At 41.6% G+C, this 66,377-nt stretch overlaps 3 protein-coding genes and 1 long non-coding RNA gene across 6 annotated transcripts in view; 3 read left to right on the forward strand and 1 right to left on the reverse strand.

Moving 5' to 3' along the window:
* Nucleotides 1-4,485: 4,485 nt before the first annotated feature.
* LOC120052338 (protein mono-ADP-ribosyltransferase PARP16-like) lies at nucleotides 4,486-9,608 on the reverse strand. Of its 2 annotated transcripts, none has more exons than XM_038999190.1 (7): nucleotides 9,212-9,608; nucleotides 8,344-8,543; nucleotides 7,971-8,108; nucleotides 7,521-7,727; nucleotides 7,109-7,280; nucleotides 6,668-6,812; nucleotides 4,486-5,930 (listed from the first exon to the last, which is right to left on the reverse strand). In XM_038999190.1, the coding sequence occupies exons 2-7, from the start codon at nucleotides 8,533-8,535 to the stop codon at nucleotides 5,795-5,797; spliced, it is 990 nt and encodes a 329-aa protein (XP_038855118.1). In that variant the 5' UTR covers nucleotides 8,536-8,543; nucleotides 9,212-9,608; the 3' UTR covers nucleotides 4,486-5,794. The 2 variants fall into 2 exon arrangements, with proteins under 2 accessions (XP_038855118.1, XP_038855117.1); XM_038999189.1 differs by having other exon boundaries at nucleotides 8,344-8,611.
* Nucleotides 9,609-15,188: 5,580 nt separating this feature from the next.
* Nucleotides 15,189-29,307, forward strand: LOC120052339 (secretory carrier-associated membrane protein 5-like). The gene is made up of 7 exons (XM_038999191.1): nucleotides 15,189-15,378; nucleotides 16,313-16,391; nucleotides 16,708-16,827; nucleotides 18,041-18,197; nucleotides 18,654-18,755; nucleotides 19,260-19,377; nucleotides 29,106-29,307. Exons 2-7 carry the CDS (start codon nucleotides 16,385-16,387, stop codon nucleotides 29,301-29,303), a joined length of 702 nt encoding a protein of 233 aa, XP_038855119.1. The 5' UTR covers nucleotides 15,189-15,378; nucleotides 16,313-16,384; the 3' UTR covers nucleotides 29,304-29,307.
* A 22,757-nt stretch (nucleotides 29,308-52,064) lies between these two features.
* On the forward strand, nucleotides 52,065-55,183 carry LOC120051739. The gene is made up of 2 exons (XR_005477317.1): nucleotides 52,065-52,102; nucleotides 54,681-55,183. It is a non-coding gene; the product is annotated as an uncharacterized LOC120051739 (long non-coding RNA).
* Nucleotides 55,184-59,738: 4,555 nt separating this feature from the next.
* Nucleotides 59,739-66,377, forward strand: part of LOC120052340 (ubiquitin-conjugating enzyme E2 Q2-like) — a 38,433-nt gene continuing 31,794 nt past the window's right edge. For both annotated transcript variants that reach the window (XM_038999192.1, XM_038999193.1), the window contains exons 1-2: nucleotides 59,739-59,914; nucleotides 62,162-62,266. In XM_038999192.1, coding sequence (XP_038855120.1) covers nucleotides 59,756-59,914; nucleotides 62,162-62,266 — 264 coding nt within the window. In that variant the 5' untranslated portion in view covers nucleotides 59,739-59,755. The remainder of the gene's footprint in view (nucleotides 59,915-62,161; nucleotides 62,267-66,377) is intronic.

Below are 66,377 nucleotides of genomic sequence, written 5' to 3' on the forward strand. Positions count from 1 at the left end.
AAAGGACGGTGATTTAAAAAATAATCAAGATGTCGGCTGCTTCTCTGGACAATTTTAATTCCAAACGGTATTAATTAATAAAACATTGTGAAATCTGATAAACCACAGTTAAGTAGGCCACAGTCTGAAAGCATTAAAAAATATATTATCCACCTAGTTTGGATGTTTAGGTAGAAATGTAAACTTTGCATCTGTTATTTTCCAGAGGGAATATAGGGCACGAAGGTACATCAAGGTTGATAAATATTTGTATTTTTTTTAACTGACAAGATTAGTGATTTGGCGTTGATGTTTTTTGCAGCTATTAACTTTCTTCTGGAACCAACTTTGTTCTAATGCAAATGTTTAATAAATCTGGTCCGAGGGAACATACTGTATTTATTGATTAAAATATCAGTTGAGAAATATTATTGATTAAAGTCATAAAATGCTAAGCTATAAATTGTTTTATGCAAACCGACCCTTTGCTACATGTTTTAAGTTTGTAAGTAAACTATTGATACAGGATTGCACAACATATTTCCATATTACTACGATTCAAAAGCATGTTCATTTATGTAAATCCATCCTTACTGACTAAACTAGTGTTTCCTCTTCTATCCAATAGCTCATATCCAAGAACATTGACAGGGACAGCCTTGTGTTATCTAGACAGGGACAGACCAGGCAGTGATTTATTAACATAATAGTTTGTGTATGGCAGACTCCTCGGTGAACAAAGCTAGCTAGCCGCCACTGTTATCAAGCCCGTGTATTGGTCCTGTTGTTTATCCACTGATAATAAACACAGATAAGAATGGACCTTCAGCGATCCAGGTGTCATAAAACATTCCCACGGACAGGCAGCATGACAAAGTTACAATATGGAGGAACACACAGACCAATAACACTCACAACTAGAAGTTAAACATCAAACAAGTGTTTCGAAGCTTTTATGGTTCTTCTCATCTCTCCACAGGATAACATCCCCATTCTACACTCTCTGTTTACACCTATAGACGTACACTATATACACAAAAGTATGTGAACAACCCATTCAAATGAGTGGATTCAGCAAATTTCAACCACACCCGTTGCTGACAGGTGTATAAAATCGAGCACGCAACCATGCAATCTCCATAGACAAACATTGGCAGAAGAATGGCCTTACTGAAGGACTCTGCTCCAGTCAACTGTAAGTGCTGTTATTGTGAAGTGGAAACATCTAGGAGCAACAACGGTTCAGCCGCAAAGTGGTAGGCCACACAAGCTTACAGAACGGGACCGGCGAGTGCTGAAGCACGTAAAATTAATCTGTCCTCGGTTGCAACTGTCACTACGGAGTTCCAAACTGCCTCTGGAAGCAACGTCAGCACAATAACTGTTCGTTGGGAGCTTCATGAAATGTGTTTCCATGGCCAAGCAGTCGCTCACAAGCCTAAGATCACCATGTGCAATGCCAAGCGTCGGCTGGAGTGGTGTAAAGCTCGTCGCCATTGGACTCTGGAGCAGTGGAAACGTGTTCTCTGGAGTGATGAATCACGCTTCACCCTCTGGCAGTCCGACGGACGAATCTGGGTTTGGCGGATGCCAGGAAAACACTGCCTGCCCGAATGCATAGTGCCAACTGTAAAGTTTGGTGGAGGAATAATGGTCTGGGGCTGTTTTTCATGGTTCAGGCTAGGCCCCTTAGTTCCAGTGAAAGGAAATCTTAATGCTACAGTATACAATGAAGATTCTGTGCTTCCAACTTTGTGGCAACAGTTTGGGGAAGGTCCTTTCCTGTTTCAGCATAACACCCCTGTACACAAAGCGAGGCCCATACAGAAATGGTTTGTTGACATCGGTGTGGAAGAACTTGACTGGCCTGCAGAGCCCTGACCTCAACCCTTTGGGATGAATTGGAACGCAGACTACGAGCCAAGCCTAATCGCCCAACATCAGTGCCTGACCTCACTAATGCTCTTGTGGCTGAATGGAAGCAAGTACCTGTAATAATGTTCCAACATCTAGTGGAAAGTCTTCCCAGTAGAGTGGAGGCTGTTATAGCAGCAAAGGGGGGGGGACCAACTCCATATTAATGCCCATGATTTTGGAATGAGATGTTCAACAAGCAGGTGTCCACATACTTTTGGCCAATTGGTGGATCATCCAACAAACCAGTAAGTTTTTATTTACAGGCCACAGTCACCAATACTATCTACACCAAGAGTATCTACAATTATTTTCACTTTTTTATACATAGAAATATCTGAATACTCCTCAAATCCCTTGAGTTTAAGAGAACAGTCTACTAGCTATTCTAGCTTTCTAATCTTGTAATTGTTTCAAAAAAAAGGGAGAAAAAATCCCAAATGTATTTTTTACGATTAAGATCAACTGTAAGAAATTAAAATGTCATAAGCGATACAAAAGCACATTTTATTTGATATGATTGTTTTGGGAATATCTTATAACAATAAAACAATTAAATTATGTATAAAGAATATATAAACAGCTCTTCAAGAATTAGGGTTCTCTTGACAAATTCAAGTAGTTTCTCATTATAAAAGTACAACAGCAAAGCATAAGCCAACTCAAACCGTTTAATAACAACCGTGGAAAGTCCTTCACTTGTCATGAGGTAAAATAAACAGAACAACGAAGACGTTGACCACAAAGATGTACAGATACAAGGACTACATTGACAGGACTCCTTGTCCAATAAGAAACACATTTGTTTCTGTTGCAAAACATTTGGCTACTGTGTTCCCTAATGAACACAACCCAGAAGTACACTATTGCAGACTGATATAGCAGTGATTACTGATGAAAGGAACAATCTTAGCAGTATTTTATATTCGCTAAGCGTAAGGCAGATGCAGGCAAAAGGTAAGTAGTTATGCAACTATAAAAAATAAAAAAACTGAGCACAATTTAACATACAGTGCCTTCGGGAAAGTATTCAGACCCCTTCACTTTTCCCACATTTTGTTACATTACAGCCTTATTCTAAAATGGATTTAAAAAAAATCATTAATCTACACAATACCCCATAAAGACAAAGTGAAAACGGGTTTTTAGACATTTTTGAAAATGTATTCATAAAAAAAAAAAAAATGAAATACTTTATTTACATAAGTAATTCAGACCCTTTGCTATGAGACTCAAAATTGAGCTCAGGTGCATCCTGTTTCCATTGATCATCCTTGAGATGTTTCTACAACTTGATTGGAGTCCACCTGTGGTAAATTCAATTGATTGGAGCCAAGGCTGTAAATCGCTTCCAAAGATGCTTCAACAAAGTACTGAGTAAAGGTTCTGAATACTTTAACATTTGTTATAAATTTGCAAACATTTCTATAAACCTGTATTTAATGCATTTTAGAATAAGGCTGTAACATAACAAAATGTGGAAAAGTCAAGGGGTCTGAATACTTTCCGAATGCACTGTATATTTGTTAGCAGGGTCAATTCCATTTTAATTCCAGTTATTTTAGGAAGTACACTGAAATTCCTATTATCTTCAATGCTTTTCAATGGTCCTCTGTAGTGCTTGCTACGCCAGAATAGTGGGTTTGATTCCCGGGACAACCCATACGTAAACCATATGCATGCATGACTAAGTCGCATTGGATAAAAGTGTCTGCTAAATGACATATTAATGAAGGAAATATGAAATTTCAATGTACTGAAATTGACCTCAAAACTTGTTTGTTAGTGATTAAAAAGGTAGACTCAGCGATATTACATAATAGTCCATGATAACGTTTACTTTTAACAACAGGAAATGAATCAAAGCATGGTTTCCTTCATGTGAAAACAGTCTTGTGCTGACCACACCGCTCCGCGTGCGTCCGCCATCGCGCGCATGTTGATTTTGCCCACCCAGGTCAAAATGCATTAAACATATGGCAATTTAGCTAGCTAGCTTGCTGTTGCTAGCTAGCTTGTCCTGGGATATAAACCTTGGGTTGTTATTTTACCTGAAATGCACAAGGTCCTCTACTCCGATAATTAATCCACAGATAAAAGGGGAAACCTAGTTAGTTTCTAGTAATCTCTCCTCCTTCAGGCTTCTTCTTCGGACTTTAGATTACTGCACCTGTACATAGCACATCTATAATTTAGCCCAAACAACTACCTCTTCCCCTACTGTATTTATTTATTTTGCTCCTTTGCACCCCATTATTTCTATTTCTACTTTGCACATTCTTCCACTGCAAATCTACCATTCCAGTGTTTTACTTGCTATATTGTATTTACTTCGCCACCATGGCCTTTTTTTGCCTTTACCTCCCTTATCTCACCTCATTTGCTCACATTGTATATATACTTATTTTTCTACTGTATTATTGACTGTATGTTTGTTTTACTCCATGTGTAACTCTGTGTTGTTGTATGTGTCGAACTGCTTTGCTTTATCTTGGCCAGGTCGCAATTGTAAATGAGAACTTGTTCTCAACTTGCCTACCTGGTTAAATAAAGGTGAAATAAATAAAAATAAACATGGCGGTTGGCAACCAACTTTAAGGTGCATTACCACCACCAACTGGACAGTGGACCTCAGTTCATCTTTCAATCACCCATGTGGGTATATACACTCCTAAAAACCAATGAGGAGAAGGGAGACGCAGGACTTGCAGCACATCAAGCGTCACAAAGCGCTGGCCGTCTACGCAGACGCTCGTTGACACGCGTGCACAGTGTGGACGCAATGGTTGAATAACATGTATGTGTACACTTATTTTGCAACGCTCGCTCACGAGACGCGGGCGGTGTTGTCAGCATGTGAGGGTGTTATAACCATAGCAGTGATAACCATGCATACTGTACATACAAAGGGATGCCAGGTGGAAAACTCATGAAAGGGAAACAGTGTTAAGGTGTTTGTCCTATTTGCCCACGTCTCCTGTGCTGTCCGTCCGGTCTGCCTCCTGTGCTGTCCGTCTGTATGTCTCCGGTCTGTCTCCTGTGCTGTCCGTCTCCTGTGCTGTCCGTCTCCTGTGCTGTCCGTCTCCTGTGCTGTCCGTCCGGTTTGTCTGTCTCCTGTTGTGTACGTCCGCCCAGAGTGTCTCCTGTGCAGTCCGTCCATCCGGTCTGTCTCCTGTGCTGTCTGTCCGGTCTGTCTCCTGTGCTGTCCGTCTCCTGTGCTGTCCGTCCGTCCAGTGTGTCTCCTGTGCTGTCCGTCCGGTCTGTCTGTCTCCTGTGCTGTACGTCCGCCCAGAGTGTCTCCTGTGCAGTCCGTCCGTCTGGTCTGTCTCCTGTGCTGTCCGTCCGTCCAGTCTGTCTCCTGTGCTGTCCGTCTGGTCTGTCCGTCTGGTCTGTCTCTGTGTTAGGGAAGGCACTATGAATGAGAAGAATGGTCCATGTCTAGATGAACTATTCCTTCTCATAAGAAACTGTTGAAATTTCACATGTTGTTGAACTTGACACACTGCTCTTCCCAAGTTCGAAGTGTCAAACTCATTCAATGGAGGGTCTAGTGTCTGCTGGTTTTTCTTTTCAATTAAGACCTAGACAACCAGGTGAGGGGAGTTATTTACTAATCAGTGACCTTAATTCATCAATCAAGTACAAGGGAGGCGCGAAAACCTGCAGACACTCGGCCCTCCGTGGAATGAGTTTCACACTCGTGCCTTAGGGTCAAGCCCAAGGGATGGAAAGGAAACTATTTCCCTAGTAAAAACACCAGGGTTTAAGCCCATAGAAAGCCTCAGGCTTAACCATCTTGGGCTGAAGTGGAAAAGCACCATGACCGTTCTGTGACGTCACCGGAAGAGTGTCGTCCTGTGTTTGTGACGTCACCGGAAGAGCCAGTGTTGTGATTGTGACATCACCGGAAGAGCCGGTTCCAGAAGGAGAGGAATGTGGTGGAGTTGAAGGTACCGATGAAGATGAGAAGGAGTAGGTAGAGACTCATCATAATGGCAAAGTGATGTCTGACCAGCCACGACCTGCCCTGGGAATGTCTAGAAACATCACAAAAATCACATCACACAAGTCAAAAGACTACATCTGCACTACAGAAGAAGTAAAACGCATATAGGAGTTGGAACGGCAATGAAAATCTGAAGCGGCTGTTGACGCCAAGCTGGAAAGTTCATCCTTTCCCATCCTTTTCCCAACACACCAAGACACCACTAGAGGGCAGCAAAGATAACACAGATGGTAAAATATATTGGCACACTTGCATGATTCACTATTTTTTATCAAATCACTTGAAGTTGAAAAAAATGTATTTGTTGGATTTACAAATGCCCAGGACCAAAAAAACATAATAATAATCTAAAGTGAAATTGAAGTAAATAAAGTAAAAATGGCCTGGACTAAATTATTCTAAATTCAAATACATTTCATTGGAGGCAATGATTCTTGTTTACTGTGTAATTTATCATCTCACATGTGGTAAATTGCAGGTAACATTGAACCAGTTTTGAAAAGAAAAAACAGAACATTCTGCTCGATTGTAAAGAGCAAGGGTGCCAATATATTTGACCGCATTTGTGCATCCAGTTAGCAGTTTGTCAAAGAGGTGTTAGACTTTAAGAGTAGTGCTCCATCTATACAGGTGACTTACCTGGACAGGTGTCTTCTCTGAGAGTACACTAGCAGGTACTAACCTGGACAGGTGTCTTCTCTGAGAGTACACTAGCAGGTACTAACCTGGACAGGTGTCTTCTCTGAGAGTACACTAGCAGGTACTAACCTGGACAGGTGTCTTCTCTGAGAGTACACGAGCAAGTATTTGACTCGGAGCAGCTGATTGTTGGTGACCACAAAGTACTTCTGAGGGACCTCTCCTCCTTCACTGTTCCTGGCTCTGGATCGCTGCCGGTCAATGGTCTCAGAGTCTGAAACAGGTTTAGGGAAATAATTATTGACAGGGTTTAGGAGGTAGCTGTTGTTTACATTTCTGTAGCATTGTCCATCAAATTAATCAAAAAGCCCTTTTTTTTTTTTTTTTAAACATAAGAAAAGTGCATTACAGTAACCCGGCCTCAACCCCTAAGAGCAAGCAGAGGAAAACCTCCCTAGAAGGAAGAAACCTTGAAAGGAACCAGACTCAGAGGAAAGTCATATCCACCCCTGCCTGTACTGGGTCTTCACTCATCTGTTATGAAGTATCCTAGCGGTTGTGCAAACGTACCTTTCCTCTTTACCTGGCACTTGACGTCTGGGTGGTCAATGACCTCACACATGGCGACACAGCTTAGCAACGGTCCCAGGAGGCTGTCGCCCCAACCGTTGCCATGGGGACTGTAGAGGACCGCCATGCTGAGGTCACTGGTGAGGTAGGTGCCCTCTCCGAACAATGACGTCTGTGGGGGAAAATCACCAAACACAACAGTCTGTCAATTTTTTTTTACATGGTCTGACAAATTATTAGATTTTACTCTGCAACTTCAAATGATGATATAGCTAATATTGGCTATTGACTCAACATAACAATTATCTGTGAACATATCAATCAACCATATATACTCAAGTAGGGCTACTGGGAACCAAAGATCATCTCCATCATGACAGGCCTGGTGGGACTGCCACATTTCTGCACTGACCTTGTTGAGGTGGCAGTGTAGTCCGTTGTGTATGATAGAATGGAAGTTCTCCAGTCGGCTGCCGTGGAATGCATAGAAGAGGTCACGTCCCGCCCGCGTCTTCTCAAACTTAACGTTCATCTGGTCGCAGTACTCTAGCTCAAACAGGAAGTCCGGGACCGGCGTAGAGATCCCCTCAGCCTCTGTCAGGTTACAGAGCTTGACATACTGGTGAAGGGGCAGCAGAGAGGAGAAAGGGAACAGGGATATTCAAGGGCCGCCCTGGCCAGGACTCAAACCAGGGACCAGCAACTGTCAGCAGAATACCTTAGCAGTTACGCCAAGAGATCCAAACCCCTTGACGTGAACGCTAGGTGTAGGTTATAAGATGGTAATGCTGAGCTGACAGGAACATCCAATAATCTGAGAATGTTGATAGTGAGGTGACCATGTTATTGACTTTGCCTTTACCTCGTCTTTCTGTAGTGTCTTCACAGCGAAGCTCTTGGAGAAGAGAACCCAGTGTGTGAGGGCCAGATGATGGTCAGCTTTGCCAGGTCTCAATCTCACCAGCTCCCTCACACCAGGCAAACTGCTCACATCTGACAGCTGGGAGGAACACAAGAGCAGTCTATAACCTAGGAGAGCCGACTACATCAACACAGTACAGTACTGATTACAGTACATTGCATCACCAACTGGACAGGTATGGTACACAGTGACACTGAATAATGTGTTTGAATTCTAGCAGAAAGGCTGCATCTTAAAGTTTTAAATTATAAGTCAAACATTCTCTTTTGATATGGGAAAATATCAGTGTTTTCTGTCCTGTTTAATTCCTCACCAGCTCATCAAACTCCTTGGTGTCAGTGTCTCTGATATATCTGGGGGGGTAGGGTCTGAGCAGTGAGTCCCTCTTGTAGCTCTGAGCAGCAGCAACAAACAGGCTGCATCTCAGGTCAGCAGCTACTGGGTCCCTGTGAAGACAGGAACACACCAGCTCTCTGACTTCATCTGGCGGGAGTGGCGGCTGCATTCCCAACACTGTAGACAATGGAGATAAGAGACGCGTCGCAGGTCCCAAGTGTACATGGACACGACATCATTGACACCTAATAACAGACACGTATAAACAGGATATTGATTGTGCGAGAACTGCTACCGTGTGAAACCATTCAAATGTGGAGGGACCACTATCAGATTTAAATAGAGATGTGGCTGGACCTTTCTAAATCAGAATTGATTCAGAAAAGCATTGACCTAGTTGGCTTGTTAACTAACTTAATCTTTACCACCAAAGGCTGAGTGAAAATATGATGTGTAGCCAGCCACAGGATATAGCTAGTTAGCTAATGATGTTTACATAGTTGTGCCATATGTCAACAAAACCTGTTGGTTCATTGTGACAATGTTAAATAATTAATACACTTCGTTTAAAGAGACACAATGCTACTTTACAAACGTAGCTTAGGCTATCTTTAAAAAAAAAACTTGGGTCATTCATAAAGATGAGAGACAAGTTAACTAACGTTAAATGAAGCTGGTAGCTAGCTGGATAGCTAACGTTACCTTAGCATACACTAATTAGCATATCCGACAGAGAGCAATACATCTGGCTAACAAACAATACTAAAACGTCTTTATATACTTGTCAGCTTGTAATAACTAGACTTTCGAAGAGATATTAAAAACGGATTGCTTTAAAAACCTACCTGAGTGAGCCCGTTACCTACCACTGGTTCGACTGGTAACAAAGATGATGTAATATATTGACAAGATAGCTGAGTGACCGCTCTAACAATGGAAATGTCCTCAGTGATCGAAGGCAGGCGAGAACAGCTGGGACAATTCTAGCCAATGAGAGGGCAGACACGCGTGTGAACAACAGGCAAAACCAAGTCGTTTTTCTCAAAGTTGTCAGAATTCCACATGCATCCAATTATATCAGCACATTTTAACAGACTAAACATTGCGAAACTTCTATTCGATCAATACGGCCTTACAGCATTCGAAACTCTTATAGACCTCCATAGAAAAACAGGCTTATCTCCACTAAGGTAAAACAAGAACAATTATCTCACGCTGACAGATTTTGTAAATCCTCTCGCTTTTGCCTCTTCCTCTCTGCTGGGGTCATCACCAGTTGCCACATCTACAAAGTCATAAACCCCGCCTATTTCTACAATTGATCTTCTTAAAATGTGATTTTAAACCTAACCCTAACCCTAACCACACTGCCAACCTTATGCCCAACCCTAACCTTAAATTAAGACCAAAAATGACATTTTTGTTTTCATGCATTTTTACAATATAGTAAATTTTGACTTTGTATTTGTGGTAACTAGTCTAAACCCTCTGCTGTATCCGGCCACGTAGTGAAGACACACGATTAAAACTAGTTTTGCAGAGAGTCTCTAGAGTTGTGTCTGTTGCTCACAGGGTTGGATGATGGAGGACGTTGGGTGGCGTGGGCTGGGGGCAATTGGAATAGTCCCACAGTGTATTTGACTGGAAATGTGCCTATATGTAGGGGCTGCTTCTTGATATTATATATACAGTTGAAGTCGGAAGTTTACATACACTTAGATTGGAGTCATTAAAACTCGTTTTTTAACCACTCCACAAATTTCTTGTTTTAACAAACTATAGTTTTGGCAAATCGGTTAGGACATCTACTTTGTGCATGACACAAGTAATTTTTCCGAAAATTGTTTAGAGATAGATTATTTTACTTATAATTCACTGTATCACAATTCCAGTGGGTCAGAAATGTACGTACATTAAATGGACTGTGCCTTCAAACAGCTTGGAAAATTCCAGAAAATTATGTAATGGCCTTCGAAGCTTCTGATAGGCTAATTGACATAATTTGAGTCAATAGTAGGTGTACCTGTGGATATATTTCAAGGCCTACCTTCAAACTCAGTGCCTCTTTGCTTGACATCATGGGAAAATCAAAAGAAATCAGCCAAGACCTCAGAAAACAAGTTGTAGACCTCCACAAGTCTGGTTCATCCTTGGGAGCAATTTCCAAACGCCTGAAGGTACCACGTTCATCTGTACAAACAATAGTACGCAAGAATAAACACCATGGGACCACGCATCCATCATACAGCTCAGGAAGGAGACGCGTTCTGTCTCCTAGAGATGAACGTACTTTGGTGTGAAAAGTGCAAATCAATCCCAGAACAACAGCAAAGGACCTTGTGAAGATGCTGGAGGAAACAGGTACAAAAGTATCTATATCCACAGTAAAACAAGTCCTATATTGACATAACCTGAGAGGCCGCTCAGCAAGGAAGAAGCCACTGCTCCAAAACCGCCATAAAAAAGCCAGACTACAGTTTGCAACTGCACATGGGGACAAAGATCGTACTTTTTGGAGAAATGTCCTCTGGTCGGATTAAACAAAAATAGAACTGTTTAGCCATAATGACCATCGTTATGTTTGGAGGAAAAAGGGGGAGGCTGGCAAGCCAAAGAACACCATCCCAACCGTGAAGCACGGGGGTGGCAGCATCACCCGTTTTTTTCCTATTGTGTTATTGACTGTACGTTTGTTTATTCCATGTGTACCTCTGTGTTGTTGTTTGTGTCACACTGCTTTGCTTTATCTTGGCCAGGTCGCAGTTGTAAATGAGAACTTGTTCTCAACTGGCCTACCTGGTTAAATAATGGTGAAATAAAAAATGTTGTGGGGGTGCTTTGCTGCAGGAGGGACTGGTGCACTTCACAAAATAGATGGCATCATGAGGCAGGGAAATTATGTGGATATATTGAAGCAACATCTCAAGACATCAGTCAGGAAGTTAAAGCTTGGTTGCAAATGGGTCTTCCAACTGAACAATGACCCCAAGCATACTTCCAAAGTTGTGTCAAAATGGCTTAAGGACAACGAAGTCAAGGTGTTGGAGTGGCCATCACAAAGCCCTGACCTCAATCATATAGAAAATATGTGGGTGTAACAGTATAACTTTAGTACGTCCCCTCGCCCCGACCCGGGCGCGAACCAGGGACCCTCTGCACACATCAACAACGGTCACCCACCGCTCCACAAAGGCCACGGCCCTTGCAGAGCAAGGGGCAACACTACTTAAGTCTCAGAGCAAGTGACGTAACTGATTGAAATGCTACTAGCGCGTACCCGCTAACTAGCTAGCCATTTCACATCCGTTACACTCACCCCCCTTTCAACCTCCTCCTTTTTCCACAGCAACCAGTGATCCGGGTCACGGCACCAATGTAACAGTATAACTTTAGTACGTCCCCTCGCCCCGACCCGGGCGCGAACCAGGGACCCTCTGCACACATCAACAACGGTCACCCACGAAGCATCGTTACCCATCGCTCCACAAAGGCCACGGCCCTTGCAGAGCAAGGGGCAACACTACTTAAGTCTCAGAGCAAGTGACGTAACTGATTGAAATGCTACTAGCGCGTACCCGCTAACTAGCTAGCCATTTCACATCCGTTACATGGGCAGAACTGAAAAAGCGTGTGCAAGCAAGGAGGCCTACAAACCTGACTCAGTTACACCAGCTCTGTCAGGAGGAATGGGCCAAAATTCACCCAACTTATTGTGGGAAGCTTGTGGAAGGCTACCCAAAACGTTTGACCCAAGTTAAACAATTTAAAGGCAATGCTACCAAATTCTCAACTTCTGACCCACTGGGAATGTGATGAAAGAAATGAAAGCTGAAATAAATCATTCTCTCTACTATTATTCTGACATTTCACATTCTTAAAATAAAGTGGTGATCCTAACTGACCTAAGACAGGGAATTTTTACTAGGATTAAATGGAATTGTGAAAAACTGAGTTTAAATGTATTTGGCCAAGGTGTAGGTAAACTTCCGACTTCAAATGTACCTAAACTTCAACTGTATATATATAATACCAGTAAAATACCAGTCATAAGATTGGACACACCTACTCATTCAAGGGTTTTTCATAATTTTTTACTATTTTCTACATTGTAGAATAATCTTGAAGACATCAAAATGATGAAATAACAGATATGGAATCATGTAGTAACCAAAAAAGTGTTAAACAGATTCTTCAAAGTAGCCATCCTTTTCCTTGATGACTGCTTTGCATACTCTTGGCATTCTCTCAACGAACTTCACTTGAAAGGCTTTTCCAACAGTCTTGAAGGAGCTCCTACATATGCTGAGCACTTGTTGGCTGCTTTTCCATCACTCTGCTGTCCAACTCATCCCAAACTACCTCAATTTGTTTGTCGGTGATTGTGGAGGCCAGGTCATCTGATGCAGCACTCCATCACTCTCCTTCTTGGTCAAATAGCCCTTACACAGCCTGGAGGTGTGTTGGGTCATTGTCTTGTTGAAAAACAAATGATAGTCCCACTAAGCACAAACCAGATGGGATGGCGTATCGCTGCAGAATGCTGTGGTAGCCATGCTGGTTAAGTGTGCCTTGAATTATAAATAAATCACTGACAGTGTCACCAGCAAAGCACCCCCACACCATCACACCTCCTCCTCCATGCTTCACGTTGGGAACCACACATGCGGAAATCATCCATTCATCCTACTCTGCGTCTCACAAAGACACAGAGGTCGGAACCAAAAATCTCACAATAGGACTCATCAGACCAAAGGAAAGATTTCCACCAGTCTAATGTCCATTGCTCATGTTTCTTGGCCCAAGCGAGTCTCTTCTTATTATTGGTGTCCTTTAGTAGTGGTTTCTTTGCGGCAAAATCGACCATGATTCACGCGGTCTCCTCTGAACAGTTGATGTTGAGATGTGTCTGTTACTTGAACTCTGTGAAGCATTTATTTGGGCTGCAATCTGAGGTGCAGTTAACTCTAATGAATGTATCCTCTGCAGAATAGGTAACTCTGGGTCTTCATTTCCTGTGGTGGTCCTCATGAGAGCCAGTTTCATCATAGCGCTTGATGGTTTTTGCGACTGCACTTGAAGAAACTTACAAAGTTTTTGAAATTTTCCAAATTGACTAACCTTCATGTCTTAAAGTAATGATGGAATGTAATTTCTCTTTGCTTATTTGAGCTATTCTTGCCATAATATGGACTTGGTCTTTTACCAAATAGGGCTATCTTCTGTATACCCCCCTTACCTTGTCACAACACAACTGATTGGCTCAAACGCATTAAGAAGATAAGAAATTCTACAAATTAACTTTTAACAAGGCACACCTGTTAATTGAAATGCATTCCAGGTGACTACCTCACGAAACTGGTTGAGAGAATGCCAAGAGTGTGCAAAGCTGTCATCAAGGCAAAGGATGTCTACTTTGAAGAATCTCAAATATAAAATATATTTTGATTTGTTTAAAAATAATGGTTACTACATGATTCCATATGTGTTATTTCATCGTTTTGATGTCTTCACTATTACTCTACAATGTAGAAAATAGTACAAATAAAGAACAACCCTGGAATGAGTAGGTGTGTCGAAACTTTTGACTGGTACTGTATATAAATGAGAGAGAGAAAGAGAGAGAGAATTGTAGCATATTATGCGCCTCAACAATGCGCCTCAACAGCTATCGTCTACATTTTAAACTATAATAGTGCAGGCTTAACGCTAATATGTGAGAACAATATTTTTGTTTTTTGCAATATCAACATGTAAAGTAGCTAGTTAGCTGTAAAATCGCCTAAACAAACTGCAGTATCATTTTTGGATTCTACAATCTCACCATGTTCAAACTGCAGATCATTCGCAACAGCAGATGCACTTCTGAGGAGATGGGAAACGTTTCCCATGCTACGTCAATGTGCCGCGCGGTGGATAATGTGTGATTTTTGGGACAAGGAGCGCTCTCCTTCAAGGAGTGAATGGGAGTCTATTGAGCGATAGCAAAAAAACAAACATTATCACAAATTTCGTCAACAAGAAGTTAACATTACAAATATTTTCCGAGATGTGAGATAATGAACTTACTATGTATAATATCATATAGTTTTGGAATCGTGACATGACGTACTTTCGAGGAAAATAGGCACGTTTCTCGACAAATACACTGATATTGAGAAGGCATTGCTTGACGAAAAGCTTAGCAACCGCGTTACGTTGCATGACAACGTGAACGCGATTGGTCGACAGTCTGCTGGGTGGGGCGTTAAAACTTTCTTCATTCATTCGATTCCTATCTTCTTTGGATAATATCTTTGGCAATGGCACAATGCAATGCACCCTTGACTGAAGAGGCAGACAAATAGGAAAAATGTGCTAGATTTCTCTAGGTAGGAATATCACAAAAAGAATATGATCAATGGCTCATTCGAGAGAAGACATCCTTCCGAATTATGACATCGGCCAGTATTGAAATCTGACATCAGGGACATTAATGAATGACGTTTTCGCGATCTAAAACTTATATTCCAAATAACTTCCAGTGTCGCGAGAGAGACTTTATCACAGTACTACGTCATAACGGACGAATTTCTACGTGCCCTGAACGCCAATAAATTAGATACAGATGAAAACATGAAATTACCCAGGGCATCAAAAGAACATCACTCGGAGATGCACAAAAACAATATAACGTTGAAAATGGGTCAACCGTTCCTTTAAGATAGTGAGAGTGAAATACCGCTAGTAAGCAGTTTTCTTGTTGGTCAGTTGTGTCCAGCAACGATTCCGTTTCCTCAAACCATTTCCCAGTAGGACGGGTATGTGCGTAAAGAGAGAGAAGAAACGTGACGTCACGGAATAGCTTTCTACCCCCAAACTCTCGTTGGGTTTTTCAGATTTGAATCGAATATAGAATTTATGTCTCTCGTTTTAATTTCACCAGCGTGTGTTGTGTTTCATAAAGAATATCGTCATATAATGCAATTGAAGAACGTTGCATAGTAACAGCATTCCTGGTTTTGCAAAAAAAGAGGTAAGCGATAGATCCTTTCTAAAGTAACGAATCCATACCGTTTCATTTACATTTCATTCACTCATTCTGTTTCAATTACACGATTGGGCAAATTATAGATTCACTAAATGCTCTGTGTATTAATAGAATGTAGAATAATCATGCGGCAGGAATGGTACAATCGTTTGACTTGTTTATTGAGTCCTGCTGAAAATACTCCATCGTGTCGTAGGCTAGGTCTCTACTACGGTTACTCATCTGAAGGGCGCCCCTTTCTCCATTGACAGTAGTGCTCATCACGATGCAATTGTAGCATACAAACAGCGGCATCTTGCATCCTGCCCATCCTTTAAAATGAATAACAACATCTGAAAAACGTATCATATTGCATTGATTCGTGTTCTCATAACATCGTTTGTTATCAGTCTGGTGGTATCGGCCTATTTGGTGCAAAATATATGCTGGGAAAATGCCCTTCATCCAAACACCCTCAACCTATGAGTGTTTGAACGATAGCTGCAAATATCATAAATATCCATCATCACACTGTCAAACTTTATTACAATAAATGACAGATTATTTTATGCAGTCTACAATGTACAACTGACAACAAGGGCCGTATTCAGGAGGCTATCAGAATGTAGAGTTTGTAGCCATTGAATATTATGCATAATCGACGTAACATGTTACATTGTAATCCCATATTGTAGGGGTGGGGGCGGTGGGCTATAAAGACTACGAGCGCAAAGCACACTGGGAGGGAGAGCCGGTTTGGGCGTAATTTCACTGTTTAACCTACCCATGCATTGGGCGCTAAAGGTTTTTCATATTTCATACGGATAGCCTACATACCGGTTTGTTGCTTGAATTAATATGAAGGCAATTATGGTGTTTATGATGATAAAATTCTACATTTCCTTGCTGAAATACTGATACAATGTAATATTCTTTTCAGGATCATATCTAAGGCGTTGAGTTTTAGTCTGAATAATATTTATTTCCAACTGGAGGAAAATATCAAATTGTAATGGCAGGTAAGAACAGTCTTTATACATACAAGGATGGTATAGTAGTGGGAATATTTTGTAGAGTGTGACTTCTGTATTGAATATTGAATCATGCTATTCTTTTGTAAAATATATAAGTCATTAGTAGTAAGTAGTTAATAAGCATTTTTACTATCATGCAATTATAGCACACAATGCTTAACCTGACTGCTTTAAGATAACATGTGTGTTGATCAGGTTGAATGCTTATACTTTAATATTTTATCTTGGATTTTTGTTTTTAATTCAAGATTTGACTAACTAAGTAAGTTAAATTCTGAGCCTCTTACTTTTATCCCCACAGAAAACAATTTCCCTCCCCTGCCTGGCTTCATCCCTCTGAAGCCGTGTTTCTATCAGGACTTCAACGAGATCCCAGATGTACACCGTTCCATCTGCAAGAAGCTCTACTATCTATGGATCTGTGAGTGTGTTGGTATTCCAAGTGCCCATAGGCCCATAGGGTTCTGGTCAAAAGTAGTGCACTAAATAGGGAATAGTGTGTCATTTGGAAGACATCCTGTGGTTAGAGACTGAGTCATCTGTGTCGGTTTCCCAGACAGATTAAGCAAGCCTTATACACCATTTTTCCACCGAGAATGCTTTTTTAGTTCTGAACTTGGTTAAACTGGGTCTAGTCATCAAGTATTAGAGCTAATATTCTACAAGAGTTGGGCGGTACTCAAGCAGTAGAAGATTAGAGGTTCTAGTGCTGTACCGGGCAGCACCGGCCCATTCTAACAAAGTCCTTTGCATATTTATTGTGTAGATTGCTTGAGTGACGTTATAACGGTAAACTGTTTAATGCTACTGTTTGGCCTTTCTTTTCAGATGACTTTTAACGTCACCCAAAGCATTATGGGAAATAAACGCAGGTTAGGCAGGAAGGCGGGTGTAGCTGGTTTGCAACTCTTTAATAAGACTTTCAGGCATCCAGCCAAGAATTGTTACTTTACATGGTATTTCATCTAAATCAACATCCGCTAGTTCATAGCCTCCCATCTATACCATTGGCTTGACAACAAGAGCTGAAAATGCAGCTAATAGTTCAATGGTAATCTTTATAGATGGATGATCGTATACCTTTCATAATCATTTGCATTATCACTCAGGTTGGGGATTGTATAAATCCTGTGACATATATGTTATAAATAATCCCAGTAGTTTATCATTAGTTTGTGCCCTTTAGCCTAGTAGTCACTGTATTGTGTGTTGAATAGATAGCTTTTTAATCTTGTATTTTTTTAATAGAAAACATACAAATTACAGCATATTCTCTTTATAGTGCAATATTTATATTTGGGACACAGACCATACCTTGGTCATAGAGATCTCTCCCCTATACCCAAGATACAAAATCATAAAGTTACCTTTACTGTCTCTGCAAACTCTCATACAAATCTGAAGCAACCAATTAAACTTTACTTTGCTAGATTAATCATCCAATAACAGACGGTGCTGTTGTACTATAATTACACCAGGCCGTCATTGTAAATATTAATTTGTTTTTAATTGACCTGAATGGTTAAATAAATGAAATTTAAAAACACGACCAAACCTACTGCATTGTAAATAATGCAAGGTCCACCGTTAATATCGTTATTTAACCTTTTTTTGACCACCTGTGATCATTACAGTCAACAGTGCCACCTTGGCGGTCAATCTGATTGGCTGCCTGGCGTGGATGTGCGGTGGGGGCGGAGCCACTAACTTTGGCATGGCCATTCTGTGGCTCATCCTGTTCACCCCCTGTTCCTACGTGTGCTGGTTCAGACCCATCTACAAGGCCTTCAAGTAAGTACATCCTTCTTTCTGACATCTGGGGTGCGTTCAGTATGGTTTAACGTTCGCCAACGTTTTGGTCGTTCAGTACTGTCTTTGTTGAATTAAACGTTGGAACACCGTTCTGACTTACTGAACGCAGCCCGTGTTACATTTAGATGAGACAGAGAGATGTGAGTCAAGTGACAGTAAACCCTTTTTTCAGGCCATTTCTCCCCAGATATACAGTGGTCACAGGAGGTTGGTGGCACCTTAATTGGGGTGAACGGGCTCGTGGTAATGACTGGAGTGGAATCTGTGGAATGGTATCAAATACATCAAACACATGGTTTCCAGGTGTTGGATGCCATTCCATTTGCTCTGTTCCGGCCATTATTACGAGCCGTTCTCTCCCCTCAGCAGCCTCCACTGTCTAGGTTAAATCCTGGATTTCTGATTGGATTTACTTCTCCCCCCCCCCCCCTGTAGGACTGACAGCTCGTTCAACTTCATGGCGTTCTTCTTCGTGTTCATGGCCCAGGTGGTGATCAGCATCATCCAGTGTATAGGCATTCCAGGCTGGGGCATCTGGTAAGGATGGAGCATGGGTGTCTTCTCGGGAATCTGGTTCCTCTCAAGGTTTCTTCCTTCTAGGTTCAGTCTGATGAAGGCCATTGATGGCCAAAATGTCATGGTTTTTGTTTGTTTTTTTACTTGGAAAAAGCCTGAACACCAATGTTTTTTTTGTTTGTGAGAGAGTCACGCCTATTGGCTTTGAAAGTATGGGCCTCCAGTCGCCTCTGAGTCTGGTTCCGCTCAAGGTTTCATCCATCTAGGGAAGGGTTCTTCCATAGTTGCCTTGCCACTTCTCCTTGCTCTTTGGGGTTCTAGGCCGGGTTACTGTAAAGCACTTTGTGACCACTGTTGATGTAAAAAGGGCTATACAGTTTGATTGATTGCTTGATTGAGTGACCTGATTTTCATCCGTAGGCCTAACAGTTGATAGTATTGTTATCATGAGGGAAAGCCTGCCTTAGAACAGGCGTGGACTTGCTGTGACCTTGTTGTGGTTTTCTTCTTCCTTCCTTCCTCCAGTGGCTGGCTGGCTACCATCACCTTCTTTAGCACCAATATAGGCTCCGCTGTAGTCATGCTGATCCCCACCATCATGTTCACTGCCATGGCTGTCCTCTCCTTCACCGGGCTCACCAAGGTACCATAGTACTATGTGTGTGTGTATGTGTGTGTGTGTTTGTGTGTGTGTGTGTGTGTTTGTTTGTGTGTGTGTGTATGTGTGTGTGTGCTACGTACATTTTCACTTTGTTGTGGAATATTTCTGTCCAAAGGAGAGAGACTTTTAGATTTCTTCAAAACGATCAAACTTTATTATTTTATTGTTGCAATTTTATTTTATTCACCTTTATTTAACCAGGTAGGCCAGTTGAGAACAAGTTCTAATTTACAACTGCGACCTGGCCAAGATAAAGCAAAACAGTGTGACACAAACAACAACACAGAGATACACATGGAATAAACAAGCGTACAAACATACAGCAATAAGGGAGCTGGTCAACAATCATCCGGAGGGGATCGCTGAGAACCCACCAGCAGATTTAGGTTACAACTCTTTATAGCAAAGTACATCCCCCTGAATGTTCATGACAATCAACAGATGTGTAGAATTATACAAAGGTACATTGTGTTATCAAGTAACAGACAGCGAGATTTACATGTCGCCAGGTTCCTGTCTCTAGGTCATTTCCTGCTTGTTTATACAGGGTCATCTTCTCAGTTTGGCACTCCTTAATAACACACAGATACTAATGCAACATGGGACACTGGATCCTCCTCACAAGTCCTGTTCATCTGCATGTGAGAGAGAAACTGGACGGATGGTTCACCTGGCCCTGGCAGACAGGCCAGCCTTTCACATACACTAATCATTCAATGGAAGAGGCCCAACTCAGTCCCACAGACACAGATGAGAGAGTACTAATCAAAGTATTTCATACATAAAACAATATTAAAACATAATCTTGTAATGTTCTACCATAACTTCCACACTTTACTCTAAAGCCCTGACTTGCACGTTTCTCACTCTGACTAGAGTATAATGGACTCTAGCAACACGTTTCTCATTCTGACTAGAGTATAATGGACTCTAGCAACACGTTTCTCACTCTGACTAGAGTATAATGGACTCTAGCAACACGTTTCTCACTGACTAGAGTATAATGGACTCTAGCAACACGTTTCTCACTCTGACTAGAGTATAATGGACTCTAGCAACACGTTTCTCACTCTGACTAGAGTATAATGGACTCTAGCAACACGTTTCTCACTCTGACTAGAGTATAATGGACTCTAGCAACACGTTTCTCACTCTGACTAGAGTATAATGGACTCTAGCAACACGTTTCTCACTCTGACTAGAGTATAATGGACTCTAGCAACACGTTTCTCACTCTGACTAGAGTATAATGGACTCTAGCAACATGTTTCTCACTCTGACTAGAGTATAATGGACTCTAGAAATATGTGCAGTGTGGTTTCTGTAGATACAGTTGAAGTCGGAAGTTTACATACACTTAGGTTGGAGTCATTAAAACTCATTTTTCAACCACTCCACAAATTTCTTGTGAACAAACTATAGTTTTGGCAAGTCGGATTGGACATCTACTTTGTGCATGACACAAGTAATTTTTCCAACAATTGTTTACAGACAGATTATTTCACTTATAATTTACTGTATCACAATTCCAGTGGGTCAGAAGTTTACATACACTAAGTTGACTGTGCCTTTAAACAGCTTGGGAAATTCCAGAAAATGATGTTATGGCTTTAGAAGCTTCTGATAGGCTAATAGCCATCATTTGAGTCAATTGTAGGTGTACCTGTGGATGTATTTCAAGGCCTACCTTCAAACTCAGTGCCTCTTTGCTTGACATCATGGGAAAATCTAAATAAAATCAGCCAAGACCTCAGAAAAACAATTGTAGACCTCCACATGTCTGGTTCATCCTTGGGGGCAATTTTCAAGGTACCACGTTCATCTGTACAAACAATAGTACGCAAGTATTTACACCATGGGACCACGCAGCCGTCATACTGCTCAGGAAGGAGACGCGTTCTGTCTCCTCGAGATGAACGTACTTTGGTGTGAAAAGTGCAAATCAACCCCAGAACAACAGCAAATGACCTTGTGAAGATGCTGGAGGAAACAGGTACAAAAGTATCTATATCCACAGTAAAACGCGTCCTATATCGACATAACCTGAAATGCCGCTCAGCAAGGAAGAAGCCAATGCTCCAAAACCTCCATAAAAAAGCCAGACTACAGTTTGCAACTGCACATAGGGACAAAGATCATACTTTTTGGAGAAATGTCCTCTGGTCTGATGAAACAAAAATAGAACTGTTTGGCCATAATGACTATCGCTATGTTTGGAGGAAAAAGGGGAAGGCTTGCAAGCCGAAGAACACCATCCCAACCGTGAAGCACGGGGGTGGCAGCATCATGTTGTAGGGGTGCTTTGCTGCAGGAGGGACTGGTGCACTTCACAAAATAGATGGCATCATTAGCAAGGAAAATTATGTGGATATATTGAAGCAACATCTCAAGACATCAGTCAGGAAGTTAAAGCTTGGACGCAAATGGGTCTTCCAAATGGGCAATGACCCAAGCATACTTCCAAAGTTGTGGCAAAATGGCTTAAGGACAACAAAGTGTAGGTATTGGAGTGGCCATCACAAAGCCCTGACCTCAATCCCATAGAAAATATGGTGGCAGAACTGAAAAAGCGTGTGCTAGGAAGGAGGCCTACAAACCTGACTCAGTTACACCAGCTCTGTCAGGAGGAATGGGCCAAAATTCACCCAACTTATTGTGGGAAGCTTGTGGAAGGCTACCTGAAACGTTTGACCCAAGTTAAGCAATTTAAAGGCAATGCTACCAAATACTCATTGAGTGTATGTAAACTTCTGACCCACTGGGAATGTGATGAAAGAAATAAAAGCTGAAATAAATTATTCTCTCTACTATTATTCTGACATTTCACATTCTTAAAATAAAGTGGTGATCCTAACTGACCTAAGACAGGGAATTTTTACTAGGATTAAATGTCAGGAATTGTGAAAAACTGAGTTTAGATGTATTTGGCTAAGGTGTATGTAAACTTCCAACTTCAACTGTATGATTCAGCTGGAAAAAAACAGTTTCTCCTAACTACTAACATACTTCTACTACTGCTCTTGTCTGTTGAGGCAATAGCAAACTGTCAAGTCAAACCCACAATTGTAACATCTTATCTTTCTGACCACATTTTCTTGGTGTACGTTCTCCAGGAAATATAACTTTCGTGTCTTTGACCTGAAGAGGACAACAACTTGATGGGCTGCTATAGTAACAGGAGATCAGATCTCTCTGCATCCTTTAGTGTCTTTGACCTGAAGAGGACAACAACTTGATGGGCTGCTATAGTAACAGTAGATCAGATCTCTCTGCATCCTTTAGTGTCTTTGACCCGAAGAGGACAACAACTTGATGGGCTGCTATATTGACAGGAGATCAGATCTCTCTGCATCCTTTAGTGTCTTTGACCCGAAGAGGACAACAACTTGATGGGCTGCTATAGTAACAGGAGATCAGATCTCTCTGCATCCTTTAGTGTCTTTGATCTGAAGAGGACAACAACTTAATGGGCTGCTATATTGACAGGAGATCAGGGCCCACATTCATAAAGTGTCTTAGAGTACAGGAGTGCTGATCTAGGATTAGTTTAGCCTTTTATATCAGAATGAATAAGACTACATGGACATGAGGGATCTGATCCTAGATCAGCACTCCTACTGTAGACACTGAATGAATACAGGCCCGGATCTAATTTACAGCAAAGACAGTATTTCTTTCTTACAACCTTTAGTTTGACTTTGGCTGTAAAATGACTCACATCTCAGGTACTACAGGCAGGTGAAAATGATCTCTTCTGCTAACTCAGGCACATTTACCCTTCATTGATGTGAACACTGAAATGTCAATTAATATCCCTTTTATTTAACTAGGCAAGTCAGTAAAGAACAAATTCTTATTTACAATGACGGCCTACCCCGGACGACGCTGGGCCAATTGTGCGCAGCCCTAAGGGACTCCCAATCGCAGCCGGATGTGATACAGCCTGGAATTGAACCAGGGATTGTAGTGACACCTCTAGCACTGAGATGCAGTGCCTTAGACCACTGCACCACTCAGGAGCCCAATAGATTCCATAAATATAAAAGAGTAAAAAATATTCCATAAATATCCCTGACTCGTCCACTACATAGTTGATGGACAAGTAATATGTATGGCCTGTACTGTGTTTTACTTAAGGTAATATAAATATATCTAAAACACCATCTCAATCTCTCCCTGACACTCTCCAGGAAGCACAAGGATCCCCATTAGTTCCTGCCAAGGCAGCAGCTACTCTTCCTGGGGTTTATTATGGCTCCTCATTAGTTCCTGCCAAGGCAGCAGCTACTCTTCCGGGGGTTTATTATGGATCCCCATTAATTTCACAACACACTGTGTGCCCTCAGGCCCCTACTCCATCACTACTACATATCTACAGTACAAAATCCATGTGTACGTGTGTGTATGTTATCGTGTGTGTGTGTGTGTGTGTGTGTATGTATGCATGTGTCTGTGCCTATGTTTGTGTTGCTTCATGTACTGTGGCACCGGACCAGTACTCTATAAATCTCTCTCTCACACTATCTCTCAATCTGTCTCTCACTTCAGGTGCATAACAACTTACCTGGTAAATAAGGTTATGGGGCGCAACTTTGGTTTTAGAAGTGAGGGGGGACATTATTCTTTTTTATCCATTCGGATAAACACTCCAAACAGCGTACCCGACCGCTCGGAGGCGTCTGCATGGTCCTAAAGCACACAGTTACCTTGTTTTGTATCACATTCCTATGATAAAACTACGGGGGACAAAAATGCAATTTCAGAACGTGAGGGGGACATGTCCCTCCCGTCCCCAGTGAAAGTTTCGCACCTGAATAAGGGTAAATAGGTATAGCACCAGGGACAATATGTACCGTAGCACCAGGGACATCATGTACCGTAACACCAGGGACAACATGTACCGTAACACCAGGGACAACATGTACCATAGCACCAGGCACAACATGTACCATAGCAGGGACAACATGTGTTGTAGCACCAGGCACAACATGTACCATAGCAGGGACAACATGTACTGTACCACCAGGGACAACATGTACCGTAACACCAGGGACAACATGTACCATAGCACCAGGCACAACATGTACCATAGCAGGGACAACATGTACCGTAGCACCAGGGACAACATGTACCATAGCACCAGGCACAACATGTACCATAGCAGGGACAACATGTACCATAGCACCAGGCACAACATGTACCGTAGCACCAGGCACAACATGCACCAGGGACAACATGTACCGTAGCACCAGGGACAACATGTACCGTAGCACCAGGGACAACATGTACCAGGGACAACATGTACCGTAGCACCAGGCACAACATGCACCAGGGACAACATGTACCGTAGCACCAGGCACAACATGTACCATAGCAGGGACAACATGTACCGTAACACCAGGGACAACATGTACCGTAGCACCAGGCACAACATGTACCGTAACACCAGGCACAACATGTACCATAGCAGGGACAACATGTACCATAGCAGGGACAACATGTACCATAGCACCAGGCACAACATGTACCGTAGCACCAGGCACAACATGTACCGTAGCACCAGGGACAACATGTACCGTAGCACCAGGGACAAAATGTACCGTAGCACCAGGCACAACATGTACCATAGCAGGGACAACATGTACCATAGCACCAGGCACAACATGTACCGTAGCACCAGGCACAACATGTACCGTAGCACCAGGGACAACATGTACCGTAGCACCAGGGACAACATGTACCGTAGCACCAGGCACAACATGTACCATAGCACCAGGCACAACATGTACCGTAGCACCAGGGACAACATGTACCATAGCACCAGGCACAACATGTTCCGTAGCACCAGGGACAACATGTACCGTAGCACCAGGGACAACATGTACCGTAGCACCAGGGACAACATGTACCATAGCAGGGACAACATGTGTTGTAGCACCAGGCACAACATGTACCATAGCACCAGGCACAACATGTACCATAGCAGGGACAACATGTACCGTAACACCAGGGACAACATGTACCATAGCACCAGGCACAACATGTACCATAGCAGGGACAACATGTACCGTAGCACCAGGGACAACATGTACCGTAGCACCAGGCACAACATGTACCGTAGCACCAGGCATAACATGTACCATAGCAGGGACAACATGTACCGTAGCACCAGGGACAACATGTAGCATAGCACCAGGCACAACATGTACCATAGCAGGGACAACATGTACCGTAACACCAGGGACAACATGTGTTGTAGCACCAGGCACAACATGTACCATAGCAGGGACAACATGTACCGTAACACCAGGGACAACATGTACCATAGCACCAGGCACAACATGTACCGTAGCACCAGGCACAACATGTACCGTAGCACCAGGGACAACATGTACCGTAACACCAGGGACAACATGTACCGTAACACCAGGGACAACATGTACCGTAACACCAGGCACAACATGTTCCGTAGCACCAGGGACAACATGTACCGTAGCACCAGGCATAACATGTACCATAGCAGGGACAACATGTACCGTAGCACCAGGCACAACATGTACCGTAGCAACAGGCACAACATGTACCATAGCACCAGGCACAACATGTACCATAGCAGGGACAACATGTACCATAGCACCAGGCACAACATGCACCAGGCACAACATGTACCGTAACACCAGGCACAACATGTACCATAGCAGGGACAACATGTACCATAGCACCAGGCACAACATGTACCGTAGCACCAGGGACAACATGTACCATAGCACCAGGGACAACATGTACCGTAACACCAGGCACAACATGTACCATAGCAGGGACAACATGTACCATAGCACCAGGCACAACATGTACCATAGCACCAGGGACAACATGTACCATAGCACCAGGGACAACATGTACCGTAGCACCAGGGACAACATGTACCGTAGCACCAGGGACAACATGTACCGTAGCACCAGGCACAACATGTACCGTAGCACCAGGGACAACATGTACCATAGCACCAGGGACAACATGTACCGTAGCACCAGGGACAACATGTACCGTAGCACCAGGGACAACATGTACCATAGCACCAGGCACAACATGTACCATAGCAGGGACAACATGTACTGTAACACCAGGGACAACATGTACCATAGCAGGGACAACATGTACCGTAGCACCAGGCACAACATGTACCGTAGCACCAGGCACAACATGTACCGTAGCAGGCATAACATGTACCATAGCACCAGGCACAACATGTACCATAGCACCAGGCACAACATGTACCATAGCACCAGGCACAACATGTACCATAGCACCAGGCACAACATGTACCATAGCAGGGACAACATGTACCGTAGCACCAGGCACAACATGTACCATAGCAGGGACAACATGTTCCGTAGCACCAGGCACAACATGTACCGTAGCACCAGGCACAACATGTACCGTAGCACCAGGCACAACATGTACCGTAGCACCAGGCACAACATGTACCGTAGCACCAGGCACAACATGTACCGTAGCACCATGCACAACATGTACTGTAGCACCAGGCACAACATGTACCGTAACACCAGGCATAACATGTACCGTAGCACCAGGCACAACATGTACCGTAGCAGGGACAACATGTACCGTAGCACCAGGCACAACATGTACCGTAGCACCAGGCACAACATGTACTGTAGCACCAGGCATAACATGTACTGTAGCACCAAGCATAACATGTACCGTAACACCAGGCACAACATGTACCGTAACACCAGGCATAACATGTACCGTAGCACCAGGCACAACATGTACCGTAACACCAGGCACAACATGTACCGTAGCACCAGGCACAACATGTACCGTAGCACCAGGCACAACATGTACCGTAACACCAGGCACAACATGTACCGTAGCACCAGGCACAACATGTACTGTAGCACCAGGCACAACATGTACCGTAGCACCAGGCACAACATGTACCGTAGCACCAGGCACAACATGTACCGTAGCACCAGGCATAACATGTACCGTAGCACCAGGCACAACATGTACCGTAGCACCAGGCACAACATGTACTGTAGCACCAGGCACAACATGTACCGTAACACCAGGGACAGCATGTACCGTAGCACCAGGCACAACATGTACTGTAGCACCAGGCACAACATGTACCGTAACACCAGGGACAGCATGTTCCGTAGCACCAGGCACAACATGTACCGTAACACCAGGCACAACATGTTCCGTAGCACCAGGGACAACATGTACCGTAGCACCAGGCATAACATGTACCATAGCAGGGACAACATGTACCGTAGCACCAGGCACAACATGTACCGTAGCAACAGGCACAACATGTACCGTAGCACCAGGCACAACATGTACTGTAGCACCAGGCACAACATGTACCGTAGCACCAGGCACAACATGTACCGTAGCACCAGGCACAACATGTACTGTAGCACCAGGCACAACATGTACTGTAGCACCAGGCACAACATGTACCGTAGCACCAGGCACAACATGTACCGTAGCACCAGGCACAACATGTACTGTAGCACCAGGCACAACATGTACCGTAGCACCAGGCACAACATGTACCGTAGCACCAGGCACAACATGTACCGTAGCACCAGGGACAACATGTACCGTAACACCAGGCATAACATGTACCGTAGCACCAGGGACAACATGTACCGTAACACCAGGGACAACATGTACCGTAGCACCAGGGACAACATGTACCGTAACACCAGGCATAACATGTACCGTAGCACCAGGCACAACATGTACCGTAGCACCAGGCACAACATGTACTGTAGCACCAGGCACAACATGTACCGTAACACCAGGCACAACATGTACCGTAACACCAGGCACAACATGTACCATAGCAGGGACAACATGTACCGTAGCACCAGGCATAACATGTACCGTAGCACCAGGCATAACATGTACCGTAGCACCAGGCATAACATGTACCGTAGCACCAGGCACAACATGTACCGTAGCACCAGGCACAACATGTACCGTAGCACCAGGGACAACATGTACCGTAGCACCAGGCATAACATGTACCGTAGCACCAGGCACAACATGTACCGTAGCACCAGGCACAACATGTACTGTAGCACCAGGCACAACATGTACTGTAGCACCAGGCACAACATGTACCGTAACACCAGGCATAACATGTACCGTAGCACCAGGCACAACATGTACCGTAGCAGGGACAACATGTACCATAGCACCAGGCACAACATGTACCGTAGCACCAGGCACAACATGTACCGTAGCACCAGGGACAACATGTACCATAACACCAGGTACAACATGTACCGTAGCACCAGGGACAACATGTACCGTAACACCAGGCATAAAATGTACCATAGCACCAGGCACAACATGTACCATAGCACCAGGCACAGCATGTACCGTAACACCAGGCATAAAATGTACCATAGCACCAGGCACAACATGTACCGTAGCACCAGGCACAACATGTACCGTAGCACCAGGCACAACATGTACCATAGCAGGGACAACATGTACCATAGCACCAGGCACAACATGTACCATAGCAGGGACAACATGTACCATAGCAGGGACAACATGTGTTGTAGCACCAGGCACAACATGAGCAAAGACAGTACTCTTTATTGTGTCCTCTGTTTGTGCTACAGTAATACAACTCACGCTAACACCATCTCCCTGACTCTCTCCAGGTGCACAACATGTACCGTGGCACTGGGGGCAGTATGAGTAAAGCCCAAGAGGAGTGGACCACCGGGGCCTGGAAGAACCCTCACGTCCAGCAGGCAGCGCAGCAGGCCGCTGTGGGGGTGGCGCAGGGAGCCATGCAGCAGCAACAGCCCCAGTACTCACAGGCACCCACCTACAATTACGACGACCCGGGCATGTAGGGCAGGGTGGAGGAGAGGGTGAGGGTGGGAGAGAAGGGGTGAGGGACAGACTGGGTGACAGTGTTTCTGATCTCTCGTCAGTTGTTATGAGAGCAGAAACCGAGCCTCCCAGGCTAGGTGAGGGCCAGACTGGGGTGATGAAAAGGGATGATCATCAAATGAGAACCACAATTCACGATTACAGTGCCATTCAGATAATTCTTAGATAACAAAAATATATATATTAAAATGTGTCATACTGTTTTGATTTTGCTTCAAAGGTTTTTCCTAAATGTAGGAATAATAATTTTACTAAACTTGGAACACCTATCTCCTAACATGGACCAGCACTCCAACCATGCACATAGTTATTACACATAGTAATAACATATTACACACACACAAGATTAATTGATCTACTTCCATGTGCCAGACAGACACTACAACCCTTGCACTGCCCTGTAATGCTCATTAGCTTTGAATAGAAGAACCCAACACAGTCTTACTAGAGCCATTGCCACGCTTCAAAAAATATATTTGTTTTAGTATATTTGACTTGACGCTCTTATCCAGAGTGCAACTTACAATAGTGAGCATACATTTTTGTACTTTATGTTTGTACTGGTCCCCCGTGGGATTTGAACTCTCAACCCTGGCATTTGCAAGTGCCCTGCTCTACCAACTGACCCGCACGGGGACTTAGTGCAGTAGGCTTGTGATGTTCTGTCATGTTTTTGAAAAACAGTTTATACTTGTTTTTGCAGTACTGTATTATTGTCAAGGATGCAGTTTTGCCACATGGACATGACAAAAATGCAGAAAAATCGTATTTAATCATATTTAAAAAGGATTATCACAATTTTGTCCATGTTGAATTTTGATTTTGTATCACTTAGATTCTCAGGAATAGACATCTACTTTGTTTTAGACATAAAATTACTTTATTGTATTTATCTGTTTTTAGATCTTAGCTAGTTGCTAGATAGCTAATAGCTACATGTTAGTCTGTCTACAGTAGAAATACCAGACGTTCTGTTGGCGTCATCAACGTTAGCCATATTAGAGGTGTTAAATTCCTCAACATTTTCAGATTTATTTCTGGTTTTGGGGAGTGTATTTCGAGTGAGCATGTTATTCTGTTGACTATAAGTGAAATAATGATTAGATGTTTAATAATAACAACCAATTTAAGCACACATGTACAGTGTTAAGGTTTTACGTAGGATGGAACATTTCAGATAAGTCTATGACTACTGTAACCCAGTTAAGAATTTAGACTAGGTGAACCAAAATCGTTCCGTCTGTAAAGGGGGCAGATAGTTCTGTCTATAGGGGGCAGATAGTTCTGTCTATATGGGGCAGATAGTTCTGTCTATAGGGGGCAGATAGTTCTGTCTATAGGGGGCAGATAGTTCTGTCTATAGGGGGCAGATAGTTATGTCTAGGGGGCAGAAGGGAATTATGGAAACAATGGAACATTTACTAAACTTAGTCTTAATTCCCCATTGAAGATATAGTATTTGCTATTTGTAGATGGACAGATGTTAGATGTTATGAATGTTTATTCCCATTGGTCAATCCTCTCACTAATCCTAAAGTGAACCCTGTGAAGCAAATGCTTTTTAAATTATTTTTTTATGACTACATTACCCAGGGGGCAAATATGGTTGTAATGATGTCATCGTGACATCATTTCAAACAGTTTTGCCTGCTGGGTAATGGTGGAGTTGAACCTTTACAAGTGAAAACATAAAATGTGGCTGTCAACGTTAGTACATGAGTATAGATGTGATATGGTATATATAGAAAACATTGAATATTGTTTATACAAACATCTCATTTTATGAACTGAAACGGGAAGAAAATAACTGTCTAGCCTTTATGAGTATCGATGTGTTTTCATTTAGAGATGGAACTACTGCATAGCTACATTTGACTGCAGTGGGAAATGTTTTTGTCTCAAAAAGTTAACTCTGAAAATGTAAAAGATGGATATTACAAAAATGTGTAATACCAATATTAGACTTGAAACAAATGTGAAGATGTGTACATGAATGCCAGAAAAAAACCTGTGAGTTGTCTTGTCTGATTGTGTGATGATGTTCAATATGATTTTCTTTTAAATATTTCTCAAAACTTTTGTTGTTGTTGTACTTTTTCTGTATATGTTCTAGAAGGTATGTGTATATGTTCTAGAAGGTATGTGTATATGTTCTAGAAGGTATGTGAGTCAGAGTGTGTATACAGCTCTGCTCTTTCTGTCTCTCCACGGTTGTTGGTATTATAGGTGTATAAAAGGCTTCTAATGGGTTTTATTCTCATCATTGAATAATACTTTTTTTGTTTGTTTGTTGCTCAAACCAGAATTTTCGACTCAGTGCTCGCTGTATTCATTTAAGTACACACTGGAGCGATATAAAACATGAATTTACAGATGAGCTTGTAACTATAAAATGATAAACCTCTGTTTATATACTGTACATTGGCTCACTAAAGCAGCATGTGCCATTGCCAGTAAGAGTAGAATAGGGTACGTTTGTAAAGTTATATATCAGCGGATGATAAAAATAGATTGTTAATATTGCACCAGCAAAATAACATTGTATTCAGTATCTAGTCCAGTAGACTATAATCCCTTTAGCCTGGCATCTGATCTCCTGATGTCAATACATTTCACCGTTGATAGCGAAAACAGTGGTGAGCGCATCATCCAATCTGGTTAAACCAGGCTACAATCCTTTACGTTTACCGTGTCCGTCTGTAGTAACATGCTCTGTTAGGTTGACAGAAGCCTTGGTTCTTCACTGTGTATTATAGTACATGCAACAGAACAAAACAACGTTTCTGATTGTAGCAAGTCAATAGGTGTGGTTTTGGTGAATTTGTGAGTCAGACCAGACCGTGTGCCAATGTCGTGAACATAAGAGACATAACAGTATGTTTTGGTTTATTGATGTTAAATAAAGCTGTGTCCAAGCTTACCAATACAATGCTCTGTTGTCTTGTCTGAAATGGCACCCTATTCCCTATGTAGTGAACTACTTCTGGTGCACTGTATAGGGAATAGGGTGCCATTTCAGACGCTAACCTGGTCTTAACTGAATAGAATAGGGTGCCATTTCAGACGCTAACCTGGTCTTAACTGAATAGAATAGGGTGCCATTTCAGACGCTAACCTGGTCTTAACTGAATAGAATAGGGTGCCATTTCAGACGCTAACCTGATCTTAACTGAATAGAATAGGGTGCTATTTCAGACGCTAACCTGGTCTTAACTGAATAGAATAGGGTGCCATTTCGGACGCACCCTAGGAGACCAGAACTGCGATTCCGTTTGACAGACAGCAATATTCCATATTCCATATTGTGTTATGGTCATGTATGTTGCTTCACAGCATTTGAAAGTAATTTCTCATTGACCCCCGATCTACCTCCTGTGTGTGTTTTAACATGTATCCTGTACAACAATATGGATATATAAATGACATGAGGTTAATGTTAATACCATTGCCATGGATAAATATAAAATATATATTTTTTTAATGTAACCTTTATTTAACTAGGTAAGTCAGTTAAGAACAAATTCTTATTTACAATAACGGCCTACCACATCCAAACTTGGGCCAATTGTGCGCCGCTGTATGGGACTCCCAATCACAGCCGGATGTGATTCAAACCAGGGACTGTAGTGATGCTTCTTGCACAGAGATGCAGTGCCTTAGACCGCTGCGTCACACAGGTCTATACAGGTTAGGTGTACATGCTATGATCATATGGATAGTAATTTTATATGATCATTCAGGAGACTGTTACATTTTTATATTATTTTGATATTTCCCTAATGGATAGTAAACAGTTATTTGTTGCATATCGTGTCACTGAGTGTTTTTGTCAGCGGTGGAAAAAGTACCCCATTGTCATACTTGAGTAAAAGTAAAGATACCTTAATAGAAAATGACTCAAGTAAAAGTGAAAGTCACCCAGTAAAATACTACTTGAGTACAAGTCTAAAAGTAGTTGGTTTTAATTGTACTTAAGTATCAAAAGTATAAATAATTTCAAATTCCTTATATTAAGCAAACCAGAAGGTACCATTTTTAAAAAATGGGGGGGGGGGGGGGGGGATAGCCAGAGGCACACTCCAACACTCGGACATAGTTTACAAACAAAGCATTTGTGTTTAGTGAGTCTGCCAGATCAGAGGCAGTAGAGATGTTCTCTTGATAAGTGTGTGAATCGGACCATTTTCCTGTCCTGCTACGCATTCAAAATGAAACGAGTACTTTTGGGTGTCAGGGAAGATTTATATAGTAAAAAGTACATTATTTACTTTAGAAATGTAGTGAAGTAAAAGTAAAAGTTACTTAGTCAAAAATATAAATAAAGTAAAGTACAGATACTCCCCCCCCCCAAAAAAAACGACTTAAGTAATACTTTTAAAGTATTTCCTTCTTCAAATATTCTGTTTAAAATGACGTTTTGAGTGTATCAGTCACAGCTGCTTTCCTTTGAGTGTTACAACATTTTCCTGCCGGTCAAGGCTGTATATTCAAATCAAATCAAATTTATTTATATAGCCCTTCGTACATCAGCTAATATCTCAAAGTGCTGTACAGAAACCCAGCCTAAAACCCCAAACAGCAAGCAATATTATGTATTATGTATTAATATTATGACTATTGCTGTAGTAGATCATTGATGAAGACACCATGAGACAACGTAGCATCATTTTTAGTCACACAGTGTCATCCAGAGAGTATCAAGGAGTGAGTGGGAGAGGCTGGAACAGTTACAGCCCTATATTTAAATGACATTATATAAATCTGGCTCATAGTTGGTCTCAAGGATGTCTGACCGACACAGTCCACTTTCCTTTATTGAGTGAATGAACTTTTTAGTTGAATTTATAGAGCTGACAGGAAACTCGTAAAAATGAAGAAAAGGGGGTAGTGTAGCGGAGAAATCTCATAAAATTCTTCACTATATGTTATTTAAAGAGTGTCCCGACTATTTATCTGTCAATACTGTCAAAGAGGAAGCGTTTAAACTAACTACCCTCATATGAACCTTATTAGGCTCCTGAGTGGCGCAGTGGTCTGAGGTGCTGCATCTCAGTGCTAGAGGTGTCACTACAGACACCCTGGTTCAGTGGTCTGAGGTGCTGCATCTCAGTGCTAGAGGCGTCACTACAGACACCCTGGTTCAGTGGTCTGAGGTGCTGCATCTCAGTGCTAGAGGCGTCACTACAGACACCCTGGTTCAGTGGTCTAAGGCACTGCATCTCAGTGCTAGAGGCGTCACTACAGACACCCTGGTTCAGTGGTCTAAGGCACTGCATCTCAGTACTAGAGGTGTCACTACAGACACCCTGGTTCAGCGGTCTAAGGCACTGCATCTCAGTACTAGAGGCGTCACTACAGACACCCTGGTTCAGCGGTCTAAGGCACTGCATCTCAGTGCTAGAGGCGTCACTACAGACACCCTGGTTCAGTGGTCTAAGGCACTGCATCTCAGTGCTAGAGGTGTCACTACAGACACCCTGGTTCAGTGGTCTAAGGCACTGCATCTCAGTACTAGAGGTGTCACTACAGACACCCTGGTTCAGCGGTCTAAGGCACTGCATCTCAGTACTAGAGGTGTCACTACAGACACCCTGGTTCAGCGGTCTAAGGCACTGCATCTCAGTACTAAAGGTGTCACTACAGACACCCTGGTTCCATTCCAGGCTGTATCACAACTGACCATGATTGGGAGGAACCATAGGGCTGTGCACAATTGGCCCAGCGTTGTCCGGGCTTGGCCGGTGTAGGCCGTCATTGTGAATTTGTTCTGACTTGCCTAATTAAATAAAGGTTCAATTTAAAAACAAAAAAATATTATAACATGTTGAAAGAGAGATTCCATTGGCTGTCTTGCCCCAAACCACTTTTCTTCTTGAGGGCTCCTAGGGCATTAATGTCAATGATGGGATAACAAGAGAGCGAGAGACGGCACACAATCTCCCATGACAACCAAACTATTATAGCACTCAAATATTGAATATATATACAGTACCAGTCAAAAGTATGGACACACCTACTCATTCAAGGGTTTTCTTTATTTTTTATTTTTACTATTTTCTACATTGTAGAATAATAGTGAAGACATCAAAACTATGAAATAACACACATGGCACTCTTGTCATTCTCTCAACCAGCTTCATGAGGAATACTTTTCCAACAGTCTTGGAGTTCCCACATATGCTGAGCACTTTTGTCTTGCAAATGCATGAAAGACACAATGTGTCATCAAACAGCAACCAATGGTAGGGTAGAGTGGGTAAGTTGAGCCATTTTTTATATTCAGCATCACTATGTTAAGGGAAATATAGTATTCTTCCTAACAAATATATTTACATATATTTCAGGATGTTGTGTATCCCTGGAAATGATCACAATTTTGTGTATGGTTTCCTAGAAACAAGGGGTGGCTCAACTAACCTTTTGGCTCAACTAACCCCACCCTCCCCTACCTTTTAGGTTCAGGAGCTAAAGGAAGGAGGAGCTAAAGGAAGGAGGAGCTAAAGGAAGGAGGCGCTAAAGGAAGGAGGAGCTAAAGGCTGAAATGGAACCAGGTCTCAGTCTGTGTTTGGCAGTACTGTTCCATCATGTTTGTCCACAAGAGGGAAACACTAGAAGGTAGTCTCTCTCTCTCTCTGTAACACATTATCTCTGTCTGTAAGACTCTCTCTCTCTCTGTAACACATTATCTCTGTCTGACTCTCTCTGTTACACATTATCTATGTCTGACTGTCTGACTCTCTCTCACTGTAACACATTATCTCTGTCTGTATGACTCTCTCTCTCTCTCTGTAACACATTATCTCTGTCTGTCTCTCTCTCTCTCTGTAACACATTATCTCTGTCTGTCTGACTCTCTCTCTGTAACACATTATGACTGTCTGACTCTCTCTGTAACACATTATCTCTGTCTGTCTGTCTGTCTCTCTCTCTGTAACACATTATGTCTGTCTGACTCTCTCTCTGTAACACATTATCTCTGTCTGTCTGACTCTCTCTCTCTGTAACATGTCTGTCTGACTCTCTCTATCTCTCTCTGTAACACATTATATATGTCTGTCTGACTTTCTCTCTCTATAACACATGATGTCTGTCTCTCTCTCTCTCTGTAACACATTATCTCTGTCTCTCTCTCTCTCTCTCTCTCTCTCTCTCTCTCTCTCTCTCTGTAACACATGATGTCTGTCTCTCTCTGTAACACATTATCTCTGTCTGTCTGACTCTCTCTCGCTGTAACACATTATCTCTGTCTGACTCTCTCTCTCTCTCTCTGTAACACATTATCTCTGTCTGACTCTCTCTCTCTCTCTCTCTCTGTAACACATTATCTCTGTCTGACTCTCTCTCTCTCTCTCTGTAACACATTATCTCTGTCTGACTCTCTCTCTCTCTCTCTGTAACACATTATCTCTGTCTAATTGTGACTGATCTACAAATAATAATGAGTAGTTATTTATGATGCTCGGTTATTTTTTAGATCATTCAGTTGGCAGATACCTTCACTGTGGAAAAAGCCCTCACTCTTCTCTGTGTCCTTCTTTCTCTCTTGTTCTCTGGCAAACCCAGCCATTGGCTGCTTGTTTCCTGATTCTTCCTATGTTTTTCTGACACAGTCACTTCCTGTTCATTGTTACATTATGGCAGAAAGTCAAAGTTCGAGAGTACAACTAAAACCAAGATGCAGAGGAAAACATGTATTCTGTTAATAGAAAGGTAAGAATGTTTTTGTCTGCATTGTAAAAGCTCTAGTAATATTATTCACTTTAGGTTTGAAGGGACAATCTGGGATCCATTCACCCTGCCTTTTTGTTGGTAAACAGCTGAGGGAGGGGGGCTGGAGAAATGTAACAATGTTTAAATTCATAGACTGAGCTATGGATACAAGGATTGACCATCCATAATGTGGCAGGTTTGGAGAACTAACCATATGCTGGGTTCATAGCTGAAAAGTGTCCCAAACAGTGGTCAGTGGTGTAATCTACTTAAGTAAAAAATACTTTAATGTACTACTTAAGTCGTTTTTTTTGGGGGGGGGGGGGTATCTGTACTTTACTATTTATATTTTTTGACAACTTTTACTTAACTACATTCCTGAAGAAACACTTTCGCTGACACCCAAAAGTAGTCCTACTCGTAAAATGTTGAATGCGGACGGGAAAAGAGTCAAATTCACTCACTTATGAAGAGAACATCCCTGGTCATGGTCATAGCCGTGCAAAGTACAGGTGCTGAGTGAGCTGCATTTTCACAAATGTAGTGCACTGGGCCTTTACTAGTATTAGCAGACCGATATAGACGTCTGTAGCATCTCTGCTTTGGCAAAAAAAGGTAGTTGTATAATTAATGATTTTGATTAATGATTTTAGCAGGATTCAATAGTTGGAATTGTGAGAGTTGTTGCCCTGTTCCTTTCTCTGTGATGTCATTCTAATGGAATCTCGAAATAACAAAACTCTGTCACCACATCAAACTAAAAAAAAATCTTGATCAAATAACATGGGAAAACAACCACTTTTTTTGTGCAGTATTAATATACCATCCTTTTAAACCACTTAATTTAAATGTACATTAGTGTATTGTACATAGGCTGGTCATCTAGGTTTCTACCTGTAGACCTTTCATCACCATGTACAATGGTGATGTACAATACAGTAATTGAGTACATGGAGACATCAAGTGGTTTGTAATGATGTGGCTCAGTTGGTAGAGAATGACGTGTGCAATGCTAGGGTTGTTGTGGGTTTAATTCCCATGGGGAAAAAGTATGAAAATTAATTTAATTTAATTTATTAGGATCCCCATTAGCGACTGCTAGTCTTACAGGGGGCCGACACATAACTAAAAATACTTTACAATTGACATACACTACATGTTAATGTTTTAAATGTGTGTGTGTGTGTGTGTGTGTGTGTGTGTGTGTGTATCTATCAGTTACACATACATGTCAGTACATACACACAACAAGTAGGTCACATGGATGAATGCACTCACTACTGTAAGTTGCTCTGGGTGTCTACTAAGATGGAAACGGAATGAATAGATCATTTCAGTTTTCACAAATAAATAAGTATTTCAAGAAACTGGAAAACATATCAATCATGTATTTTTATATTCCACAAGTATTATTAGATTAACTGTTTTGTGCAGACAATGAACAAACTCAAGTTACAAATGCTGGTAAACACTCTAATACATTTAGTTAAAACATTTTGCACTGGGCCTTTACTAGTCCTGTATTAGCAGACCGATATCTTCAGTGTGGGCAATGTTTTTCCTGCATCCACCTCACCCGCAGCACCCTCAACCCCAAACTACTTCCCGTGGCTATGTCCCTGGCCATCCCTACTGCCTTTGATCTGGCTGACTCACTAAACACAAATGCTTCGTTTGTCAATTATGTCTGAGTGTTGGAATGTGCCTCTTTCTATCCTTAAATTAAAGAAATACAAGAAAATGGTGCTTTGCTTAATATAAGGAATGTTTTATTATTCATACGTTTACTTTTGATACTTAAGTATATTTTTAGCAATTACATTTACTTTTGATATTTAAGTATATGTCAAACCAAATACTTTTGGACACAAATAGTAATTTACTGGGTGACTTTCACTTTTACTTGAGTCATTTTCGATTAAGAAATCTTTACTTTTATGACAACTAGGTACTTTTCCCACCACTGCCAGTGGTCCCAACTGTTAACATAAATGACGCCGTCGACGGTAGTGGACTTACGGTCATGGCTAGAAGGGATACAGCTTTTGTCAAAATAATGTCAGATTTGACTTTTCGTATCAGGTTAGGAGAGTTTATGCAGTGTTGATATCACAAGTTTACTGGAGAACTGAGACGAAGTAGAGACTCTGGACAGGGTGGATATGGTATAATAAAAGGCAGTTTATTCAGAGGTAAAGATATCTGAAATAGCGTGCACGGACTCGTTCATCAAGCTCGAATGGAACTATCAGAAAGAAGCCCCGAAACATTTTGTGCAGACATTATATTTGATAAATAAAGTAGGTTGAGTCTGGTAGATCTGGTCTTCTGGTTGGTCCTGATGAGTTGGGCGAGGTCCACTTCAGGCTAGTATCACTGTCCCATTGGCTCTGAGTAGAGTTCTTTGTCTTCAGAAATGTTCAGCTAAAACAGGAGATTTTGTGTGTGCGTAGATGTTCTTGTTTTATCAGTGTTTATGAAAGGTTTGCCTCAGCCCTCTGTCCTTGGGTGTGTGTGTGTCTCAGTATCTCGTGCAATGCAGACCCAAGCACCCTTTTGATCAAGGCCTTTCCTGTTTTAATCAGTGTTTATGAAAGGTCTGTGCCAGCCCTCTGTCCTTGGGTGTGTGTGGGTCTCAGTATCTCACGAAATGCAGAACATATTGTGTCATGAAATATGTGCTTATGAGTTTGTGAAAAACCCTGTTTTGAAAGAAGTTAGTTATAACAACGTAATAGCAATATGCTTGTGTTATTTTAAATGGTATTTATTACAAATCCCCCTCTTCACGTCTCACCAGAGACGTGACAAAAGCTATAAATGGCAGAATTAGAGTAAACTTTATCAGAAGATAAAGGTTTGATTCCCCCTCTTCACGTCTCACAAGAGACGTGACAAAAGCTATAAATGGCAGAATAGGCTAAACTTTATCAGAAGATAAAGTTTTGATTCCCCCTCTTCACGTCTCACAAGAGACGTGACAAAAGCTATAAATGGCAGAATAGGGTAAACTTTATCAGAAGATAAAGTTTTAATTCCCCCTCTTCACGTCTCACCAGAGACGTGACAATAGTAGAGCAAGATCTGGTTCGTCTGCCGCAAGCAAAGAAAAAATAAGGATATAATGAAAACAATAAGCCCCCTCAAGTATGGGTAAATGAGTAAGGACAAAAAGGAGACCACTCCAAGTGCTACACCTCCAAGTGAGACCACTCCAAGTGCTACACCTCCAAGTGCAATCACACATTAGTAACCAAAAAAGCGAGAACATGTTAAACCCTCAGGTCCATCCCTCTATACAACCTGTACCAGGTGGGCTCGTCTCCACCCGGGAACTTCAAACCTTCACAACAGGGAGGACAAACATCACTTTTTATTCATTCGACAACATCAACTACAGCAAACCAAGGGTCCTCCTCTGTCAGGCACACTCTCCTGCGAAAGCTTGATTCCGTATCAGCCTCTCCTACTGGAGCATCAAGCAGCGGCATCATACCAGAGGCCCTTGCCACATCTGTAACAGATTTCTTCAAATAAGGCATGATACAGGCAGCACAGAAATGAAAAACAACAACTAGTGTCAGAAATCCAGTAATCATCATTGCAGTGTACTTACCAAACCAACCACCCAGCCAAGGGACCAGTCCACTCTCCTCCACACCTGCAAGACCCTTCATCTCCACTGATAACCTTGCCAACCCACTCAGAGCTTTTGAAATGCTCCCATCCGGACTAGTATTGTTAGGGACAAACGTGCAACACTGTTCTCCAAACATTTTACATACACCTCCCTGGTTGGCCAGAATCATGTCCAGTGTTAGTCTATTGTGTCTACTGGTTTTGAGAGGTAGCATCCAATTGTTCAGCCATCCCTGTAAGTGCTGTGTGGGTGTATTTAACAAATCATTATTAATTATAGTAGATATAATTGATCCAGACATTTTGTTTAGCATCAACAATAGCTGGGCCAATGATGGGCATCAGATGCCACAGGCCATCTTTCCTGTTTAATGTCTGGAATTCGTGGGGGACCCCTATTGGGACCCCCAACAGGTTGGTGTGAATGTTATCTGTACCCTCGGACCAAGGAGCGTCACGTTTCTGCCGTCTCCTGGGTTGGTCCCAAGCCTCTGTGTCATGTGCAGCTCCCAGAAGTTGGTTAGCTGTAACCTCAATAATAGGCAATGGTGTTTATCAGACTGGCCAAAGCACATGTGCCCTGACAATCTCCTTTCAAAATGGGGTCAACCGCCTGGCAGGTCCACACATCCACCATACATCAGCAACACCTCTAGTTAATAGTGACATTAGTGATGCAGGCAGTAGTAGGGAACCTCCCATAGTCTATACCTCTACCTATACCAGTGATACAGCTGTAATATCCCCCATATGCCTTAACTCCCCACGGTGCCTTCTGGGGAGGGACTTCTGGGAACACAAGACTCAGAGTTTTACACAGGGTTGAATTTGGCTTATTATAATAGAAACTTTCCAATATGCACATCCAACTATCCCACTGCTTAGGGCAAATGGGTGAGCAGCCAGAATAGGTCTGGCATGTCCACATACGACACAGTCCTTTCTATTAAGTGTTTTGTAGGCCAACCACATATTCTCCCTTCCCTCATAACCAGTTTCAGTCCCCAATTGGTCACTATCTGAGATGTCTTTTACATTTATTACCTATACCAGATTGTAGAGCTTAGGTGATGGCGTGGGACTTGGTCTTGAAGTGGTGGAGGAGGCCGGCTGAACCCTGGTCCGTTGGAACTGGTGGTGGTTCTGGCAGTACTGTGATGGTAACATCTCCATCGTATCCCAAACAGACAGCTCAGGACTACAAGCAGTCCTGTAAAGCCCCACCCTCTCCCAGAGAACACATCATCAGCCAGAGACCAAGCAACACTTTCACTTCTATGAACGTACACAGTGAGGAAAGGTCGGGGGCAGGGAATTCTTCATTAAGGAGTTGATCCCCGAACTCTATTAGTAACGGTTCTTCTCCTTAACTCTGTGATCATTCGGCAGTGTCAGTGTGTCTCACCCTCCAAGTGCGATATGCCCCCAGGTCGGGTGAATCACCTTCTCCTTTAATTCACCTGTAATGCATAAAATCTTGGACATACAGGTTTGGTTAACAAACAGTTTCTCATTTGTTCTATCTGATTATATATTTAACTTCTATGCCTATTTTTTAGCTAGAAATTTTTTAATTTTAAATTAGTTTATTATTCAATAGGCCCCATCCTATCCTAGACCACAATGTACCCCTCCCCCGTTTGATACCTGGCCCTGGCCAGGTAACAACCTTACCTACTCTAAATAATGACTTAGTACATTATAATATAGGAACGTCCCTTTCATTCGCCGCATATCCAATTCTCCCTTGGGCGTACATTCATATCTATTCTTTTCCAATTCTCTGTCAAGTGACTTATCTACTTTAAAATGTATCTGTGCTGCTTATATATGTTAAACCCTTTCTCTCCTATCTTATTTCACAGCCTACCTTGCTCATTTCATGGTACCCCCTCCCCACTCTGCTCTCAAACCTTCAAAGTCTCAACAGTGAGGGGTAGACCCATCTGTCTGCCTTTTTCTAATAATAGTCAATAACAACTATGTGTTCCTTTGCAATATTAACTAAGTGTCTCACTGTTTTGACTTTATCTATCCCAAATGACCACAAATTCATTATCCCCACTACATTCCCCCGTGAGTGATCAAGTCACAGGAAAATGCAATGAAAATAGGTCAAAAGGTTACACCTACATTCGTGTTCCATACCATATCTAGACATACCAAAAGAACCCTTTATCTTAACAAAGTCCCTTGCCTAAATAAAACTCAGAAAGTAAAACTCCTATTCCAATATGAGTGTATTCTTTTAAGATATCTTGTCTCTGGGAACACGGAAAACCCCTTAACCCAAACGTTTACCACAAAAACAAAACCTAATAATTATGATAATACCCTTAAATCATTCGTTTTAAATTTCCCCGATGTTTCATGTAACAGAACTGTGATAAACGTGTACTGTCCCTTTAAAAACTCCCTGCCAGCCATACCAGGTTGCGAGTCGTTCATTGTTCCCCATAATGAAAACAGATCACGTTTAGAATACGTTTACTTATTGTTCGAATTCTCTGGTGTTACCTAAACAAAAACCAATAACTTTCAGCAACTTTTGAAAAGTATCTCAAAGCTATAATGTACACATTTTCCCTCTAAATGACACAACCAATTTTCTCTAGCATAATTCAATACGGCCACACCCGGTGGGGAAAGTACAAATTGTATCCCGTTCCTCCTATAATACCCAATGCTAAATTCAAAGTTGTGGTTAAATATATGGATTTGCCAATCATTATCAAATGTTAAATATACAGGTTTAGTACTTTTATCAAATAGATTAGTATAGTTCAAATAAAGATATGCGTTTACTAGCGCTCAACCTGTGTTCAGAACGCAACAACTAGCCAATATAATACCAAAAATGACTGTCTTATTCATGCCTCTAGGCAAAACATCTAGTTACTCCAACTGAGTTTAGCAGCAAAACTATCGTATAAGTAAAATCGACTTCTCAACTTTCTCCATTCCAAAGTGTAAACTTACCATATACTTCGCTAAATTTATGTCGCATGTCAGCCAATCCATAACAATAATATCATTAGTCTGTAAATTTAACCTAAATAAGTTATTAAATGTATTCTCTCTACTCCGAATTGGTTTTAAGTTTTTTCTCTGTCACCAGCATTCAAACAGGCTCCCCGTTTGCTGGGAGACCGTTGAGTGCTGCAATACTGCCATCTTCTGTCCATTCTCTGTATAGCTCTCCACCCCCAGACTATTCTAAGAGTTATGAGTGTGTGGAGGAATATCACAAATAAGGGGCCAGATATCCCTAGCCTTGCCCAGGGAGGGAGAAATGTCCCTCTAACCGGGCGAGGTTCCTTTTTCAGGGGAGGCGGAGTTTGATGCCGCATCACCTGAGTCAGGAGTATCTTCATTTGGAATCGAATTTAGGCCGCTCAAATCAGCTCTGACTTCTGTCAGTGTTCTGGAAGGAATTGGAGCTGGAGTGCAATGTGTGAGGTGGTGCCAAGGTGCGCCTGATTTACCTTTGACCTGAACTGAGTGTGAAGTAACCTCCTTCACTTCGTACAGTTCAGTCCACCTGGGTTCCAGCCACTTTCTCTTGTGGACTTTAACCCTCACCCAGTCACCATTTTACATTCAGCGGTGCCGGATCTCCCGTCAGCTCCCCCTCTCGGACCTTGTGAATCTGTTTGGAGAGAGCTGCAGAAAGTTCCGTCAGTTTTTTCACATATTTACATCAAGAGCGGGCATATGACCTCCCTCTCTTGGTGGACCAGGTATGACTCTTCCAGTCATTATCTCATGAGGAGAGAGATGGGTGCCTGCCCCTGGAGAGGCTCTCATGGCCATCAACGCCAGAGGCAGGGCTTCAACCCATGTCAACTTCGAACCTGCACATACCTTGGCTATCTTAGCCTTCAAAGTTTGATTGGCGCGTTACACGAGACCTTGAGATCGGATTTGTCGTGGGACACCATACCTAGGTATGAGTTCTGTTTGTAGCCACTTAATGACCGACTTAGCATCTTCCCCTGCCGTTGGTACTGCCTCAACCCATGATTTTTTGTCTAAAAATTCATTACACTTAAGCTTGGGCACAGTGGATGTAGTCATTGTGTTATTCAATGTAGGGTATCTATGGTTTATAGTTCTACATCATGTCTGGTTTTTTATATGGGTGTGCTCGTCGTGTTTCCTCAATTGCCCACGTTCCTATCTTTAGCTCAGCCTCTGCTCCCTCTCTGTGTTTAGTTCCTTCCTTCTTGAATAAGTGAGACTTATTCCTTTCCACTTCACTTTCTATTCCTTCCTTTACCGCCTCCTCTAACTCTTTCTCCATAGAGGTGAGTTGCCCTTTTGACGGGGCACCTCCACTAAGGTAACCTGCCTGTGTCCATTTCAGCTTGACTCCCTCCCACACCTTCTTTATTGTTTTATACTGTTCTTTACCCCCTGCCCTGTCTTGTATTTTTTGGTCTAGGTATTCATTGAACTTTAGTTTTGGGGCATTAGCGGCAGCCATGGTAAATTTCAGGATCAGGTTTGACTATCTTAGTGCACTTAGCCCGTCACTGGCCGAGGCCAGCAATGTATTCTCGGCGCTGACACCGACTTATCTCTGGTGCCCCACACTCGTACACAAATAATTATTTACAGCAGTTATTACTGTTAATCAGTTTTTCGAGTTATTATATATCTTCCCAAAAGGTATCAGAATAGCCCTTATGGAACAATATATCAACAAACTCAAGCGCTCCCAAAATAATTATCAATTCAATTTTAGGAATTATTTTGCAATAGTTATTATCGTTTTTCAGTTTTTCGAGTTGTTATATATTTTCCCAGAAGGTATCAGAATCGCCCTTCTGGAACAATATATCAACAAACTCAAGCGCTCCCAAAATAATTATCAATTCAATTTTAGGAATTATTTTGCAAAAGTTATTATCGTTTTTCAGTTTTTCGAGTTGTTATATATTTTCCCAGAAGGTATCAGAATCGCCCTTCTGGAACAATATATTAACAAACTCAAGCGCTCCTAAAATAATTATCAATTCAATTTTAGGAATTATTTTGCAAAAGTTATTATCGTTTTTCAGTTTTTCGAGTTGTTATATATTTTCCCAGAAGGTATCAGAATCGCCCTTCTGGAACAATATATCAACAAACTCAAGCGCTTCTAAAATAATTATCAATTCAATTTTAGGAATTATTTTGCAAAAGTTATTATCGTTTTTCAGTTTTTCGAGTTGTTATATATTTTCCCAGAAGGTATCAGAATCGCCCTTCTGGAACAATATATCAACAAACTCAAGCGCTTCTAAAATAATTATCAATTCAATTTTAGGAATTATTTTGCAAAAGTTATTATCGTTTTTCAGTTTTTCGAGTTGTTATATATTTTCCCAGAAGGTATCAGAATCGCCCTTCTGGAACAATATATCAACATACTCAAGCGCTTCTAAAATAATTATCAATTCAATTTTAGGAATTATGGAAATACCAACATCACAATAGAGGAAAAATACAAGTCAGTTTTCAGCTCGGCGGCTGTACCACGGGCCAAAAGAAAACTCAGCAGTCCTCCCAAAAGTTATCAACTAGTGAGTCTCGTGAAAAGGCCAATCTTACACAACATTCAAATTAACATTTCCACATTTGTATTTTTATTACGTAACAACATTAACACATTGATCGCAGGTTAAGTTCTTCACAGTGCATCTAGTTAAGTGCCAAGTCAACCATTGCCCGCTATCTGAACTTGTATTTTTATTTTTATTTTGTTGATTCCCCCTAGGTAACTTCCAAGTGTTTTAACCAATCAAATGTTGTTAAGTCTGGGGAACCTTTTCTAGACTTGGATTCTCACGGAATTCTCACTTAATCCGACTATCTGAATCTTTTTATCAAGTCACTAGATCCTTCTCTTGTGGATCAAATAAAAGGGTCCTTCTCTTGTGAACCAAAACCTCTGTAACTAGACTCCTCACTAGAGAGTCACAATTCAACAGAAAATAAAAGGGTCCTTCTCTTGTGAACCAAAACCTATGTAACTAGACTCCTCACTAGAGAGTCACAATTCAACAGAAAATAAAAGGGTCCTTCTCTTGTGAACCAAAACCTCTGTAACTAGACTCCTCACTAGAGAGTCACAATTCAACAGAAAATAAAAGGGTCCTTCTCTTGTGAACCAAAACCTCTGTAACTAGACTCCTCACTAGAGAGTCACAATTCAACAGAAAATAAAAGGGTCCTTCTCTTGTGGACCACTGTAACTAGACTCCTCTCTAGAGAGTCACATTTCAACAGTAAAATTTCAGGTTTTCAGGTATCTTTACATGTTTTGCCTTCTAAGTCTTAAATAGGCGTTATTATAAATTTAACAGTAACCCATACTCACTCAGTACTTCTGATCTTTAATTTGGATTTTCCTAATATACAATATGCAGATATTTGATTTAACAGGTTCTGCCTACCTTTGTATTGACGGCCGTCTAGATCAGTTTCCTGAGGCGAGCTGGATTCCCGGCTGCTCCTGCGTACTGGTCACCCGTCCTTTCTGATCCGTCTCTCACTTGTCTCCCTTCTCTATCAACTTTTTATGGACCGAATTCAGAGAAGAAAACCATCCTCTGCTACCAATTTGTTGATATCACAAGTTTACTGGAGAACTGAGACGAAGTAGAGACTCTGGACAGGGTGGATATGGTATAATAAAAGGCAGTTTATTCAGAGGTAAAGATATCTGAAATAGCGTGCACGGACTCGTTCATCAAGCTCGAATGGAACTATCAGAAAGAAGCCCTGAAACATTTTGTGCAGACATTATATTTGATAAATAAAGTAGGTTGAGTCTGGTAGATCTGGTCTTCTGGTTGGTCCTGATGAGTTGGGCGAGGTCCACTTCAGGCTAGTATCACTGTCCCATTGGCTCTGAGTAGAGTTCTTTGTCTTCAGAAATGTTCAGCTAAAACAGGAGATTAGGTGTGTGCATAGATGTTCCTAATTTGACATATCTGTGTGTCTCTGTAAAATGTTCAGCTAAAACAGGAGATTTTGTGTGTGCGTAGATGTTCTTGTTTTATCAGTGTTTATGAAAGGTTTGCCTCAGCCCTCTGTCCTTGGGTGTGTGTGTGTCTCAGTATCTCGTGCAATGCAGACCCAAGCACCCTTTTGATCAAGGCCTTTCCTGTTTTAATCAGTGTTTATGAAAGGTCTGTGCCAGCCCTCTGTCCTTGGGTGTGTGTGGGTCTCAGTATCTCACGAAATGCAGAACATATTGTGTCATGAAATATGTGCTTATGAGTTTGTGAAAAACCCTGTTTTGAAAGAAGTTAGTTATAACAACGTAATAGCAATATGCTTGTGTTATTTTAAATGGTATTTATTACAGCAGCAGGTTAGGAGAATTAGGTTAAGGTTAGGAAAGGGGTAAGGATTAGCTAAAATGTCAATATTATTTAGACAGAAGCTGGATCCCTTCTAGTCATGCGGTGGAGTCACCGGCACCCCCTGCATCTGCGCAAATGGCCGCGAATTGCGCAGCGCTAGTTGCTCGCTCACACAACGAAGCTGCTCAATGAACAAAGGAATGTTTGGCGGGAAAGAGCGACCCATCACCGATTTATGTACTCAGGTAAAAGGCATTAGCCATTAGCCCAAACAAATAAAACCATGCTATTTAGTTGATACATGTGCATCAGGCATACTCATGTGGGTGGTGAGTCAACTTATTTGAATGACATTATTTAATACTATTATTATTAACAAAGTGTGCTCCATTTGAGGTAGAAATCGAAAATGTATTACAATAAACAAAATGTTTAATAATTTTGAGACTACAGGAAATAGGTTGACCGCTATGTTATGGTGCGTTCAAGACCACTGGGAATTCTGAAAAATACGAGGTCAAATCATGACGTCAGTGATCTTCAAGTCGGAAAGCCGGAGCTCTAGAAAGAGGTCAGAGTTCCCGAGTTCGATGACCGTTCAAAACGATTTGTCCCAGTCGGCGCTCGTTTTTTCCCCCGATTTCCCAGTTGTCTTAAAACGCTTTGAATCCGGAAGTCGGAGATTTACGAGTTCCCAGTGGTTTTGAACGCTGCATTATACAGGGACACACTGGGCGTATTCGAGCGGATCACTTTTGTCAAGTCGGTGACAAAGTGTGTTGCTTTCTGGGGATATTGCCCGACTTGCACCTACATGTCAACTACATGGACTTGACAAAAAACGTGATCAAAGGTCAAGACGTTTTGACGGCATACCATGGCAAGTTTCTGCAGTTGCTCTTCACCAACTTCATCCTGCATTGTCGGAGGCTCTATTGTCAACCAATTATGGTTGTTTGACCAAACTGGAACCAATTTGTCGCGATTTATGTGTACTGTGGATATATACAAATAAGTGATAAAGAAAACCTTTTTTTATTTTTTATAAACAATGCAGTCCTGGGTTCAAATACATGTGTATTTGAGTATCTGCTATTTAAAATACTTTGTATTTACAAACACACCGGCCAAAACAAGTACTTTTGAGTATTTGAATGGTTATTTGTAAAAACCAAAGTCTATCAAATTGTATTTGACAGTATGTTCAAATACTATTTTCAAATACCTGGGTTCATGGGACTGTATTTGATTCAGTGTATTTGTGTATCTTCAAATACATAAAAATATTAAACTACATTAGTGTCCAACTTTTGGTTGCAGTCGGTTACTTCAGCCTTACCGCTCAAACTTCGATACAAAGTGATTTTTGTAGCAGGTTGGAAGAGCATTTTCCTAACCTTAACCTCAGTCTCCAAACCTGCTACATTAATTATCCTAACCTGCTGGATGAGTTCTCCTAACCTGCTACGAAAAAGTCACTTCGGAAAAGAACTGGGCCTCGTTTAGTACATAACACTTTGATAGAACGTTCAATTGAACGAAAACGGCGCTGTACTGAACGACCAATTGAAAAACGGTGAGGTGGTTGGATTGTGGTTTCAAAATGCACTGCTGCCCTTTTAAAACGTCACGCATTGCTTCAAGACACACCCCGGCACACCCACCAAAACGGAGCAAACGTATCGCAAAGTCTGTTTAAAAACGTTTGCAGAACGGTTTGTACATTTTTAAACAGACTTTGCGACCCCGCAGTCACAGCTGCTTTGGTTGTCAACAGCCACGACTGTAGAATAACAGGCATCTCTAAATTTGTCCCAGGTGAGGCAGGCATGTGAGGGAGGAGCAACTGCCAATGAACCGTTTTAGCAAAGGAACACGGCCTAAACCAGCAGATCAGTTGATCTCATGCTGTTACCGTGTCGAACGAGTTTGATACCAGACAGCTTCGTCTAGCTTCTCTACTTCCCCCCCCAAGAGCATTGAAAGACTGGTAAATATACTGCGTTCACAACCAAGTGGGAAGGTGGTATTTACCACATACGATTTGGAGAAAAATATCACTTCAACGCCCCTCCAACTTGTAACTCATATATCATCCTGACTTTTCCCACATGCTGGCCTACTATGGAAATTACCTCAATAGCAGTTAAATGTAACAACATAAAAAAAAATTAAAAAAAAGCAATATATTATTTCATATGTTTTTTTTAACACTAATTTGTTTATAAGTATGATAGATGTACTTTTAGTTTATGGTTGACGCAGGACATGAGTGCATCCAACTGGTATTTACGACTTCACAACTGGTAACCACCTTCCCACTTGGTTATGAACGCAGCATTAATCTAAAAATACTTATTGTAAGAATATATGATTGTTTTAAACGAACATTTAATCTTAAATATCAACATAATTAGAATATAATTTGTAATTTGCAATACCTTGATTATACTATAACTTAATGAAAACATAGTTTATATTAACTCAATCGTAATTGGCTTGATTTAGGTACACATTTTAGATGTGGACAATTCAGGGATATTTTATTTGATAATAAATAGCCAAACTGTATTTAATGGATTACATAAATTGTAAATAAAAAAAGTAATGCTTACACCAACATGACCTGTAGGATGCATCGCCACAGTATAATTACAGTCTTAAAACCTCTTAGCGCTAGGGGTCAGATTTTCTTAAACGAGAAATTACTTTATTACAGTTGTACTGAATTATGTTCGATTACCAGGTTTTATTTCTACCCGAGATAATACCCCGTAGAGGCCAAACATGTCTTAATACCCCGTAGAGGCCAAACATGTCTTAATACCCCGTAGAGGCCAAACATGTCTTAATACCCCGTAGAGGCCAAACATGTCTTAATACCCCGTAGAGGCCAAACATGTCTTGATACCCCGTAGAGGCCAAACATGTCTTGATACCCCGTAGAGGCCAAACATGTCTTGATACCCCGTAGAGGCCAAACATGTCTTGATACCCCGTAGAGGCCAAACATGTCTTGATACCCCGTAGAGGCCAAACATGTCTTAATACCCCGTAGAGGCCAAACATGTCTTAATACCCCGTAGAGGCCAAACATGTCTTGATACCCCGTAGAGGCCAAACATGTCTTAATACCCCGTAGAGGCCAAACATGTCTTAATACCCCGTAGAGGCCAAACATGTCTTAATACCCCGTAGAGGCCAAACATGTCTTGATACCCCGTAGAGGCCAAACATGTCTTGATACCCCGTAGAGGCCAAACATGTCTTGATACCCCGTAGAGGCCAAACATGTCTTGATACCCCGTAGAGGCCAAACATGTCTTGATACCCCGTAGAGGCCAAACATGTCTTGATACCCCGTAGAGGCCAAACATGTCTTAATACCCCGTAGAGGCCAAACATGTCTTAATACCCTGTAGAGGCCAAACATGTCTTAATACCCCGTAGAGGCCAAACATGTCTTAATACCCTGTAGAGGCCAAACATGTCTTAATACCCTGTAGAGGCCAAACATGTCTTGGAAATTTTGGTGAGAAAGGAGAACAAACTTAAAACACCGATCTCACATGTAGCTCGGCGTTATGGGAGCGGGAAATTTGTGAAGCAATTGAGATCAGTTGTGCGGGTGATCGTAGTGCATATTGACGGTTTAATGAGAGAGAGAACAGTGGTCAACAGTGGTTGCAATACGCTCGATAGTTTGAACCCTGTTTTAGAGCTATGCAGTGTTTGTTTACCAACAATAGAGTAAAACAAGCTAATATTTTGGGTTGTGGTGGAGTAAGACAGTTGAACATGGGGCTTTGATAAGTTGGTAATATATCATCAAGTCCATGAGTTGATGTACTAATCCCAGATTGCTACTTTAAACTTTAGTTTAAACTTTGAATACATTTGCCAAACAGACAAAAAAAACGAATTAAGGAAGTGTGTTTTTCATCACAGGTTTCATATGAACAACTGGAGAGAGACAGAGATGGAGGACATTACCTCTCCAACGAGGAAGAGAGAAGAGGAGAATGCTGCGACAGAGAAGAGAGATGAAGAAAGAGGTCAATCTAAACTGAGGAAATTGTTCTTGTGTGTGTCTTTGTCTTTCTCCTTTCAACAGACTGGTAGTATGTCAAACCTTCTCTGTCTCCTTTCTAGGTCTGTTTCTTACCTGGTTTTGTATCTAACATGATGTCCCGCATGTATTTAAGGTTGACTAGGTGTAGGTATCTAAGGAGTCATTACATGTTTATACTCCAGACGCTGAGTTTGTGGACCGGCACATGGCTGAGCTTTTTCAGAGGGTTACCATGGTGATGTACAGTTGAAGTCGGAAGTTTACATACACTTAGGTTGGAGTCATTAAAACTAGTTTTTCAACCACTCCACAAATTTCTTGTTAAAGTTTTGGCAAGTCGGTTAGGACATCTACTTTGTGCATGACACAACTAATTTTTCCAACAATTGTTTACAGACAGATTATTTCACTTATAATTCACTGAATGACAATTCCAGTGTCACGCCCTGACCTTAGAGATCCTTATTTATTCTCTATGTTTGGTTTGGTCAGGGTGTGACTCGGGTGGGAGAATCTATGTTTTCTATTTCTTTGTTGTTTTTGCCTAGTGTGGTTCCCAATCAGAGGCAGCTGTCTATCGTTGTCTCTGATTGGGGATCCTATATAAGTTGTCATTTTCCGTTTGGGTTTTGTGGGGTGTTGTTTTCCGTTTAATATCTGTGCCTGACGGAACTGTTCGCTTTTGTATTCGTTATTTTTGTTTGAGTGATTCTTGACAATAAAGATCATGAACACTTTCCATGCTACGCTTTGGTCCACTCTTCCTTACGACGACGAGCGTTACATCTAGTGGGTTAGAAGTTTACATACACTAGGTTGACTGTACCTTCAAGCAACTTGGAATGATGTCATGGCTTTAGAAGCTTCTGATAGGTTAATTGACATAATTTGAGTCAATTGGAGGTGTCCCTGTGGATGTATTTTAAGGCCTACCTTCAAACTCAGTGCCTCTTTGCTTGACATCATGGGAAAATCAAAATAAATCAGCCAAGACCTCAGAAACATTTTTATAGACCTCCACAAGTCTGGTTCATCCTTGGGAGCAATTTCCAAATCCTGAAGGTACCACGTTCATCTGTACAAACAATAGTACCAAGTATAAACACCATGGGACCACGCAGCTGTCATACCGCTTAGGAAGGAGACGCGTTCTGTCTCCTAAAGATGAACGTACTTTGGTGCGAAAAGTGCAAATCAATCCCAGAACAACAGCAAAGGATCTTGTGAAGATGCTGGAGGAAACAGGTACAAAATTATCTATATCCACAGTAAAACGAGTCCTATATTGACATAACCTGAAAGGCCGCTCAGCAAGGAAGATGCCACTGATCCAAAACTGCCATAAAAAAGCCAGACTACGTTTGCAACTGCACATGGGAACAAAGATCGTACTTTTTGGGGAAATGTTCTCTGGTCTGATGAAACAAAAATAGAACTGTTTGGCCATAATGACCATCATTATGTTCGGAGGAAAAAGGGGGATGCTTGCAAGCCGAAGAACACCATCCCAACCGTGAAGCACGGGGGTGGCAGCATCATGTTGTGGGGGTGCTTTGCTGCAGGAGGGACTGGTGCATTTCACAAAATAGATGGCATCATGAGGAAGGAAAATTATGTGGATATATTGAAGCAACATCTCAAGACATCAGTCAGGAAGTTAAAGCTTGGTCGCAAATGGGTCTTCCAAATGGACAATGACCCCAAGCATACTTCCAAAGTTGTGGCAAAATGACTTAAGGACAGCAAAGTCAAGGTATTGGAGTCGCCATCACAAAGTCCTGACCTCAATCCTATAGAAAATGTGTGGGCAGAACTGAAAAAGTGTGTGCTAGGAAGGAGGCCTACAAACCTGACTCAATTACACCAGCTCTGTCAGGAGGAATGGGCCAAAATTCACCCAACTTATTGTGGGAAGCTTGTGGAAGGCTACCCGAAACATTTTACCCAAGTTAAACAATTTAAAGGCAATGCTACCAAATACTAATTGAGTGTATGTAAACTTCTGACCCACTGGGAATGTGATGAAAGAAATAAAAGCTGAAATAAATCACTCTACTATTATTCTGACATTTCACATTCTTAAAATAAAGTGGTGATCCTAACTGACCTAAGACAGGGAATTTTTACTAGGATGAAATGTCAAGAATTTAAATGTATTTGGCTAAGGTGTATGTAAACTTCCAACTTCAACTGTACATACAAAATGGCTCTTACGGTACTTTTGGAGGGGTCATCTTCATATGATGAGAACCACAAGCGTTTCGTTATAACCGCAATAACATCTGCTAAACACGTGTATGTGACCAATACAATTTGATTTGACCTAATCATTGTTGGACAGTTGTTGGGGGTCAAACTGTCACTCCGTGGACATAGTTTTTCTTCATTTGTAATATTTTTTTATGGGTACTTCACAGGCCTACAGAAAAATATTTACAGGTATGACTCATACCAGATGATGCGCTTAATGTGTGACTGATCCTTAAGGACAGTCTCAGTTCTGATGGGCCCCTCATCTGCACTACATCACACTATGAATTATATTTTCTCTATTTATGCAGACTGTCTGGCTTTGAGATAGATGAACACTGTGAATTTCTGACATCCACTCTTCAATCAACTGACTCATCTCATCAGAGCTGGGACATGAGGAATGGCACACTGGTGGATGACCGCAAAAAAAAACTCTCTTTTGTTGGACTGAAACATCCACAATGTAAACTGAAGACACTGAGGTCAGTACTTTTTGGAGGGGTGATGAGGAGAACTCAAAGATTGTTGGACAGTTTGGTCAAATTGTCACCCTGAGAGCATTCTCCCGTTGAATTATCTGATACAGAGCAGAATTCATGGTTCCTTCTATTAAGGCAAGTCATCCAGGTCCTGAGGCAGCAAAGCATCCCCAAACCATCTCACTACCACCCCCATGCTTGACCGTTAGTATGAGGTTCTTACTGTTGAATGCAGTTTTAGTTTTTTTGCCAGACATAATGGGACCCATCTCGTCTCAAAAAGGCTCTAGTTCTGAACTGGGATTAAATAAACAATTTTGAGGGGAAATGTTCATTCTTTGCTCTTTTCTTCATAAGCATCTCAAGGTTAATACTGTACCACTTGACACTATTTTAATTGTGAGGTAGATAAAGGATTTAATTTGTATCTTTTAAGACATTGAATACGTGTTTAGTATGTTTCGTTTCATTTTAAAGTTATGTGATTTGGTTTATGTAGTTAAGATATTGTAATGTTGTTACTGAAAGTAACCAAAAAAGCTGATCTAATTTGCATATTCATAATCAGTTTGCAGCACACTGTAGAATGTTTCCCAGAATTGTTTGCCAGAAGTTCACAACTTGCCGCAATAGTTTGCCACAAAACTAATTTGCATGTGAAAATATGAGCTTGTGGCAAATTGGCAAAAGATTTGCCATAACTGTTTGCCAGAAGTTAAATAAATAAAAAATGGAAAGCCTGTTTTTTCGGTTAGAGCAGCAGCTGGGTTGATTATTCTAAAACAATGCCCCCCTGTGGTGTACGGAAACACTACAAAGAGTAGCATAAATCAGTGACAATCACAAGCTTAATTTACAGTTTCTTGATTGCTAAGACACTTAATGAAACTGGGTACCAGTTGATCTCCATCATAACCTAATGAGCACAACAGTATTATTTTGTGTAAAACTGTAAGTAATTTCTCATTGCTTTCACACACACAATGCAAATGCTAAGCACATTTTTGCAAAACATTAAACACAACTCTCTACAAAAGACACAAAACTCAGTTGAGTAAATCATGTAAAACAAAATTGAAACATTTGTTCACAGCTCATACAAATTATTCCCATGAATGTGAACCTCTTATGCACGTGTACAAAACTTCTTTGCACAATTGTTCAATCAGCAATCAGTCCTTATTCATGCATAAAATGAGGTCACCTCTGAATTGCTGTTTGCAAGAATGGACCAAGTAAGAGGCAGGAGGGCAAGGATAAAGGGGAGGAAGACGGTCCCATAGAGGAAGACGGTCCCATAGAGGAAGACGGTTCCCATAGAGGAAGACGGTTCCCATAGAGGAAGACGGTTCCCATAGAGGAAGACGGTTCCCATAGAGGAAGACGGTCCCATAGAGGAAGACGGTTCCCATAGAGGAAGACGGTCCCATAGAGGAAAACGGTCCCATAGAGGAAGACGTTCCCATAGAGGAAGACGGTCCCCATAGAGGAAGACAGTCCCATAGAGGAAGACGGTCCCATAGAGGAAGACGGTTCCCATAGAGGAAGAAGGTCCCATAGAGGAAGACGGTTCCCATAGAGGAAGACGGTCCCCATAGAGGAAGACGGTCCCATAGAGGAAGACGGTCCCATAGAGGAAGACGGTCCCATAGAGGAAGACGGTCCCATAGAGGAAGACGGTCCCCATAGAGGAAGACGGTCCCATAGAGGAAGACGGTTTCAGATGCGCCAAGGTGGAAAGTTTATGATGACCGTCCACATGACCAGATGCCCCTCCTAGACGCAATGAATGCCGGTTGTCTGGAAATCCCTGCAGAGGACTGACAAACGTGAATGAACCACGGAAGGAGATTTCTTTCCTCGCTGCATTGCAATCGAGGAAATGTGATGATGGTGAAAACGTGTGGCCTCGATCGACAACAACAAAATGGAATGAATGTGATCTATACTGTATTTGTGTTGCCTGTTTGACATTGCTGTATTTTTGCGGTGATTTGATAGCTTGGTGTATTTAATTCGTATCCTCTGTGTATACTGTGCAGCGTCAGAGAATGTGTGAAGGACAAAATGGGGGAAAAAGTAAAATAAAGCCTTTTGTTTCTGGATATTCATGCTCTTGTGTGACATTCTTTCTGCATTGGTTTTCTTTGGTAGAATAGTTTTGGGAAATGAGTATAAAGCCCATGCTGTTATAATACAGTGCATTCGGAAAGTAATCAGACCCCTTGACTTTTTCAACATTTTGTTACGTTACAGCCTTATTCTAAAAACTGATTAAATTCTTATTTTATATCATGAATCAACACACAATTGCCCATAACGCAAAAACAGGTTTTTAGAAATGTTTGCAAATTTATAAAAAATGTTAAACAGAAATACCTTATTTACATAATAATTCAGATCCTTTGCTATGAGACTCGAAATTGAGCTCAGGTGCATCCTGTTTCCATTGATCATCCTTGATGTTTCTACAACTTGATCGAAGTCCACCTGTGGTAAATTCAATTGATTCAAATTCAATTCCAAACTTCTTCCATTTAAGGATGATGGAGGCCACTGTGTTCTTGGGGACCTTCAATGCTGCAGAAATGTTTTGGTATCCTTCCCCAGATCTGTGCCTCAACACAATCCTGTTTTGGAGCTCTTTGGACAATTCCTTCGACCTCATGGCTTGGTTTTTGCTCTGACATGCACTGTCAACTGTGGGACCTTATATAGACAGGTGTGTACCTTTTCAAATTATGTCCAACCAATTAAATTTACCACAGGTGGTCCTTGAGATGTTGTAGAAACATCTGAAGGATGATCAATGGAAACAGGATGCACCTTAGCTCAATTTCGAGTCTCATAGCAAAGGGTCTGAATACTTATGTAAATAAGGTATTTCTGTTTTTATTTGTGATAAATTAGCACAAAGTTCTAAAAAGCAGTTTTCGCTTTGTCATTGAGGTATTGTGATGTCATTACGAGGTATTGTGATGTCATTATGAGGTATTGCGATGTCATTATGAAGTATTGTGTGTAGATTGATGAAGGAAAAAATGATTTAATACATTTTAGAATAAGGCTGTAACGTAACAAAATGTTGAAAAAGTCAAGGGCTTTGAAAACTTTCTGAGTGCACTGTACATTTACTTTTACTTTCTTAGCTACAGTTTACATATCTCCCTGGCATATTACATCATTTAAGCACCAGCATACCAGACATTTTTGGACTCAAGTTGTTGTGCTGTGCTCACTTGAATAGGATGGTGGCGTGACGGTCCTTCTTGTGGGCAAATTGTGGTCATCAAACTTTGTCAAAGTCTGGCATTCTCTGGATTTATGGTGCTTTCAAGACAACTGGGAACTCAGAAAAAACAAGGTTGAATCATGACGTCAGTGATCTTCAGGTCGGAGCTCTAGATAGATGCCCGACTGAGTTCCTGACCTGAATTCTGAGTTGGATGACCGTTCAAAACGTATTTTCCCCGTCGGAGCTAATTTTTTTCAGTTGTCTTGAACTCACTGAAGTCTGAGATTTCTCAGTTCTGAGTTTCGGAGCCTCCATCCTACTAAACTACACTGTAACAGTTACAGACCCATACAGCTATGGAGGATCCATCCTACTAAACTACACTGTAACAGTTACAGACCCATACAGCTATGGAGGATCCATCCTACTAAACTACACTGTAGCAGTTACAGACCCATACAGCTACGGAGCCTCCATCCTACTAAACTACACTGTAACAGTTACAGACCCATACAGCTACGGAGGAGCTGGGGGGGGGTGCGAGTAGTATGGGGGGGTGCGAGTAGTATGGGTAGCCATTTGACTAGATGTTCAGGAGTCTTATGGCTTGGGGGTAGAAGCTGTTTAGAAGCCTCTTGGACCTAGACTTGGCGCTCCGGTACTGCTTGCCATGTGGTAGCAGAGAGAACAGTTTATGACTTGGGTGGCTGGAGTCTTTGACAATTTTTAGGGCCTTCCTCTGACACCGCCTGGTATAGAGGTCCAGGATGGCAGGAAGCTTGGTCCCAGTGATGTATTAGGCTGTTCGTACTACCCTCTGTAGTGCCTAGCAATCGGAGGCCGAGCAGTTGCCATACCAGGCAGTGATGCAACCAGTCAGGATGCTCTCGATGGTGCAGCTGTAGAACCTTTTGAGGATCTGAGGACCCATTTTCAGTCTCCTGAGGGGGAATAGGTTTTGTCGTGCCCGCTTCGCGACTGTCATGGTGCGCTTGGACCATGTTCGTTTGTTGGTGATATGGACACCAAGGCACTTGAAGCTCTCAACCTGCTCCACTGCAGCCCCGTCGATGAGAATGCTGGCATGCTTGGTCCTCATTTTCCTGTAGTCCACAATCATCTCCTTTATTTTGATCACGTTGAGGGAGAGGTTGTTGTCCTGGCACTACACGGCCAGGTCTCTGATCTCCTCCCTATAGACTGTCTCATTGTTGTCAGTGATCAGGCCACTGTTGTGTCATTGGCAGTATTGTGAATAATCACAATACTGGTATGATGACAATACTTAGCAGAGGAATTTAGTTTATCAGATAGGACTGTGAACCTGATGCCCTTTCAGGATGGTGCTGAGATATGTCTTCTCAATATGTTTGTGTCCTGCACTGGCTCAGCATTGAGCAAAAAAAACACATTCGACAATGTTTTTTATTTATTTTATTTGTTTACATCATTTGATATCTATAATCAATTGTAACCATACATGAATCTATTTGACCTGCTATGTATTCAGAAACATAGGATTTTTATGATATTCCATTTCCCACCCAGCACTGCACTCTTTTGTTGTGCTCTCACGCTACGGTGCGAGATCCAGTCCCGACTGCGCGGTCGCAATATGCCTCAACTTGTCCCCTCCCCCGCCGACTGCCTGGCTTGAGATGAGTGGAAGATGTCGGTTTCGGGTCTGAAGGCCGAATTGAAGTTTTTGGAGTCAATTTTTGACCCAAACCACGAACGTTTCAGAATTATCGATTGGAAGCCTGATGAGCTTAGTTGTCAGTTTAATGTAACCGGTGAAAAACTCCTGATTATACATTGCAACATCACGGTAAGAAAGAAGCTAACGTTAGCTAGCCTGTTAGCACAGGACGAGAGATAAACATGACGAATTTGGAATTTTCAACGCGAACATACAATTTGTGTCACAAATCAGCTAGCTAACTAGATCATTAAAATATGAATGTGTTCAGAATTCAGTTTGTTTATACTTTATTAACGGGATATATGTTCAGCTATTGTTAGCTATGCTATTTAGCAAACAACAAACAAGCTCATATGTGTAAACGTTTAGTTAGTTGGTTGTTATAGACTAGCTAGCTAGTGTTAGCTTGTTGGCTAATGCGTCTGAGAAAAAAAACTAAAATACATTTGACCCTCAACCAACCTAGCTGTTAATTGTAGCTTATTTTGTAGCTTATTTTTTTGCTTATACAATAAGACAAGGCAACGTGACATGTGAACACAATTGCTGACTAATGCGGAATAGTCCTGTGTGAAAATGGTTGTTTAGTATTAGCTAGGTAGCTAATTGATGTCGTAACAACTCGGATGAGCTAGCGGCCAACAAATAAAACATCAGGACATAACATTACAAGTCACCACACGTGACGTCGTGACTAGATGGTTACTGCGTGTTGTATAGCTATGGATGTTTTCTGAATGTGATCTATCATTTCTTTATTCTGAAGTAGCTCCAGCTATCTAGCTAATCAAATAGTATTGGCCGTGTATACATATTTTGCAGATGTTATTGCAGGTGCAGCGAAATTGTTTGTTTCTATCTCCAACAGTGTAGCAATACCTAACAATACAAATCCAAAGAATAAAAATAAATACATTAAGAAATGTCAGTTAAACAGTTATTTATGTTTTGTAGATGTAGCTACACTGAACAAAAATATAAATGCAACATGTAAAGTGACGGTCCCGTGTTTCATGAGCTGAAATAAGATCCCAGACATTTTTCATACTCATTAAAATGTTATTTCTCTTAAATGTTATGCACAAATTTGTTTACATATTCCTTTTAGTGAGCATGTATCCTTTGCCAAGATAATACATCCACCTGACAGGTGTTGCATATCAAGAAGGTGATTAAACAGCAGGATCATTACACAGGTGCACCTTATGCTGGGGGCAATAAAAGGCCACCCTAAAATGTGTAGTTTTGTCACACAACACAATGCCACAGATGTCTCAAGTTTTGAGGGAGCGTGCAATTGGCATGCTGACTTCAGGAAATTCTACCAGAGCTGTTGAGAGATAACTTAATGTTAATTTCTCTACCATAAGCCGCCTCCAACGTCATTTTAGAGAATTTGACAGTATGTCTAACCGGCCTCACAACCACAGGACCACATGTAACCAGCCCAGGACCTCCACATCCGGCTTCTTCACCTGCGGGATTGTCTGAGACCAGCTACCCTGACGGCTGATGAAACTGTAGGTTTGCTCAACCAAAGAATTTCCGCACAAACTGTCAGAAACCGTCTCAGAGAAGCTCATCTGCATGGTCGTCGTCCTCACCAGGGTCTTGACCTGACTGCAGTTCGGCGTCGTAACCGATTTCAGTGGGCAAATGCTCACCTTCGATGGCAAAATGGCACGCTGGAGAAGTGTGCTCTTCACAGATGAATCCCAGTTTCAACTGTACTTGGCAGACAGTGTTGTGTGGGCAAGCGGTTTACTGACGTCAACATTGTGAACAGAGTACCCCATGGTGGGGGTGAGGGTATGGACAGGTACAAGCTAAGGACAACGAACACAATTACATTTTATTGATGGCAATTTGAATGCACAGAGATACCGTGACGAGATCCTGAGGCCCATTGTCGTGCCATTCATCCACCCGCCATCACCTTATGTTTCAGCATGATAATGCACGGCAGCATGTCACAAGGATCTTTACGCAGTTCTTGGAAGCTGAAAATGTCCCATTTCTTCTATGGCATGCATACTCACCAGATGTGATCTGTCTAGCATGTTTTTTTTTTAAGGTATCTGTAACCAACAGATTCCTGTCTGTATTCCCAGTCATGTGAAATCCATAGATTAGGGCCTAATTCATTTATTTAAATTGACTGGTTTCCTTATGAACTGTAACTCAATTTAAAATCTTTGAAGTTGTTGTGTTTCTATATTTCCGTTCAGTGTAGATGGATGGCTGGATGGTGTGTCAGTTCAGCACTGTTCCATTACAGCTTTTCCTAGTAATGATGTGATCAACTGGTCACCACCTCTCTCCTGTTTTTCTCTCTCCCTTTCTCCCGTTTTTCTCTCTCCCTCTCGTTCCCAGGAGTCATACCCTTCTATACCTCCAATCTGGTTTGTTGACTCTGATGACCCAAGTCTGACAGAGGTGTTGGAGCGCCTGGAAGATGTCAGAAAGGGCACCTCTCTGGTAAGTCACTCACCTGTGTGTGTGTGTGTGTGTAGACTCTGGACTTCCCTCTTTACACCAACATAAAATGTGCTGCAGGATGTAGCTACCAGCTCTCATGAAAGGCATAGGCCCTAATAGCACGTACAAAATTGGTTGCTAAGTTATTGTAAAAAGGGTCAGTTAACACTATACAGTGCCTTCAGAAAGTATTCACACCCCTTGACTTTTTCCACATTTTGTTACAGCCTGAATATAACATTTTATTAAATTTAGATTTTGTGCCACTGATCTACACACAATGTCCGACAATGTCAAAGTGGAATGTTGTTTTTAGAAATTAATTTAAAAAAATTAGGGTCTTAACCTGTACTGCTCTGGCGTTCCGCCAGCGGAACTCCTCCCACATTCCACTGAAAAGGCAGAGCGCGAAATTCAAAATATATTTTTTAGAAATATTTAACTTTCACACATTAACAAGTCCAATACAGCAAATGAAAGGTACACATCTTGTGAATCCAGCCAACATGTCCAATTTTTAAAATGTTTTACAGCGAAAACAGCACGTATATTTATGTTAGCTCACCACCAAATACAAAAAAGGACAGACATTTTTCACAGCACAGGTAGCATGCACAAAGCCAACCTAACTAACCAAGAACCAACCAAACTAACCAACAAACAACTTCATCAGATGACAGTCTTATAACATGTTATTCAATAAATCTATGTTTTGTTCGAAAAATGTGCATATTTCAAGTATAAATCATAGTTTACATTGCAGCTACAATCAGAAATTGCACTGAAAGCAGACAGAATAATTACAGACACCAACGCCAAATACCTAAATACTCATCATAAAACATTTCTGAAAAATACATAGTGTACAGCAAATGAAAGACAGGCATCTTGTGATTCCAGCCAATATTTCCGATTTATTAAGTGTTTTACAGCGAAAACACAATATAGCGTTATATTAGCTTACCACAATAGCCAGAAACACAAGCCATTTCCCAGCAGCAAAAGTTAGCGATCGTAACAAACCAGTAAAAGATATATAATTTTTGACTAACCTTGATAAGGTTCATCAGATGACAGTCCTATAACATCAGGTTATACATACACTTATGTTTTGTTCGAAAATGTGCATATTTAGAGCTGAAATCAGTGGTTATACGTTGTGCTAACGTAGCTACTTTTTCCCACAACGTCCGGATTTTTTTCTGACACACATATTCTGACCAAATAGCTATTCATAAACATAACTAAAAAATACATGTTGTATAGGAAATGATAGATACACTAGTTCTTAATGCAATCGCCGTGTTAGAATTCTAAAAATAACTTCATTACGACATCCAGCTTAGGTATAGCGAGAGAGTACCCAAAAGCTGGGCGCAAACGACTAGTTCACATGTTCGACAGATATATGAAATAGCATCATAAAATGGGTCCTACTTTTGCTGATCTTCCATCAGAATGTTGTACAAGGTGTCCTTTGTCAAGAACAATCGTTGTTTGGATTTAGAACGTCCTTTTTCCCTCTTGAATTAGCAAGCGCACTAGCCAAGTGGCGCGAAGCTCTCCTTTCTGAACAAAGGCACACAACGCAACACGCCTAACGTCCCGAATAAATTAAAAAAATCTAATAAAACTATATTGAAAAAACATACTTTACGATGATATTGTCACATGTATCAAATAAAATCAAAGTCGGAGATAGTAGTCGCCTATAACGAAAGCTTTTCAGAAGGCAATTCCAGGTCCAACCTCGTGCCTTCCTGAAAACAGGAAATGGGTGACACGTCATTCCAAGAGGATTTATTCCATCTCAGACCAAGATAAACACCCCATTTCTTCTCTCACTGCCTCTTGACATCCAGGGGAAGGTGTATGACCTGCATGTATACTAATACGTATCATGCCCATTTATAGGCAGGACCTAGAAGAGAGCATCGATTTCAGATTTTCCACTTCCTGGTCAGGAAGTTTGTGCCAAATGAGTTCTGTTTTACTCACAGATATAATTCAAACGGTTTTAGAAACTAGAGAGTGTTTTCTATCCAATAGTAATAATAATATGCATATTGTACGAGCAAGAATTGAATACGAGGCTGTTTAAATTGGGCACGTTTTTCCCCCAAAGTGAAAACAGCGCCCTCTGTCCTTTAGTATTCAACCCCTTTGTTATGGGAAGCCTAAATAAGTTCAGGAGTAAAAATATGCTTAAGTTGCATGGACTATGGGTGCTGCAGATTACTGAGAATTTAAGATAAAGCTAATTTTCTCACACATTTCAAACAGACAGCTCAAAAACAAAGAACAAATGACAATTACAAGTTAACTTACTTTTAAAGAGCATAACCTCGTCTTTAATATGACACCACATTCATGTCATTAGGAATAACACAAATTTTGTCTTTGTGTAAAGACACTATCAAAAAACTATTTACTCAAAAAAATATACCGTGCAACACATATTAGAGATCCCTTCAGTCATCTCTAACTCCTCTTCCTCCCTGCCTTCAGTCATCTCTAACTCCTCTTCCTCCCGGCCTTCAGTCATCTCTAACTCCTCTTCCTCCCGGCCTTCAGTCATCTCTAACTCCTCTTCCTCCCGGCCTTCAGTCATCTCTAACTCCTCTTCCTCCCGGCCTTCAGTCATCTCTAACTCCTCTTCCTCCCGGCCTTCAGTCATCTCTAACTCCTCTTCCTCCCGGCCTTCAGTCATCTCTAACTCCTCTTCCTCCCGGCCTTCAGTCATCTCTAACTCCTCTTCCTCCCGGCCTTCAGTCATCTCTAACTCCTCTTCCTCCCGGCCTTCAGTCATCTCTAACTCCTCTTCCTCCCGGCCTTCAGTCATCTCTAACTCCTCTTCCTCCCGGCCTTCAGTCATCTCTAACTCCTCTTCCTCCCGGCCTTCAGTCATCTCTAACTCCTCTTCCTCCCGGCCTTCAGTCATCTCTAACTCCTCTTCCTCCCGGCCTTCAGTCATCTCTAACTCCTCTTCCTCCCGGCCTTCAGTCATCTCTAACTCCTCTTCCTCCCGGCCTTCAGTCATCTCTAACTCCTCTTCCTCCCGGCCTTCAGTCATCTCTAACTCCTCTTCCTCCCGGCCTTCAGTCATCTCTAACTCCTCTTCCTCCCGGCCTTCAGTCATCTCTAACTCCTCTTCCTCACGGCCTTCAGTCATCTCTAACTCCTCTTCCTCCCGGCCTTTTGCTGACTCTCCACATCAGTTTCCCTGACTTCCACTGACCTAGAGGAACAGAGTAACATGGGAGAGGAGAGAAGCAATAAATAGGATACAGTTGTGGTCAGGAACATAATCTCTCTCTCTCGCTCCCTCTTACACGGTCTTTGTCTTCCTTCCTTCCTCATTCTTTTTCTTAACCATACACATACTCTCTTCCTAAAAAGGGCTTTATGTAATAAATTGTGACCGTTACGCGCCTCCCATTTCCCCCTCGTGCGCTCTCTCGCTCTCGCTCTCTTTTTCTCTCTCTCTCTCTCTCCTCTCTCAAATTTTCAAATTCAAGCTGCTTTATTGGCATGAAAAACATTGTGTCAATATTGCCAAAGCAACAATGTATACAATATACATTGAAATAAAATGATAAACAATGACAAATAATAATATAGAATGGCAGTAAATAATAATACAAAATTAAATATAAAAATAGTAACAATAAAATGGTAACAGTCAATAATCGAATGTAATGTAATAAAAAAATGAAACTATAACTAACTTAACTAAATAACGGTCATCTTCACCATTACATCGGTACTACAACTACTACCATCATTACCACTACTACCACCACCACCATCATTAAACTGCTATCATTACCATTACCACCCATACCATTACTACTTGGAATGATAAACAACAATAATAACAGTAATAACAATAATAGTAATAATAAGTTACTGCTTACTATGCAGATGTTATTATTCAGTGTCTCTCAGGCTATGGCAGGCAAATACATATTTGGCTGCAAGAGGAGCCATTGCTCCTTCGCCCATGAGTATTTTTAGTTTTTCCTCTGGGTTTAACCTCTTATGGCTGCAAGTCCGAGGTCGGTACACCTATGACAACATCCCCCACCCCCCCCCACACTGATTAGCATCG

Source organism: Salvelinus namaycush, chromosome 8, assembly GCF_016432855.1.
Source record: "Salvelinus namaycush isolate Seneca chromosome 8, SaNama_1.0, whole genome shotgun sequence".
NCBI classification, from domain to species: Eukaryota; Metazoa; Chordata; class Actinopteri; order Salmoniformes; family Salmonidae; genus Salvelinus; species Salvelinus namaycush.

Coding starts and splice junctions, on each gene's coding strand:
- LOC120052338 (XM_038999190.1), bottom strand. CDS start 8,535: ATGCAGCCGCCACTCCCGCCAGATGAAGTCAGAGAGCTGGTGTGTTCC. Junction 7,728..7,970: donor AGACACTACAGAAAGACGAG/GTAAAGGCAAAG, acceptor CCCCTTCACCAG/TATGTCAAGCTCTGTAACCT. Junction 6,813..7,108: donor GTGCCAGGTAAAGAGGAAAG/GTACGTTTGCAC, acceptor AACCTGTTTCAG/ACTCTGAGACCATTGACCGG.
- LOC120052339 (XM_038999191.1), top strand. Junction 18,756..19,259: donor ATTCCAGGCTGGGGCATCTG/GTAAGGATGGAG, acceptor TCCTTCCTCCAG/TGGCTGGCTGGCTACCATCA. Junction 19,378..29,105: donor CCTTCACCGGGCTCACCAAG/GTACCATAGTAC, acceptor GACTCTCTCCAG/GTGCACAACATGTACCGTGG.